The sequence below is a fragment of the Durio zibethinus genome, chromosome 25, assembly GCF_047325235.1.
Source record: "Durio zibethinus cultivar Kanyao isolate XHJ-2024 chromosome 25, ASM4732523v1, whole genome shotgun sequence".
Classification (NCBI taxonomy): domain Eukaryota; kingdom Viridiplantae; phylum Streptophyta; class Magnoliopsida; order Malvales; family Malvaceae; genus Durio; species Durio zibethinus.
The window spans coordinates 17961226-18030262 of NC_143186.1; the positions used below are offsets into that span (position 1 = coordinate 17961226).

Consider the following 69037-nt stretch of genomic DNA (forward strand, 5'->3'; position numbering starts at 1 on the left):
AAAAAATATTTTTCTAAAGAAATAATTCCGTCTAGATGTTGGAAAATTATTATTAATAAATTTTCATAAAAAATAAATATAAGAAAATTTTAAATTAATTTTTAAAAATCATTAAAATCGAACTTACTTCGAAAATCCGCCTAAATGTTGGGGATTTTTAGAGATGTTCGTATTTTCTTAAAAATGAAACCTTAAACACTAATTTTTAATTTTTAAAATCCTAGGTTTCTAAAACCCCTAAAATCCAAAATCCCTTAAATCCAAACCCTTAAAATTCGAAACCCCCAAAATCCAAACCCCCAAAATCCAAAATCTTTAAAATCCAAACCCTAAAATCAAAACCCCAAACCACAAAACCCAAACCCTAAAATCTCCAAACTCTAAAATCAAAACCCTAAAGCTTCCATATCCTAAAATTCAAGCCTTAAAACCCTATATACCTTAAAACCAAACCTTCAAAACCTCTACTCAAGCCCTTACTCAAAACCTCCAAAAAAATCTTAATGACACGTGTAAAAATTTCATTTGAAGCAATTTGTTCCCAAATGCCGCCTAGATGATGGGTTATTTAGGAAATTTTACTTCGTTAAATCTTTTCACACGATTTCTTAATTAGCCTTAATAATAAGATTAATGAATAAAAAGTATAATAATAGAATTGGGATCTTAAATATAAACAGTCACACCTAAGCTCTGCCTAGATGTTAGAGAGTCGAGGTGGTCTTATTATACTTAAGAATTCAACTCTTAAATTCCATTTCATTGTAAATGACATTTATTAGCATACATACATTAGCATGTTATCATCGATAATTGATTGCATTATTCTCTCTTTAATATGCTGTTCGATGATAAAATATTTTATAATAAAAAAAATAATACTTTTAAAAAAAATTGTGATATTATAAAATAAAATAAAAATAACATTCCGAAAGAAATAATTCTTGGTACTCTGTCTAGATGTTGGAGAGTCACTAACAATTATTTTCTATAAAGATTGTTATTTCATTTTAAGGATTATTGTGTTAAATCTTAGGCGAAAAGAGTTATTCTAAATTCTGCCTAGATGATGGAGAATTTTAAGATAATTCTTTAATTTAAAGATTTTCTCAATAGTTCTAAATGAATATTTTAGTAAAATTTTATTTTTTTCAAATAAAGGGAATTAGAGTTAAATTTCAAATTAAAATCGTTTTATCCAACACAAAAAATAGCGCATAAGTAAATGGTACCAATTTATGGGCGTTGTGGGGGTACTAATCATTCCCCAAGCGTAACCGACTCCCGAACCCAACCTGATTTTTCATAGACCGAAATTTATCTTTTTGATAAACTTTAAACATGTTTTTATAGTTTTATTAAAAGGATAAGCTTTTTGGTGGCCAATCACACCCTAACAAAGATTGGTGGTAATTTCATTTTATTTTTTTCAATTTTAAAAACTCAATTTACGTCTGGCGGTCCCAAAACCGTTACGACAGGTCTTCACATGGTGGTGTCTGGTATGGATCTTTTCTAATAATGTAAAAAACACGGTGTGCCAGTGTGAAGTTCCTTTTCATGGCCTCATTAGGAAAAAGTGGTTATCTGTTGCTAGATTTTGGGCATTATGTTTAGCAAGAAATGAGTCAGTTTTCGAAGGAAATGGATGCGATGGAGAGGAAGAATTCTTTCTAACAAAGCTGAGGCCATTGTTTTGGGTTAAAGCAAGCTAAGGATGTATGGCAATCAGAGAATATGAGCGACGATCAAACTCAGAGATAGGAATGACAATAAAACGAATATTAGTTATCTTTTATATATTTGTATTTAAATTTATTTAATATTTATAATATATGAATTATTTAAATATTCATTTATGTTTAATATAATTATCTAAATTCATTTAAATAAGTGCTATCTATTTAAATATTCAAATTTGTTAAAATATTTATTTATTTAAATTTTTTCAAAATATAAAATAAATAAAAATTTAATTTAAAATTTAAATTTACTTTTAATTAATAATAAATAAAGTTATTTTTTAAGGTTCAAATTTAAATCTTTTTACAAATATAAAATTTTATAAATTTTGCATTGTAAATCGATAATAAATTTGAATATATATTATATTATTCATTAAAATTTAAATGAATTTAAATATTTAATATCTAAAAAGCATTATTCATATATGCTTTGAATCGATTATAAATAATAAATTTTTATCTAAATTTATTAATTATTCTTTTTTAATTATTTGAATTTGATAAAAAAATCGAATAATAACACATATTTATTTATTTGTTATTCATTACTATCCCTACCCATATACGTTGGTTAGGGTTTTCTGAGTTCAAATCGAAGAGAGGGATCCATTAGTGATCTTGTCCTATTAGCAAAGTCCTTAAGTTTAATGTTGAGTTTTAATTTTTTGGTGCCTATGATCTTCTATCTCTTTTAATTTATGTATTTGTATTATATATAATACTAATAATTCATATATTTATATCATGTATAATATTAATAATTTGTATAGTTGTATCATATTTTATTATGAAAATTATATATTAAAATTAATGTCAATATAAAAATATAAAATATTTTTTTTATTTTGTTAAACCCATATATGATTATTTTTTTTTTAATTTTAAACCATGTGACATTCATACCTTTTATTTATATTATTTTTATATTATATCATTATATCGTATTTTAAATTATTACATCTACTCACAAATAAACTCTCTTGTTATATTGATAACATTGGGCCTACAAGTGAAACGGAGTTGAATGAAGCTCACTTATTTTATTGATAACATTGGAGTACTTCTTAGCTTCTTATGGGTTAACTCTTGGCACATACGACAATTGATAGTTGTGTCACTTGGTATAATATTGAAACATAATAGCTTCTTATGCGTATTTAAATGAGTTTATACATATAATATCTTCTTTAATCATGTAAATATAAAGTAAGAAAATTTAAGAGTAGATTAAAATTAAAAAAAAAAAAAACTATTGACATTTATTGTCTTTTTATATTTAAATTGAATTTTTTTGAATGACTTTAATAAAATCACTGTCAAACATTTAAGAAAATGTCACATCTACTTCCATTCTTGGACCCATAGAATGAGAAATATCAAGTATCAAAAGTTGACAATTTATGCAAGATAAACATACCTCAAAGGTCTTAATAATTTATCCAAGGGATTCTCATTCTAATAATTGAGTAAACGGGATATGGGTGATCTTGAGTAGATGTGTTAATGTCATGGTGACTTTTGTGGTTTTTCATGTCAATTTTTGGTTTTTGCTTGTTAATTTCTTTTTTATGATGAGGATCCTTGGCTTGCATGAATACTCCTGTGTTTACTAAAATTTCAATTTTAGTATCTGCTCTATGTATTTTTGGTTGTTGGGATTGGGAATCTCTTTTGAGAGACTAGTTTGTCCATGTTCTTCCTTAATAATCTAAAAAAATGCCTTGGCTTGGAAAAAAAAATTGAGTGAAGAGGATTTATTTCTTTAAAGGGGAAAAAAGATTTTACTATAAGAAAAAAAATCGGGTCAATGATTCACAATTATTTATCAGGAAAAAAATTTGTTATATATACTTATCTAATACGCTTATTTCACACACTCACATAATATATAAATTTTTCAAATTTTAATATTTTTCTCTAGATCGTCCATGAGCATTAATTTTAGACAAAATCTCGTAAAACTTAGAGAAATATGTACTTTAATATATAATAAAAGGATCCCTAAAAAAAGTTTAGTACAAATAGATTGATTCAACTCTGAAATTAAATAGTAAAGAAGAGATCTTGATTAATCTTAATCTCCATCGAAACAAATTTACTTAATTTTTTTATTGAGTTAATTATATTTCTTGTATTTGAATTTTGAAAAAATATATAAATTGAAAAAATGTATAAATTGATGTCGAAAGAAATAAAATATATAATTTACACTCTGAATTTTCAAATGGTATATCATTTTAATTCCAATTCAAATTTTATTAATTTAACTCACCTCTATGGTATCTAATCAATATAATTTTGTTATATGTATGTTTTATGTTAAATAAAAGTATTAAATATTTTATAAAAATTTTTATGTGGATTTCACGTGACAAAAAATATTGATTGTTTCTATACAATTTTTATAGTCTAGGTAAAAAATATAAAAATATTTTTAATTGATATTGATAGTATGTATGATAAATACATAATAATATTTATCAAATACCACATCTAAAGGCAAATATACCTAACAAGATTGGAGCTTGGATTAATGTGGAATATAATTTCAAAATTCAGAATGCAAATCATATATCATTTAAAAGTTAAGGTTGCAAAATTATATTTTTTCCTTTACATACCAATTTAAATATTTTTAAAATTCAAGTATAAAAATGTAATTAACCATTTTCAGGAGACTTAATTTCCTTCAACCAAGTCTCATTTGAACGAAAATGTAATCAACGCTTTTCCTTTATAGCCCGTTGCAAGATGTAATTTTTCTTTCTGAAAAAGATATGGCATAATTCCAGCCACAATAGACAAAAAAGTCGGTCACTCAATAAATAATAATCGTAATAACTACGATGATAGTGAAGATTGCAAATGAATATATTCAATTTGATGGTGGATTTATAATTTTTTTGATGATATTTATTTATAATATATAAAACATTTATAAACAAAATTTAAAATAATATATTGTTATATTATTACAATTATTCAAGACGAGTTATCATATTAAAAAAACATAATTGCATCAATTTTTAATACTATTAAATACATATTCCTCATATTCTTTTTTTTTAATGATTTAATGGTGTTCAAGTGAAGATGTTCCAAAAAAATTTAAAATGTTTTGAAAAAAAATGAACCTTCAAAATTTTTTTATTTTTTAATTTTTAAAAATATCCATGTACATAACTCCAGTAAAACACATGCATCAACATAAAAATTTTTTCATGAAAAATCTGGATGGATATAGACCTTCAATTATTGGACTGAGTATGAATTTTCTTCCTTGATCATGATTTCATCCAATATTTTCTTCAAAAACATCCAGTGCCACATAGAACGATTTAGGTTTTTTTTTTTTTTTGTTTCCTTTTTTTTTGGGAATTTGACCTAATGCAATGCATGCAACTGATATAATTTTCCACCTGAAAATTCAATTTAAAGGTTTTTATCTAAAATTCAATAAAATTCAACTAAAGTTGAAGGTTTAAGTGGATATAAATTAGTAAATTACCATGCTCCTAATCTATGGATGGCCATGATTTTGTTCAAGTATTATAGTAATTTTCAGTTAAAAGATTATTAACATTAACCATGCATCATGCATATATAGTCATTTTTTGTTCAAATAGTGGTTTTCAGTTAAATGAATATGATTGACATTAAAACCCTTAATTAATTACGTAGCTTTACCTATCTACTTATACTTAATCTACAATAAGATATTGCACAATGAGTTAAGACTCGAAAATTTATCTGAAAAAGCTCGTCCCTTAATTTACCGAATTTGATTTAACACAAAAGTAAAATGTTCAAAAAAAAATCTTTATTATCTAAAATTTTAATTTTTAATCTAAAATAATTTGATCTTAAGAATTTAAACTCAAATTTGATTTGAAATTAAAAAATATATTAAAATAGTTATATCTTACATAAAATTTAAAATAATTCAAATTTAAAATGATTTAAATTCTAATGAACCGGAAATAATAGGAATCCCATATAAACCACATCTTTCCGTTTGCCATCTCTGCCTACAATAAAAGCTTACCTAGCTATATATTTCTATTATCAAATGTTAAAATCAAAGAGAAAAATAGTGGACGGCCTGCCATGTCTTTGCGCATGGACTTTTGGTGCTGGGTCTTCACAGGGTGGGGTCTGGTACGGGTCTCTTCGAATAATGTGAAAGACATGCCGTGCCAGTGTGAAACGGTTCATGGTCTGAATATAAAAGCGTGGTTATCGTGTGATGCTACATTTCTGGCATTATCGTGCGGTAGAAATGAGTCGGTTTTCGAAGGAAAGGGATGGGATAGAGACGAAGTATTCTTTCTAAAGCTGAGGTCATTGTTTTGGGTTAAAGCAAGTCAAGGATGTATGGCTATCAGTGAAAATGAGTGGTGGTCAAATCCATAGATATAGGAATGATAATAAAAGAGATATTTGCTATCTTTGATATATTCGTTTTGAACTTATTTAATATTTATAATATTTAAATATTTATTTAAATTTAATATTATTGTTTAACTTCGAATTTATTTAAATAAATATTATCTATTTAAATATTTGAATATTTTAAAATATTCATTTATTTAAAATTTTTAATAAAATATAAAATAAATAAAATTTTAATTTAAAATTCAAGGTCCTTAAGTTTCGTGTTGAGGGGTCTGCACATGGGATGGGAAGCCAAGATCGGCGGGACCGCGGGTGTGGAGGGGTGCTCAAACTTAAAATCTTTACTCATATCTAACTCCACCCTTAGCACTTAGGTTGCTCTATTAATTTCCTTAAGATGTAACTCCAATTTTATTATTTAAAGTCATTTTTTTTGTCATAACGTCTAGATCCGAGGATTTATCACTAGATATTGATTTTAGGGAGTCATTACTAATCTTTTTTATCTAGGTGCGATTGGCCACCTAAAGAATCTGTCCTTTCAGAGAACACTTAAGTTTAAAGATCCCTAAAAGAATAGGTTCAGATCTACTAACCAGAACAAGGTTCGGGAGTTCGATTACGTGTGAGGAAGGTTATAGCACCCTCACAACGCCCATCAAAAGATGGTACCAGCTTAAATTTGTGTTATCCGATAAGCCTTAAAATTTTACCAAGTAATTAATTATTGAAAATTATTCTCAATTGACTCTAATACTTTTAGCAGAAATTTGAGAAAATTCTCTCACCTCAGGAGTATGCAAGAAAACTACTGTTTCACTTGCAGAGGCTCCATCGTCGAATTATTTAAAGAAAAATCAAAATCAAAATAAAAAAGAAGAAAAGAAGGATTTTTTCTTGTGCAGGAAAAATTGATACTTTCAACTTTTCTCCAAAAATATTCCTTTGAAACTTTAATTTAGAGGAAAATTGATACTTTCAACTTTTCCCCAAAAATATTTTTTTTTGAAAATTTTGATTTTCAAGGAAAATTGATACTTTCAATTTTTCCTCAAAAACCTTTTTTGAAATTTTATTTTTAAGGAAAATTGATACTTTCAACTTTTCCTCAAAAACTTTTTTTGAAATTTTATTTTTAAGAAAAATTGATACTTTTAACTTTTCCCCAAAAATATTTTTGTTGAAACTTTGCTTTTCAAGGAAAATTGATACTTTCAACTTTTCCTCAAAAACCTTTTTTGAAATTTTATTTTTAAGAAAAATTGATACTTTCAACTTTTTCCCAAAAATATTTTTTAAAACTTTGATTTTCAAGGAAAATTGATACTTTCAACTTTTCCCCAAAAATATTTTTTTGATTTTTATTTAAAGAAAATAAAATAATAAAACAAAATAAAAGTGAAAAAAAATAATAATAGTAATAAAATAAAATAAAGAAAAGTAAAACAAAAATAAAAAATAAAATAAAGGTAAAAAGAATACTAAATAAACCTAATCTAATAAATAAAAAAAACAAATAATAAATAAAATAAAATAATTCAAAAAAAAAAAACTGGGGCGGCTTGGTATACGGCTCGGCTCGACTCGAAAGGGGGCAGACATGCGCGGGTCGACGCTCGGGTCAAGTCGGATCTTGATAAAACGCGCAGATCCTCTAGGTCACTTAAGGCCAAAATGACGTCGTTTTAGGAGGGTATAAAAAGCTCTTCCCTCTGTTTTTCGGTAGAACGCTCCTCCCATCTCTCTCTCTTCTTCCTTTTTCTCCCGCTTCTCTCTAAACGGTTGAAGAACTCCGGTTGAATATTCACCGAATTCTGGGATTTTTTACCAGAATCTGAGTTTTTCATCGGAAGTTCATCGGAAGTTCACTGGAAGTTCACCAGTTTCTGGGATTCTTCGTCGAAAATTAGGCAGCTCGTTGAAAACTTCAAGGTAGTCAAAATTTTTGTCGAAAAACGTAACTTTCGTTGAAAAATTCAATCGAAATCTGGAATTTTTCAAAAATTCCCAGAAAAAAAATGCCAAAAATCTTCAAAAAATTTTTGCTAATTCCCAGAACCCTTCTAACCTTTTTCTTAGCTTTCTATACGCCTCTTTTCTCTCAAATCAGTAGCTTTGCTCACTGTTTTTTTTTCTGTCCTTTATTCTATTCCAGGAGGTCCCTTTTATAGGGATTGATCAGGAGTTTCTGATCAATCCCAATTTCTCTTTGGACGGGGATTCAATTTTTGAGTCCAATTTGGACTCTAATTGATTGAATCCCAATCCAAGTTAGATAAATCAAAAAAATAAAATAAAATAAAAAATCAAATGAAAATAAATCAGATAAATTAAAATTAAATAACAGATAATTACATAAATATTAATAGAAAAAAAAGAGAAAAAAATAATAAAATAATAATAAAGATATATACATATTAATAAATACATAAATCCCTAAAAAATAATAATAAAAGAAAAGAAAAAATATATATATACATATATAAAATAATAATAATAATAAAAATAAAATAAAAATGTAAAAATACAAAATAAAAATAAATTAAAAAAATAAAAATAAAAATAAAATGAAGAGAAAAAAAATATATATATATATATATAGACTTACCCATTTGGACTAGGCCCAATTGATCCGGGCCTGGATCAAATTGGGTGTCTACAGCTGCCCCTCTTTGCACATTTTCTGTGAAACAGAAATTGCGCAAAGACGTAGACACCCAATCAAATCTCAACTCGACCTTTTTACCTTTTTTGTTTTTCTGTTTTTTTTTTGTTTTTGATCAAAGCTCCTCTGAACAGAGGCTCAACGACTCTGAGAAACATAAATGGCTCTTCTAATCAGAGGCTCAACGACTTTGGAAAAATAAACTGCTCCTCTAAACAGAGGCACCACGACTTTGGAAAAGTAAATTGCTCCTCTAAACAGAGGCACCACGACTTTGAAAAGTAAATTGCTCCTCTAAACTGAGGCACCACAACTTTTGAAAAAGTAAATTGCTCCTCTAAACAGAGGCACCACGACTTTTGGAAAAGTAAATTGCTCCTCTAAACAGAGGCACAATGACTTTTGGAAAGTAAATTGCTCCTTGACAATCATGTCCAAAGGAGTTGAAAGTTGTGTTTGAAGGAATTTCAGGAGATTATGCCCAAAGGTCTTATAAATCAACCCTGATACTAAAAAACATCCTATTTCAAGGATTAGGAACTTACCTGACAAGCTTTTTTTTTTCAATTTTGTAAAATATCTTCATATCTGTCTTCTCCATGTGGGATGTTGGAACACCCTTGCTTCTTGAATTTATACACCATACTTTCCTGAAAGTAATGTATGCTATACAAATGCATATGAATTTCAATGCATGCTATGCAAATGTTGGCCAATTAATTCTTGTTCAATGTATAGTACTCAAGTTTCTCAAGCTTTTGATTCTTTAGAGATCCAATTACACTGCTCTTCTAAGATCGAACCAGTGTAGCTCTTAATTGTTTCTTCCACTCATAATCTTCCTGTAAAAAAAATCTCTTCTCAGATTTAATGTCCTAATCAGGAACTAAACATCTCGATTCTGCCTTTATCACTCTTGATTTATTCAATGTAATGTAAAAATCTTTTTATGTTGTTATTCATTCATTAATCATTATTTCAAACTCAAAAAGTAAGAATGCATTTGCACATTTCTTCCATGGTGGGGTACTAAAAAGAAAGAAATATGAATGGTTGGGAAACAGTCATCAGAAAAAGGCACAAAGAATGAAATAAAATATTTTTTATTAGTAAAATGTTGGCAAACTTTGGCCAGAAAAGAATTACAAGGATAGGTATGGGGACAAAGCCCAAAATGAACAAGCAGATAATCATGATAACACATCTCAAAGTTTTTTTTGAAAACTCAACCCTCTGATGTATTTAACAACTTGGAACTCTTTCGAACTTGCTAGCCTCCATATCAGCGGACTTTTAAATTCAATGTTGTATTCTCCTTATCTAAGCTGCCTTTTCAGGTTTTCAACTTAGACAAACCCCCTATGACTAAAACCGCCCTTTTAGGGTTTTCGCCTTGAGTCCTCCTTTTTCACTTTTTCTTTTTTCATTTTTTCATTTTTTCATTTTTTCATTTTTTCATTTTTTCATTTTTTCATCATTTTTTCATTTTCTCATTTTTTCATTTTTTCAAGCATAGTATTTCTTCACAGCATCAGAATTTATAGGATGGGATAAATCATTTCCATCCATCTCAGTCAGTATCAGTGTTCCACCCGAAAATGCTCGTCTCACCACATACGATTTTTCTCAATTTAGAGTCTATTTTATTCTACTATTATGCTGGATTGAGAGAATTCTTTTCAAGACTAACTCTCTTTCTCGAAAGCAACGGGGCTGAATTTTCTTATCATGAGCCCTCATCATTCTTCTTTGATATAGCTGACTATGGTACAACGCAGTCAATCTTTTTTTTTCTATGAAATTTAACTGCTCATAACGTTCTCGAATCCATTTAGCTTCTTCTAACTCAACTTCTTTTAAGATTCTCAAAGAGGGGATCTCTACTTCCACTGGTAGTACAGCTTCTATCCCATAAACCAAAGAAAATGGGGTTGCCCCAGTAGAGGTATGAACTGATGTTCGATATGCAAGCAATGCAAATGGTAACTTCTCATGCCAATCTTTGTAAGTCTCGGTCATTTTCTCCAAAATCCTCTTTATGTTCTTATTGGTTGCCTCAACTGGCCCATTCATTTTCGGACGGTATGGTGCCGAGTTATGATGCTTAATCTTGTATTGAGCATATATTTCTTGCATCATCTTATTATTTAAATTCTTGGCATTGTCTGAAATAATTCTTTCTGAAAGTCCATATCTACAGATGATCTCTTTTTTTATGAACTTACAAACCATGGAGCGTGTCACATTTGCATATAATACTGCCTCTACCCATTTTGTCAAGTAATCTATCATCACAAAAATGAATCTGTGCCTGTTAGAAGCCTTTGGGGTGATTGGACCAATAACATCCATGCCCCACATTGAAAATGGCTATGGTGGTGCCATAACATGTAAAGCAGACGACAGAACATGAATCTTATCAGCATATATCTGGTATTTATGGCATTTACGAGCATAATCAATGCAATCATTCTCCATCGTCAATCAGTAATATCCCGCTTTCATGATCTGTCTTGCCATCATATGTCCACTAGTATGTACCTCACATATTTCATCATGCACCTCTTTAATGATTTTTTTCGCTTCAGTCTCATTTATGCACCTCAATAATACTTGATCCTTGCTTCTTTTATAAAGGACATCCCCATCCAGGAAAAAACTCATGGCCAATCTTCGGATGACCCTTTTATCATTTTCTGTTGCTTGAATTGGATACTATTGATCTTTGACATACAGTAAGATGTTATAATACCAGGACTTTCCATCTTCTTCTCCCTCTACATTAGAATAATAAGCTGGTATGTCCTTAACATTTAGCTTGATGGGTTGAATATCGGTATTATCATTAATTCGAATCATCGCAGTCAGAGTAGCCAATGCATCAACAATCAAATTCTCTTCTCGAGGTAAATGATCAAACTGGATATCTTCAAATTATTTCATCAACTCTAGAATATACTTATGATACGAAATGAGTTTTGAATCTCTCGTCTCCCATTCTCCTTTCAACTGATATATGACTAGAGTTGAGTCTTCGAACATTTTTAGTACCTTCACTCCTCTATCTATAGCAGCTTGTAAGCCTATGACACATGCCTCATATTCAGCAATGTTATTTGTGCAATTAAAATTTAACCTCGTTGTTACAGGACAGTATTGTTCTTTTGGAGAGATCAGAATTAACCCAATTTCATACCCCAAAGCATTAGCAGCTTCATCAAAGTACATTCTCCAACATTTTCCTACATGCTCTCCTTCCTTCAGTTGAGAAATAGTCATTAAGTCTTCATCAGAGAATTCTAGCTTCATCAGCTCATAGTCTTCAGTAGCACGATCTGCAAGAAATTCTGCTATAACGTCTCCTTTTATTACTTTTTGGCTCACGTATATAATATCGTATTCTGAAAGCATTACTTGCCATCTAGCGATTCTCTCAGACAAAGAAGGCTTCTCGAAGTTATACTTAATGGGATCCAGTTTCGCTATGAGCCACGTAGTGTGATAGAGTATATATTGTCTGAGTCTTTTGGCAGTCCATGCTAATGCACAACACATTTTCTCCAATGAAGAATACTTGGATTCATATTCAGTGAACTTTTTACTCAGATAGTAAATAGCTCTCTCTTTTCGACTGGCCTCATCTTGCTGCCCCAGCACACATCGCATTAAATTTTCACATATAGTTAAGTATAAGATTAAAGGTTTCCCTGGAACAGGTGGCACCAATACTAGAGGGTTCGATAAATATTGCTTAATTTTATCAAACGCCTCTTGACATTCTTCATTCCATCTTTCAGGATTATTTTTACGGAGAAGCTTAAATATGGGATCACATTTATAAGTAAGTTGAGAGATGAACCGAGAAATGTAATTCAATCTCCCCAGAAAACCTCGAACTTCTTTTGGTGTGCTGAGAGGTGACAAATTCTGGATGACCCGTATCTTATCGGGATCGACTTCAATTCTTCTTTCACTGACCACAAAGCCTAGCAACTTTCCTGACTTTACCCCAAAGGTGCACTTGGCTGGGTTTAATTTGAGCTGAAACTTTCTCAACCTCTCAAATAACTTCTTGAGATTAGTGACATGATCTTCATCTTCAAAAGACTTTGCAATCATATCGTCTACATACACCTCGATCTTTTTGTGCATCATGTCATGGAAGAGTGTTACCATGGCCCTTTGATATGTTGCCCCAGCATTCTTTAACCCAAAAGGCATGATTTTATAGCAGAAGATTCCCCACATGGTCACAAAAGTAGTCTTTTCCATATCTTTCGCAGTCATTTTTATATGATTATACCCCGAGAAACCATCCATAAAGGAGAAAATCGAATGCTTAGCCGTGTTATCTATCAGTGTGTCAATATGAGGCAAAGGAAAGTTATCCTTTGGGCTAGCCTTATTCAAGTCTCGATAGTCCACACACATTCATACTTTTTCATCTTTCTTAGGAATTGGAACTATATCGGCTACCCATTCTGGATACTTAGCCACTTATAGAAAACCTGCATCAAATTATTTCTTCACCTCTTCTTTAATCTTTAGTAGAATTTCAGGCTTCATCCGTCTCAGTTTCTGCTGAACTAACTTACATTCTAGCTTAGGGGCAATCTATGCTCCACTATCTCTGTGCTTAGTCCTGGCATATCCTGATAAGACCAAGCAAATATATCTATAATTCTTGAAGTAGGTCTGCCAATCGTTGCCTATCTCCAGATGAAAGTGAAGTACCCATTCTAATCTCTTTCTTATTTTTTTCATCTCTCAGATTCACTAAGTCCACTACCTCCTGATGAGGCTCAATTGGCTTATTCTCTTGTTCAATCATCCTCATTAGGTCCGGAGGCATAACATATTCTTCAAATTTTTCTTTATTGTCAAGTTCATCAGTGTTAATCGAATTCTCAAAGCTAACCTCTTTATTGTTATCATGATTATCTTCATATTCATTTAAAGACCTGTAATTGGATGAAATGGGATATGTTGGTAAGATGTGCTTGGAGAAATGGAAATAATAAAGACACAAGAAGAAATGAATGAAAATACATCATTTTTAATTTTTATTAAAAATAATAAATGATGAATGGCCCAAACAAAAAGATCACCCTAATGCCTTGGGCAATGGCTATTGGGATGTTACAATTACATTGCATCGAAATCAAAAGTCAAAGGCATCTCGATGGCACTCTAATTATTGAGCTCAAAATCTGGTGGACAAAGGCGAACCCACTCCTCTTGATTAACCCCCACTTCATTTTCAACAGCATTAATGGCTAACTGGGCAAAATCGTCTTCCACATTTTTTCTTGCATCTGGGTACATGAATCCTCCAGGTCTGAAGGTTTCATACAAGTGTGGGATGAACATCAATCTTGCTGTCTTTCTTGATGGCCTTTTTTTGACTTCCCACTCTGCCATCTCATAGCCTAGGCCCACCCTGTCGCTATTGTCTATTATTGTTGGAGGTTCTTTAATTCCCTGTAAGTTTTTACCTAGCCCGAGTCCTGGATACCAGCCTTTGTTGATGACTTGGCTCACCACTATCTTGGAAAAAGGTTAATTTTGAAATCCTTCGCCTACAGAATTGACCAATTCAAAAGATCGATAGGAGCATTCCATTATTTCTTCGGCAGCCTTTACGTATGGAGTGTTCAATGGTTGAGTGACTAGCATGTCTTCCTCCCCAACTACCACTACCAATTGACCTTCTACATTGAACTTGATCTTCTGATGCAAAGTAAAAGGCACAACTCCTGCTATGTGAATCCATGGTCTTTCTAACAGACAGCTGTAGGATGGAGAGATATCCATCATTTGAAATTTTATATTGAATGTGCGTGGCCCAATTTGTAAAGACATTTCAATATCCCCCAAGACTTTTTTTCTGGTCCCATCAAAGGCTCTCACAATCATCTGACTATCCCTCATATGAGAATAATTAATGGGTAGCCTTGCCAAAGTTGACATAGGTATGACGTTGATAGCAGAGCCATTATCGATAAGGACCTTGGCTATAATATGGCTTTTGCATTTGACTGTGATATGTAGAGCCTTGGTATTTTTTTTCCCTCCAAAGGAATCTCATCATCGCTGAATGAAATGTGATTTGGCATGACTAAATTTTCAGCCAAGTGGTTCACATATTCAACAAACACGTTATGCGTCACGTATGCCTGATTCAACACTTTCAGTAGGGTATTTCGATGCAGCTTTGAGTTTAGCAGCAGTGATAATAATAAGATTCAAGCTGGCATTTTATTCAACTGTTCCACAACAGAATACTCACTATGTTTTACCAGCTTCAGGAATTCACAAACCTCTCTTTTTGAAACTGGCTTCGATCGATCTTTTTCAGGTTCTATCTCAGGATTATTTCACCTTTCTTTTTCTTTAGCTTTCTACTTTTTAGCCTTCTCTAGCATTTCTGAAGTGTAACATCTCCCACTTCGAGTAATGCCTCATACACCAGTAATATTGGAAGCATCGACTTTGGAGACCTCTTCTTTCTATCCCTAAACTACAGTGTCAGCCATATCTCTAAGGTACAACTTTATTATCTTTGTATGGAAAAGGAGTCGGGACTTTAAAAGTTACCGGCCTAGAGAGGAGTTTGTCTATGACTGACTTTAGTTTGTTCTCACACTGAATTGTCACTGGTTTTAAAAATAGCTTTACAGGCCTATCAGTCATGTGCACCTCAACATTCTTTAAGTCTTCTTTTTCTTCATAAACCTTCATCTGATGTGAATCTAAGAGTTTTTGCACCTCCTAGTGAAACTGCTCACAGGTCTCAATGGAATGACCCATTACCCCATTATGATACTTACAACTAGTACTAGCTATATATGCTTCATGATAGCTGTATGGATTTACTAGTTGTATCATGTCTATTTTTTGTAAAACATCGAATAGTTGGCTGAGAGGTGTCTTAATATCTGCCACATTTTTCTTCACATTGTCGTAACGTCTAGATCCGGGGATCTATCGCCAGACATTGACTTTAGGGAGTCGCCACCAATCTTTTTTTATCCAGGTGTGATTGGCCACCTAAGGAATCTGCCCTTTTAGGGAACACCTAAGCTTAAGGGTCCCTAAAAGAATAGGTTCGGGTCTGCTTAACCAGAACAGAGTTCGGGAGTTCGGTTACGTGTGAGGAAGGTTATAGCACCCTCACAACGCCCATCAAAAGATGGTACCAGCTTGAATTTGTGTTATCCAAAAGCCTTAAAATTTTACCAAGTAGTTAGTTGTTGAAAATTATTCTCAATTGACTCTAATACTTTTAGCAGAAAATTGAGAAAATTCCCTCACCTCAAGAGTATGCAAGAAAAACTACTGTTTCACTTGCAGAGGCTCCGTCGTCGGATTATTTAAAGAAAAATCAAGATCAACCAATTAATTAATTATCGAAAATTATTCTCAATTGACTCTAATACTTTTAGCAGAAAATTGAGAAAATTCCCTCACCTCAGGAGTATGCAAGAAAAACTACTGTTTCACTTGCAGAGGCTCCGTCGTCGGATTAATTAAAGAAAAATCAAGATCAACCAATTAATTAATTATCGAAAATTATTCTCAATTGACTCTAATACTTTTAGCAGAAAATTGAGAAAATTCCCTCACCTCAGGAGTATGCAAGAAAAACTACTGTTTTTACTTGTAGAGGCTCCGTCGTCGGATTAATTAAAGAATAAAGAAAAAAAAAATCAAGATCAAAATCAAAGTAAAATAAAAAAAAAAAAAAAAAAAAAAAAACCTGGAGCGGCTCGGATCGCGGCTCGGCTTGGTGCGGCTCGGCTCGGCTCGGCTCGGCTCGGAGGGGCTGAAACGCGCGGGTCAGAAAGCGGGTCGACGCTTCGGGTCGGGTCGGGTTCGGTAAAACGCGCGGATCCTCTTATTAACTTAAAGCCAAAACGACGTCGTTTTGGGAGGGTATAAAAGGCACCTTCCTCCGTTTTTCAGCAGACCGTTCCTCCCCTCTCTCTCTCTTCTTCCCTTCTTCTCTGCCTTCTCTCTAGAATTTGAAGAACGCCGATGCCGGATTCTGGAAAATTCGCCGGAATCTGGGAATTTCGCCGGAAATTGGCCGGAAGTTGGCCGGATGGTCGCCGGTTTATGGGATTCTCCGCCCGAAACTGGGTCTGTCGCCGGAAACTTCAAAGTTCGCCGGAATTGTCGCCGGAAAATTCAAAAGTCGCCGGAATTTTCGCCGGAATCTGGAAATTTCCCAGAAATTTCCAGAAAATTTTTTCGCCAAATTTTTCTAAAAAATTTTTCTCACTGCCAGAACACTCCTAAACTTTTCCTTAGCTCTCTAAACACCCCTATTCTCTCAATCAGTAGCTTTTGCTTCTGTTTTCTCTGTTTTCTGAACTGTTCCAGGAGGTGCTTTATATAGGGATTGATCATGAGTTTCTGATCAATCCCAATTCCTCCTTGGACGGGAATTCAATCTTTGAATCCCACTGGACTCTTCTGATTGAATTCCCACTTCCAATGGGATTCTTCAGCCTTCAATCTCAGCCCTCCAAAATCAAAATAAAAAAAAAAACTAGATAATTAGAAAAGAAAATCAAAAATTAAAAATTAAAAATAATATCAGATAATTCGGGAAAAAGAAGATAGAATTAACAGATGATTAAAAAAAAATAATGACAAATAAAACAAGATAAACCCAAAAATATATTACACAAAAAAAAAATAATAATAATATATAACTGTATAAATAAAATACATATAAATCTAACCTGAATAAAAATAAATAAATAAATAAAGATATACATAATAATAATAATAATAATAATAGAATACATAAAATACAAAAGAAGAAAAAAAAATATACAGGATTGAAATGGGCCTTACCCATTTGGGTCAGGCCCAATTGATCTGGGCCCGGACCCAATTGGGTGTCTACACACATGGCACTCATGTTCTTCACCTATAGCATTCACATTATGATTCGACAAAAGATTATCACTAACATTCGGCGCAGTCATCCCTCCAGTATCAAAGCAAATCATCCCATCCTTGATCAATCGTTGCACTTTGTGTTTCAGGGTAGTACAATTTTTGGTAGAGTGACCAGCAATCCCATAATGATAGTCACAGTGGGCGGTGGGATCATACCACTTGGGGTAAGGTGGCTTGAGGGGTTCCAATTTACTTGGAGTAATCAAATGACTATTGTAGAGCTCCTTATATAATTTCGTATAAGTCATTGGAATTGGGTCAAAGACGGATTTCTCACGAGTGGTTCGTTGCTCCCGCGAGCCACCAATGGGGTTAGTTGGGCGATTTTATGGTCTTAGGGTGGGTTGAATGTTAGGACTGTACATGGTATTTTAGGGTCTATGAGGGGTTTGATATGTTTGGGGGTATGATGGTTGTGTAAATGGTTGGTATGGGTGAAAGGAAGTGTTATTTACAGCGGGATGATATGGCAGATATTCTGGTGGTGGGTAAGGTGAATAACCTCTAAGTTGCTATCTATCAAAGCTCACAACCTGAGCTTCAGTTTTTTTTTCTTCAGGACTCTTTTACTAGATGCTTCATTTCCTTCTAGCTTGTCATTCTTGATGGCACTCTCAATGATTTCTTCCGAGATTACCATATCACATTGCATTCCCTATCATCTTTTCATAATATGAAGGTTTTAAAATGCTAACAAACAACACTGTAGTCTCTTTCTCAATCAGAAGAGGTTGTACCTGAGAAGCAACATCCCTCAACTTCTAGGCATACTCTTTAAAGGATTCATTTGCCTTTTTCTTCAGATTCTGTAAAGATAAATGATCAGGGGCCAAATCGATGATATGTCGATATTGACCGATAAAGTCATGTGCCATATCGCTCCAAGAGCGAATACGAGTTCTATCCAGCTGAACATACCATCTGTCCGTAGAGCCAGTAAGACTGTCTTGGAAAACATGCATCAAGAGTTTTTCGTCATGTGCATTAGCAGCCATCTTCCTGCAATACATGGTGATGTGAGTTTTGGGGTACTTTGTACCGTCATATTTTTCAAATTTTGGTACTTTAAACTTATGGGGGATAACCACATCAGGAACTAGGTAGAGCCCAGCAGCATCAACTGACCCATAAAAGCTAAATCCTTCCACAGCCCTTAGCCTTTGTTCTAGCATGCTAATCTTGGAACTTTCCTGAACTTTCACTCTCATCTTTTTCTTTTCCTTTTCTTTTAAATCATTTAGATCAGGAATTGGTTCTACTGTCTTTTCAGTGAAGACAGGATTTATATAGCTATTATACTATTTTAGGTTGAAAGCTGATGGCATTCCAGGATATGTTGGATATGCGAAATGTTGTGGCGGGACCTTTTGAGCAGAATGGGCTTGAGGTGGACCAAAACCTGGAGGGTACAGAGGGTCAGCCACTTCTTGTAATGGGGGAATTTGCTGGCTTGTATTTTTTTCAACTTTTTTTCCTTTATTCATGTTATTAAGAGCCTCTAGAATCTTGCTGAGCTCACTTTCAATCTTCTCCTGTGTTTTTTCTATCTTTTCAAATCTATGAGTATTTTTTTGCTCCATCTGCCTTGCTCTGGATCTTATGTTGAATCGATGGGCAGGGTTTTCGCTAGATGGAGCTATCCTGGAACCTTGAGTACCATATCTTAGAATTAGTAAATTTGCATGATCATCACATGGTTACTTTGTTAAGTGTAATGAATGAGAATGCAATGAATGAAAAATGCATGTATGCAGAGAACATTTTCCTTAAAACGGTATTCAACTAAAAAATTTCATTTATTCCAAAAAAACTTTGATCTACATTAAGTTTATCATCTTAGAATTATAGCCATAAAATTATTTGATCTGTTCATACTGGGCCTTGGCTTCTTCTATGAAGTTCAACAGACGTTGTCCATGTTCTCCTACTAGGGCCACCACTTGTCTTAATGCCTCTGCCTCTTCCACTATCTCTCTTGCCTTACATACCCCTTTATGGATTTAGGTTGTTAAGTGCTCAATGTATTTCTGCCTTCCTAAGTTCTCTCTTTTACCACACCAGACTTGGTATGATAATTCTCTATGTTCCCTAACTAATGCAGTGATGTGATTTTCTTGTTCATCCAACTTTTGACTTAGCCTGCTCAAATAACTGTTTAGCATGTTGATTTTTGCCTGTGCTTCGATACTTTTTTCTTCCAATTCGGCATACTCTTGTTTCAATCTTGTATTTTCCTCAATAAGCTCAACAATGGTTATCTCTTTGGCTCTTTCTCTCACACATAGCCTCTTATGCTCCTGGTGTAGATCTTCAGTAGCTGTATCACGTTCTTTAGCAATCTTATGAACCTTAACTTCATAACTTTCGGCTCTACCTTTCCACTGGGCTTTTTCTTCTTGAAGTTCTTGAATCTCTTTCTTTAACTTGATCTTCTCAAACTCAAATTCTTTTAATGCCAGCTCTAACTCTGATGGTGTCTCTTCAAGTTTTTCTTCTGTTGGTGGTTGAGAAATTTCATAAGTGAATACTATTTCTTGTCTTCTCTTTGTTCTCCAAACCAAGTAACCCGGGGTGACTTTTTCAGTGAATGGTCCAGGACTCACTCTTTGGAGATTTTTTCATGCTTTGATCATCTCATTCATCCTCTAAAATGCTTTAGGCTCACTGTAAGAGAAATCTAACTGATGAAGCCCATAAGTCATAGGAATGAAATGTTTTCCCCCCAAATGTCTTCTCACTAGGAGTGGTGCATAATTCGTCACTTCCCATAAACCCAGAAGTGGAACCACTGTATTATTCCCACACTGGTATAACATAAGCTCATGATTCATCTATGAGGCCAACCATCTCACCCTGGCACTTTCATTAATTCGAATGAAAAAAAATGAAACTATTGATTATAAAGTAAAAAAATTTAAGAGTAGATTAAAATGAAAAAAAAAAAAAAACTATTGACAGTTGTTGTCTTTTTATATTTAAATTGAATTTTTTTGAATGACTTTAATAAAATCACTGTCAAACATTTAAGAAAATGTCACATCTACTTCCATTCTTGGACCCATAGAATGAGAAATATCAAGAATCAAAAGTTGACAATTTATGCACGATAAACATGCCTCAAAGGTCTTAATAATTTATTCAAGGGATTCTCGTTCTAATAATTGAGTGAACAGGATATGGGTGATCTTGAGTAGATGTGTTAATGTCATGATGACTTTTGTGGTTTTTCATGTAAATTTTTGGTTTTTGCTTGTTAATTTCTTCTTTATGACCAGGATCTTTGGCTTGCATGAATACTCCTGTTTTTACTAAAATTTCAATTTTAGTATCTGCTCTATGTATTTTTGGTTGTTGGGATTGGGAATCTCTTTTGAGAGACTAGTTTGTCCATGTTCTTCCTTAATAATCTAAAAAAATTCATTGGCTTAGAAAAGAAATTTGAGTGAAGAGGATTTATTTCTTTAAAGGGGAAAAAAGATTTTACTATAAGAAAAAAAATCGAGTTAATGATTGACAATTATTTATCAAGAAAAAAAATTTGTTATATATACTTATCTAATACGCTCATTTCACACACTCACATAATATATAAATTTTTCAAATTTTAATATTTTTCTCTAGACCGTCCATGAACATTAATTTTAGACAAAATCTCGTAAAAATTAGAGAAATATGTACTTTAATATATAATAAAAGGATCCATAAAAAAAGTTTAGTACAAATAGATTGATTCAACTCTGAAATTAAATAGTAAAGAAGAGATCTTGATTAATCTTAATCTCCATCGAAACAAATTTACTTAATTTTTTTATTGAGTTAATTATATTTTTTGTATTTAAATTTTCAAAAAATGTATAAATTGAAAAAGGGTATAAATTAATGTCGAAAGAAATAAAATATATAATTTACACTCTGAATTTTCAAATAGTATATCATTTTAATTCAAATTTAAATTTTATTAATTTAACTCACTTATATGATATCTAATCAATATAATTTTATTATATGTATGTTTTTTGTTAAATAAAAATATTAAATATTTTATAAAAATTTTTATGTGGATGTCACATGACAAAAAAGTTAAGGTTGCAAAATTATATTTTTTCTTTTAGATACTAATTTAAATAGTTTTAAAATTCAAGTATAAAAATGTAATTAACCATTTTCAGGAGACTTAATTTCCTTCAACCAAGTCTCATTTGAACGAAAATGTAATCAATGTTTTTCCTTTATAGCCCGTTGCAAGATGTAATTTTTCTTTCTGAAAAGGATATGGCATAATTCCAGCCACAATAGACAAAAAAGTCGGTCACTCAAGAAATAATAATCATAACAACTACGATGATAGTGAAGATTGCAAATGAATATATTCAATTTGATGGTGGATTTATAAATTTTTTTGATGATATTTATTTATAATATATAAAACATTTATAAACAAAATTTAAAATAATATATTGTTATATTATTACAATTATTCAAGACGAGTTATCATATTAAAAAAACATAATTGCATCAATTTTTAATACTATTAAATACATATTCCTCATATTCTTTTTTTTTAATGATTTAATGGTGTTCAAGTGAAGATGTTCCAAAAAATTTTTAAATGTTTTAAAAAAAATGAACATTCAAAATTTTTTTATTTTTTAATTTTTAAAAATATCCATGTACATAACTCCAGTAAAACACATCATCAACATAAAATTTTTTCATGAAAAATCTGGATGGATATAGACCATCAATTATTGGACTGAGTATGAATTTTCTTCCTTGGTCATGATTTCATCCAATATTTTCTTCAAAAACATCCAGTGCCACATAGAACGATTTAGGTTTTTTTTTTTTTTGTTTCCTTTTTTTTTGGGAATTTGACCTAATGCAATGCATGCAACTGATATAATTTTCCACCTGAAAATTCAATTTAAAGGTTTTTATCTAAAATTCAATAAAATTCAACTAAAGTTGAAGGTTTAAGTGGATATAAATTAGTAAATTACCATGCTCCTAATCTATGGATGGCCATGATTTTGTTCAAGTATTAAAGTAATTTTCAGTTAAAAGATTATTAACATTAACCATGCATCATGCATATATAGTCATTTTTTGTTCAAATAGTGGTTTTCAGTTAAAAGAATATGATTGACATTAAAACCCTTAATTAATTACGTAGCTTTACCTATCTACGTATACTTAATCTACAATAAGATATTGCAAAATGAATTAAGACCCGAAAATTTATCTGAAAAAGCTCGAATCCTAATTTACCAAACTTGATTTAACACAAAAGTAAAATGTTCAAAAAAAAATCTTTATAATCTAAAATTTTAATTTTCAATCTAAAATAATTTGATCTTAAGAATTTGAACTTAAATTTGATTTGAAATTAAAAAATATATTAAAACAGTTACATCTTACACAAAATTCAAAATAATTGAAATTAATTCAAATCCAAAATGATTTAAATTCTAATCAACCCAAACCGAAAATAATAAGAATCCCATATAAACCACATCTTTCCGTTTGCCATCTCTACCTACAATAAAAGTTTACCTAGCTATATATTTCTGTTATCAAATGTTAAAATCAAAGAGAAAAATAGTGGACGGCCTGCCATGTCTTTTCGCATGGACTTTTGGTGCTGGGTCTTCACAGGGTGGGGTCTGGTATGGGTCTCTTCGAATAATATGAAATATATGTTGTGTGTCACGGACTAAGCTTTCTCTCAACAAGTGATAGACCGTGCGATATTTGAATGGACGCTTTCACTCAAGTCAGTCTTTAACAGTTCGATATATGAATAAATAATCATAAGCCACGGTTAGTCCTAAGCATTCACAATAAGGCACATTATATCGAGATCAATCTCAAGCACACACACAAAAAGGTACATTCACATTGAGAAAAAGAAAAACACATCGAGACAATATTCAGGACATTCAATCGGGGTGAATTTTATTATAATCGAGGATCATACATCGGGACTTCTCACCATCACCAAGGCTAAGGGGCAACCCTTAGTGGATAGCCTAGGCTCGCATAGCAACCGGTGAGACAGCCTAACAATACGCTGTAGGCTCACCCTCCCTCAAGAGCCTTAGAGATTTTAGAGCTATGCTACCACTAACCATTACAATGTTTAAAATAGGGATACTTTTCTTAGCACAAGAGATCTACCCAGCCATGGCCCTATACATGGGTGGCTCATGACAACCTAAGCCCCGGTCATGGCCCTATACAAGGTTGACTCATGACAACCTCCCCTACCTATTCTATCGACGTCCTCGTTGACTTGCTAGCTTGAAATTCTTCAATCTTCCTTTTGAATCTCTGGAGGTCGTGTTCTCTTTTCCAGCTGGTTTCTTCTAGTCTTAATCCCTCCCACTTCACTAAGTATTCTCGAACTAATCTTCGAGATATCTTGGTTTCCCTGTCGGCTAAGATCTCTTCGACTCGACACTCTGAGGGTGGCTTCATGGTGATGGCAGATCTGGTTGGTTCCCTTCAGCTAGCATCTGTAGGATCTGTATGGAAAGGTTTCAAGTTGCTCACATGAAATACTGGATGCACCTTCATCCACTTTGGTGGGTCGATTTTGTAAGAAGCATTCCCCACCTTGGAAAGGATCTTTACTAGACTCTCATATTTACGCACCAGTCTACGATCTCTCTTTCTCAAGAATCTGGTTTGTTCAGGGACTAGTCAAACGAGAATCAAATCACCAACTTGGAATTGTTGAGCCCTACGACCTTTGTCTGCCCATTTCTTCATTCACTTCGATATTTTCTCCAGGTAGGCTTATGCAATCTCCGTGTTTTGTTTCCACTCTTTGTCGAGGTTGAAGGCTCTCGGATTCTTCCCTCCATATTATTCCAAGAAAGTATAGGGTAGCCTTGGTAATTGCCTGGTGACCACCTCAAATGGGCTCTTATTGGTGGAAAAGCTTTTGTTAAAATTAAAGTAGAGTTGAGCAACGTCCAATAATGAAGGTCAGTTCTTCTGATTGGCTTGAACAAAGTGCCTTAAATATTCCTCTAGCAATCCATTTAACCGTTCCGTTTGACCATCGATTTGAGGGAGGTAACTTGAGGAGATGTTGAGTTGGGACCCCAATATCTTGATAAGTTCTCTCTAGAATGACCCCATGAATCTCAGATCTCTATCGCTGACAATGTTTTGAGGGAGGCCCCAGATTTGACCACATGTTTAAACAATAGTCGAGCTATGTCTTTAGCTGTACAATACTTGTGAGCGAGAATGAATGTGGCATACTTAGAGAACTGGTCAATCACCACCAAAATAGCTCCAAGATCACCAACCTTGGGTAGGCTCGAAATGAAATCGAGAACAATGCTTTCCTACGGTCTGACGGGTACCGATAGTGGTTCAAGCATGCCTGCAGGTTTCTTCTTTTCAACTTTATCTTGTTGGCAAATGAGGTAAGTCTTTGTATAGTCCATCACATCTTGTCGCATGTGAGGCCAATAGTATCTCTATTTCAATAACGTCAAAGTGCGTTGCTAACCCGGATGTCTAGCCCATGGTGTATCGTGACATTCTCTCACCAGCATCTGTCTCAGACTTTTCGCTCTTGGCACAAACAATCGAGGCCCCTTGGTCCACAAGACCCTATTTTCTTGCCAGAAGCACTTGGACTTCCCCTCTTCCACTAGTTTCAGGATGGCACTGGCCTGCGAGTCTTTCCCTAAATGATCTCTAATCAACTTGCGAATGTCCATCGTGGCTCTACTAGCCGCCATTGGGGTAATTGTTCTAAGGGCCACTAACTCTAATCGTCTACTCAATGCATCGACCACTTGATTGGTCTTTTCAGCGGTGTGTTCAAAATAAAAGTCGAACTCCGCTAAAAATTCTTGCCATCTAGCTTGTTTTGCTGTAAGCCTTGGTTGGGTAAGAAAGTGCTAACGGTCGTATTATTGGTCTTCACGATAAGGTGTGAACCCAACAAATAATGTCACCAAGTCCTCAAGTAGTGAACTACCGCCAAGAGCTCTTTTTCTTGGGTCGTATATTTTCGCTCAGCTTCGCTTAGCTTTCTACTTTCAAATGCTATCGGGTGATGTTGTTGTAAAAGCACTCCTCCAATAGCGAAATCAGATGCATCCATCTAAACTTCGAAAGGCTTTTCAATATCAGGGAGAGCTAAGATGGGATTTTTCATAATAGCATTCTTCAATCCCTCAAAGGCCTCTTGGCACTCACTCATCCAACACCATTTATACTCCTTCTTCAATAGCTCCATGAGGGTCGTGGTCTTATGAGAGTACCCTTCCATAAACCTTCTATAATAGTTGGCTAGTCCCAAAAATGAGTGAAGTTCACTAACATTCTTTGGTGTTGTCCACTTCTTGATGGCCTTAACCTTTTTCATGTCTATTCGAATGTGGTCATGTTCGACAATGTGACTGAGAAAATGGATTTGGGTCTGAGCAAATGCACACTTCTCTTTTTTCACGTACAGTTGGTGGTCTTGTAACCTTCAAAGCATCTAGCGTAGGTGTTATTGATGTTCTTTTAGAGTAAAGCTATATACCACTATGTCGTCTAAATATATGACTACAAATTTGTCTAGGTAGTCATGGAACACCTGATTCATCAATGTACAAAATGTGGCAGGAGCATTGGTCAGTCCAAACGACATAATAAAAAATTCAAATACACCATACTGTGTTACACAAGTGGTCTTCGACTCATCTCCCTCGATGATTCTGACCTAATGGTATTCAGATCTCAAGTCTAATTTGGAAAAATACTTAGCCCGGCTCAATTGATCAAATAAATCTACTATAAAAGGGATAGGATATTTGTTTCTCATGGTGACTTTGTTCAGGGCCTTGTAGTCAACACATAATCGTAAACTCTCATCATGCTTTTTTTGAAATAGCATTGGTGCTCCGAAAAAAGCCTTTGATGGTCTAATGAACCCAACTTGTAGAAGCTCATCTAGTTGTTTCCTTAGTTCGGCCAATTCTGGTGGGGCCATACGGTAGGGAGCTCTAGCAGGGGTTTCGCTCCTAGAAAGAGCTCAATTTCATAGTCCACTGCTTGTCGAGGGGGTAAAACTTTAGGTAACATCTTTGGCATCACCTCTTCGAATTCTTCCAACACTATTTTCACGCTATCGGGTATCGGTTCCACTCTTGACCCTTCTTTATAGATCGGCATGGCCATAAAAGAGGGTTCCCCTCTCTTTACCCCTTTCTTGAATTGTAAAGCTGAAATCATTTTCTTCCCACTTTTTGGTAAGATATTGGCCGGCACCACACATGGGTGTTCCCCTAAGAACAACAAGCAACTAGCGACGAGGATAGGGATCACCTGAGCCAACATCATGAAGTCCAATCCAAGGACGACATCAAAGTCATCCATGGGGGAAACTGTAAAGTCTACCCTCCCTTCCCATGGCCCCAATTTGGTGGTCACACTCTTGAAGCTTTCACTTTTCGCAAAGGCTGGTGAATTGACCGCCTTTATTCATCCACAGTCCTTGCTAACCTGGAGACCACACATTTTTGCTTCTTCTAGTGTGATGAAGGTATCGGTTGTACCCGTATCTACCATAGCCTTAGTAGCCTTCTCGTTGATCGTTAAGTTCACATACATCAAGCCTCTACCCTGCTCTTTCTTTATTGAGTTCAGTTAGGTGTGGAGGGCATTGAGGAACCTTATTAAACCCATCCTAGGTGGCTCATCTTCAGCTTTCTCAACGCTCTCTGACGTTTTTACGGACTCTTGAGACGAGGCCCTTAAGGCATTAAGGGCTTCTCTGTGTAGGCATTTGGCCACCCGATGCGGCCCTTTACAAAAAAAATAAGCTAGCTGTTGCCTAGGCTTGAAAATCACTGCGTTGCTTGTCTTGGGTTGGGTGCTATCTCGACCAAGGGACCTTCTGTCTGATCCCCCACTGAAGGGCCAGTCCAACCTAGTCATATTTCCCCTACTCCCAAAGTTGAAGCTACTGCCAGCTGATGGAGGATTTTTTTGTTTTGAGGAGCCATCATTATAATCGTGGAGATGTTCAGCTGCAGCCATGGCCGTGGCCACGTTTTGTAATTTTTATCTTTATAGTTCTGTCCTGGCCCAAGGCTTGAGGCCCTCAAGAAAATAAAACATCTTGTCCTTTTAGGACATGTCTCGAATATCCAACATCAAGGTAGAAAAGCTCCTTACAAACTCTCGCACTGTTTCTGTTTGCACCAATTCTCGAAGTCTCCTTCGAGTCATATACTCCACATTCTCAGGGAAAAACTGGTTTTTCAGTTCTCGTTTCAGGTCCGTTCAAGTCTTAATCGAACACTCGTCATTGACAAACTTGGAGCGCCACCATAGCTTGGCATCCCCTGTGAGGTACATCGACACCATTGCTACCTTGTCTTCCTCTAAATCTGTGTGTACAGCTCAAAAGTATTGCTCCATATCAAACAAGAAATTTTCAAGCTCCTTAGCGTCCCTTGCCCCCTCGTAGCATCGAGGCTTCGGTAACTTGGGCTTTTTTCCCCTTTTCGTTGAGCTCAAATCCGATCTGGCCACAATCATTTGTAAAATGCTCACTTGTGTTCTGAGCTCCTCAAACTCCTTTTGAAGAATATTCAAAGCATCTCTAGCCTCTTCACTCACGTTGTGGAGAGTATCGGACAACTCCCACTAGGTTGTCTCGATCTCCCTCGCTCGATCTTTAATCACCATGTGAGTTTTCATTACAGCCACCACGACCTCAAGTTCCTCAATTCTCTATTGGTAATTGGGTCCATCACTTGTGGCCATCTCTTTCATTTTCTAGCACTTCTCAACCGTGCTCTGATACCATGTGTCACAGACTAAGCTTTCTCTCAACAAGCAATAGATTGTGCGGCACTTGAATGGACGCTTCCACCCAAGTCAGCCTTCAACAGTTCGATATCTGAACAAATAATCATAAGCCATGGTTAGTCCCAAGCATTCACAATAAGGTACATTATATCAAGATCAATCTCAAGCACACACACAAGAAGGTACATTCACATTGAGAAAAGGAAAAAACACATCGAGGTAATATTTGGGACATTCAATCGGGGTGAATTTTATTATAATCGAGGATCATACATCAAGATTTCCCACCATCATCAGGGCCAAGGGGGCAGCCCTTGATGGATGGCCTAGGCTCGCATAGCAACCAGTGAGACAGCCCAACAATACGTTGTAGGCTCACCCTCTAAAGAGCCTTAAAAATTTTAGAGTTATGCTACCACTAACTATTACAATGTTTGAAATAAGGATACTTTTCTTAATACAAAAGATCTACTCAGTTATGACTCTATACATAGGTGACTCATGACAACTTAAACCCTAATTATGACCCTATACAAAGTTGGCTAATGATACTGTGTCAGTGCGAAACAGTTCATGGCCTGAATAAAAAAGCGTGGTTATCGGTGTGATGCTACATTTTTGGCATTATCGTGGGGTAGAAATGAGTCGGTTTTCGAAGGAAAGGGATGGGATAGAGAGGAAGTATTCTTTCTAAAGCTGAGGTCATTGTTTTGGGTTGAAGCAAGTCAAGGATGTATGGCTATCAGTGAAAATGAGTGGTGGTCTAATCCATAGATATAGGAATGATAATAACAGAGATATTTGCTATCTTTGATATATTCGTTTTGAACTTATTTAATATTTATAATATTTAAATTTATTTAAATATTTATTTAAATTTAATATTATTGTTTAACTTCGAATTTATTTAAATAAATATTTGAATATTTTAAAATATTCATTTATTTAAAATTTTTAATAAAATATAAAATAAATAAAATTTTAATTTAAAATTCAAGGTGCTTAAGTTTCGTGTTGAGGGGTCTGCACATGGGATGGGAAGCCAAGATCGGCGGAACCGCGGGTGTGGAGGGGTGCTCAAACTTAAAATCTTTACTCATATCTAACTCCACCCTTAGCACTTAGGTTGCTCTATTAATTTCCTTAAGTTGTAACTCCAATTTTATTATTCAAGTCATTTCTTTCATTAAACATCTTAAATTGAGATTAGATCAATCAACAAAGAAGCAATGCCAGTTTTTGCTGCTTCCCCAACATGCGTATACTCATCATCATTATCATCATCCTTATAAACGAGATCAATTACTCGTGCAAGATTGAGAATATAATCACTCATTGTATGCCTCTAGCTTTGACGCTCCAAACTGTTTTATGCAGCATTCAACTGCCATGGCAACATGCCTTTTCTTTTGCTCAAACTACATCAACAAGAAATTCCAAATAAACATTGCAACAAGGAAAATATTTGAGCTAATCTTGTATGAACAACATATTTTGCCACTACTTTTTTTTATAAGACGATCAATCCTCCTTTCTCTAGGAATAATTCCTGACCCATATCCATTTGATACAATAATTCAAAATTTTATTTTCAAAATACTTCTCACAATAATTAAATTTTGATTAACAAATTTGAACTAAGTAGCTAACATCATGTTGTAACCTACTGAACCAAATGGACTTTAGAATTTAAGGGAAAAGAGGATAAATACAGCATAAAAGAAGAAGATTTTAACTTTACAAAACAATAGCTAGGAAATGCCACCTATCAGTACCACAATTTAATATTCCAACCAAGTTGTTCAATTCATTTAAAGAGTATTTGGTATAGGGTGATTAAGTTACAGTAATTTGCACTTACATCACCTTTTTTGATAATAATTTAGAAATTTTATATAACAATAATCTTATTATTAAGGTGATCAGATCATTGGCTCAAGAGTGATTTGATTCCTAATCTAAATGATATGAAAGTTTTATCACTATGAGAAAGTAATTTTCAATATTATTTTTCTAACTAATTTATCCTCACGAAAAATATAATTAACATTACCCTAAAAAGCTAGTTACTAAAAATTTTAAATATTGGTTTTTTTAATCATTTATTCTAAAAGAGTTTTATGTTATAAATTTATATTGACTAAAAAAATATAATAGATTTATTTAATAATTTTTTAGAAATTATTTTTATCAAAATTGATTTATATTTTATAGTTTCTTTTTTATAAAATAACATTTAACTATTTTATAAATTATTGATTTAATAAGTATTAAATATTTGTTAAAGGTTATTTTGGATGTTTTGTACTATATGATTTATTTTTTATATAATATCAAATACAATAATTTAAAATTACTAATAATTTATAATATTGTACCAAATATAGTAATCTAAGATCATTAGTTGCCAAATTATCTTGGTAATTTTATCACCATGATAATTATATTGCTGTGATAATTTAAAAAAATGATACCTCACTGCCTTAATTTTATGCAAGGACAATATTATCTTAATGAAGAATTTCCAAAATCTTGGAAAATTTATTTTTCAAGAGAGAGATTTCTTTAGCATGAGCATATATTATTGATAACTTGGTTTTATGCGTGACTGACGCAGTAGCTAGTGTGTGAAAGATCGACAAAATGCTCATAAAGGAACAGAATCAACGAGCATAGAAGCTACAAAGTCTTTAAGCATCACTCCAGCATGAGTATAACCATCTTCAGTCTTGTATACAACATCAATTACACGAGCAAGATTGACAATTCGAGTCAGGAGTGACATGGGGACAGTGGTTGGATAGAGACATTCTTCATTTATATCTTTCCATGCATCAGTAATTTGTTGGCGAAATTCGTTGACAGCTTCTTGTTCAGTAGCACCATGCTGTTTCATGTAACATTCAATGCCTGAAGCTACATGTCCTCTCTTTTGCTCGAACTGCTTCCGCAAAATCATCAAAATCAATGGCTAATATAAGTATATACCATGCCGGAATTTTGGTTTTTAAGCCAATTGATCATTCAAGAAATTAAAAATTGTGAAGTTTGTACCTTGTAGGACACAATGTCATCCATGAGTCTGCAGACATGGAAGCGCCAGTAGCTATCTTGGGATCACTAAACAACCATGCGAAAGCTTCTTCTGTTGCAACATCTCCCATTCCGATAAACGATGTGGTTGCAAGCATTGAATAGGCAGAGGTGACTAATGCAACTGGCATGTATTCCTCCATTGTCGGTACATGGTGGTTATGGAACCATACAGCTTCAGCACAGTATGCTCTAACTTGATTTTTCATCTGAGCAACCAAAAACAAAATAATCAGTTGAAACGAGAGGAATAGTTATTATGTCCACTGAAATCTAAATTCAGCTAATTAGCTTACAGCTTCTTTTGCATAGTCAAGGCGGTATAATTTTCCTTGTTCTGTCATTTTCTCTTCAATTTCTTTGTAAACATCTAGCAATGCCTGATAACAAATTTGCATGTACTGAGGAAGGTGATCTTTTTCAGATATATCCCACCTAAAAAATATGTTGACCAAAACTTTAATTTAATTCATCTTATAGAAAAGAAACAATTACTATGAACTTTGAAGGATAGACATGAGTGAGGAATTGCAAAAAAAAAAAAAAAAAAAAGAAGAAATGAGACCTCTCAACTGCTTTAGTAAAGAGAACAAGTTCTTCAATAGTGCCATATACATCATAGATGTCATCAATAACTGAAGTCATGGCAATCACTTTGGTTAATATGCTTCTAGCCAACCGATATTCGGGCTCAAAGTACACTCCCAATATCCAAAAGTAGCACTCTATCACTCGATCTCTGATAAAAGGTAGTTTCCTCAAGAAATCTAAGTCTTTCCACCACCTGAATACCATAATTGAAGTGCATCACTTAATTAACGAAATCTAATATGGAGGAAAATCCCAATTGATAGCTGGGCAAACTATAATCCTCAGCTGTCATATATATATCTATAGCTAGCAATTGCTAGGCATCAAGTAAGGGGGACTTCAAAGCTTACTTTGCGATTTCACTAAGTTCTTTCTGGTGCACCCTCTGCAGCATATTGAAATCTAACTTTGCAAAGGTTAATACAGCTTCATTATGAGAAGGGTCTTCTTGATAGATAGGCATGTACTGCCTGGCCTCAAGCCTTGGCAATCCTTTGTGGATAGGTTGCTTTAAAGCATGACTTATTTGTGCTGCAAGAGAAGAGTTCAAGCAGCTGGTAGCCATGGTCTCAAGGTGAGTAGTAGTGAAAGCAAGAGCTTCATCCAGGATGTCTTCCCCATGCACCCTTAGATGTGTGGCCTCATACAAGCTTAACATTCCTTGAACATCATTGATAAGGGATTCCTTCAACTTTCCTTCACTGTCTTTGAATTTGTTAAAGGCTTCTGCTTTCACCATACATAAACATCAGATGGTTTTAGTCAGTAATGTTAAATAAACTAAAAATCTCTAATCACATGAAAATTGAATGAATCAAGCCATTTTTTGTATAAAGTTTTCAAAACTCTTATCTATTTTTATCCCGACACAAAGTTGAAAATAAGCCTAAATTAAATTGGTTCACAAATGTAGTCAAGTTCTGTCCATAAATATAGAAAAGCAGGTACTAAGATCAGTTTAATACCACATGACATTTTATAGCCATTTTGTCGAAGCAGCCGAAATTCGAGAGAAATGGTATAAAGGTTCCCATCATTGGCCTCAATATCACAATCATTGTAGGCCAAGTGCAGGACTTGTTCAATCTCTTTTTCAAAATGATAAGAAACTCCTAGGCGTTGGATTGCATCAATCAACTTAAGCTTTTCCAAAGGTTTATCAACCTCATCAGCCATTAGCATCTTCTGTAATTCATTCTTCAGCTTCTGATGCTCTTCCTCCTTATCATGATCTTCCTCCTAGATAAGAAAATAATCAAATTAATACACCTCCCTTGAGAAACATGTTGGAACTTATGAAGTACTTTTTTGGAATATAAGTAAACCTTTCAATTTAAAACATGACTAAATAATAAAAAAAAAAAATCCAAAGGTGACAGTTTAAAATTTTGAAAAAAATAATATATAGTTTAACAAAAACAAAAAAAAATATTTAGTATTTTTTATATCAATACAAATTTTGACATAATTTTATGTAAAACACAAATATACAAACTATCGGTGTTTTGCACGCACTAATATATGAATTATCAAAGTCTATTTATATGTAATTAAGCAGAATGCAAATATTAAACTAATTATTGCAATTACCCTATTAATGTTTGAGGCATATGAGAGAAAATGGTCACCCCAGATGCTGGGATGATAACCTGCCGACCGACGATTGATTTCAGGCAGTTCAGCATTTTGGATTGGGGATGAAAGAGTTACTGCTGAAACTTCAATAGACATTTTTGAAAACTGTTTTAAAGGATAATATGAAATAAAATTTTGAGTACAAAAGATATGAAGGTGCCGGTTTACTGCACTTCGGTGCTTCAGGAGGGATTTCTAGCATTGGTATTTATAGAGAGCTAATGTGGCATGGGCATCCTAAAGAACATGTGACATGGAAGGCCGCAAAATTCGAAAAGTCAAGGAAAAAACCATGAGGCCACTTGGAAGTGACAAGATTCTCTCCACTTTTCACATATTTTTTCTTGGCTTCTGTGGTACACATTAAGACAAATCAAAATGCAAAGAACCTAGCATCCACACATTTTAAAACCCCATATTCTTGGAAATTTTTTCAGAACAATTCTAATTAATAATTGAACTTTCAAATTTCAATCATCAAACCACCGGATGTGGAAATCATGTGGCCATTAAAAAAAAAAAGGGAAAAATTCTAGTACCGCTAATACTAAAATTTGCAATCAAATTACTTAACCCACCAAAAAATTTAACGAAGGTCTGAAAAGGAATAAAATGGATATGTATAAAGCCAACAAAAAAGAATAAAACATCAAGTTAAATATTATTACAATCAATTCATGATTTTTGGCAGCAAATCCTCTGCCTAATCCCGCCCGTTTGTTATACCTTGTTGTCCCTTTTTACGAGAATTTCAAGTGGATCCTACAGTTCACTAAGTTTTAAATATAATAATTGACCTCACAGGCATCAAAAAACGCACACAAAAGGGAATGAGAATCCTCTTGAATTCACTTACGTTTTTCATGCCTTGCCGACTTCGTTTTTTTTTTTTTTTTTTTACGAGAATTCATGTGAATCCTACAGTTCACTAAGATTGAAATATAATAAGTACGAAATTTTAGTTAAAATAATTTTATATTAATATAAACCATAACTTTTTTGCTTTTTAAATTTACAATCAATAATAAATATAATACCTAAGGTATAAAGTCAAGTACGACAACTTTTCTAAGTGTAATCACAATTAGCTCCCATACCAAGTTGGCCATACGTTTAATGTTTTTATTTTTTATTTTTTTATGAAATTAGATATACATGCAAAAATTACAATAAAATGAAATGTTTCTTAATACGTAAAATACTACTATTACGTATATTCTAAGGCCTCTATTTTGTCCTTGGAAACAGACTTTTATTGGCACATAATAATTAGTTAAATGTTTGAAACAATTGATATGTGACCAGAAAAAGGAAAGAATGAATCGATAGGTTAGAGCTGTGTTGCAAAGTGGGTTGGGTCGGTAGAAGATAATCTTGGGTGTGCAATTGTTGAAACTTAAGTCCAATGGCCGATTATACTCTTCGAAGCTGAGAAATGAGGAATTTTGTTTACATTTTTTTTTACTTTATATATCTCTTTATTAAATATATTTTAAATTCAAACTTAAATTTTTTATTTTTGTCATAACGTTTAGATCCGGGGATCTATCGCTAGACATTGACTTTAGGGAGTCACCACCAATCTTTTTTGTCTAGGTGCGATTGGCCACCTAAAGAATCTGTCTTTTCAGGGAATACCTAAGTTTAAGGGTCCCTAAAAGAATAGGTTCAGGTCTACAAACCAGAACAGGGTTCGGGAGTTCGGTTACATATGAGGAAAGTTATAGCACCCTCACAACGCCCATCAAAATATGGTACCAGCTTAAATTTGTGTTATCCAAAAGCCTTAAAATTTTATCAAATAATTAATTATTGAAAATTATTCTCAATTGACTCTAATACTTTTAGCAGAAAATTGAGAAAATTCCTTCACCTCAAGAGTATGCAAGAAAAACTACAGTTTCACTTGCAGAGGCTCCATCGTCGGATTATTTAAAGAAAAAAAAACAAAATCAAAATTAAGATAGAAAGGAATGAAAGAATGATTTTTTTTTTTTAGGAAAAATTGATACTTTCAACTTTTCCCCAAAAATATTTTTTGGAAATTTCGATTTTCAAGGAAAATTGATACTTTCAACTTTTCCTCAAAAACCCTTTTTTTGAAAATTTATTTCTAAGGAAAATTGATACTTTCAACTTTTCCCCAAAAATACTTTTTTTTTTTGGAAATTTATTTTTCTTTTAAGGAAAATTGATACTTTCAACTTTTCCTTAAAAATATTTTTTGGAAATTTATTCTTAAGGAAAATTGATACTTTCAACTTTTCCCTAAAAATATTTTTTTTTTTGGAATTTATTTCTGAGGAAAATTGATACTTTCAACTTTTCCCTAAAAATATTTTTTTTTCGGGAATTTATTTTTCTTTTAAGGAAAATTGATACTTTCAACTTTTCCCTAAAAATACTTTTTGGAAATTTATTCTTAAGGAAAATTGATACTTTCAACTTTTTCCTAAAAATATTTTTTTTGAAATTTATTTCTGAGGAAAATTGATACTTTCAACTTTTCCCCAAAAATATTTTTTGGAAATTTATTTCTAAGAAAAATTGATACTTTCAACTTTTCCCTAAAAATATTTTTTTTTTGGAAATTTATTTTTCTTTTAAGGAAAATTGATACTTTCAACTTTTCCCTAAAAATATTTTTTTGGAATTTTTTATTTTTATTTAAAGAAAATAAAATAATAAAAAATAAATAAAAAGAATATTACATAAACCTAATCTAATAAATAAAAAATAAAATAAACAAATAAACAAAGAAATAAAAAAAATTCAAACAAAAAAAAAAAAAAAACCTGGAGAGGCTCGGATCGCGGCTCGGCTCGGCTCGGCTCGGCACAAGGAAGAGAAAACGACTCGGGGGAGCGGCTTGGCGGCTTGGATCGGCTCGGCTCAGCTCGGAGGGGGGCTGGCACGCGCGGGTCAGAAAGCGGGTCGACACCCGGGTTAGGTCGGGTTCGGCAAAACTCGCGGATCCTCTGGGTTACTTAAGGCCAAAACGACGTCGTTTTGGGAGGGTATAAAAGGCAATCCCCTTCGTTTTTTCGGCAGAACGCTCCTCCCTCTCTCTCTCTTCTTCCCTTTTTCTCCCCCTTCTCTCTAAAAACCGAAGAACACCGATGTCGGATTTTGGAAAAAGTCACCGAAATCTGGAAATTTCACAGGAAGTTGGTCGGAAGATCGCCGGTTTCTGGGATTCTTTGTCGGAAACTGGGTAGGTCGCCGGAAACTTCAATGTTCGCCGGAATTGTCGCCGGAAAATTCAAATTTCTCTAAAAATTTTTTCTCACTCCCAGAACACTCCTAAACTTTTCCTAGCTTCCTATACGCCTCCTTTTCTCTCAAATCAGTAGCTTTGCTTACTGTTTTCTGTGTGTCTTGCATTCTGTTCCAGAGTCCCTTTTATAGGGATTGATCAGGAGTTCCTGATCAATCCCAATTCCTCCTTGGACGGGAATTCAATCTTTGAATCCCACTGGACTCTTCTGATTGAATTCCCATTTCCAATGGGATTCTTCAGCCTTCAATCTCAGCCCTCCAAAATCAAAATCAAATAAAATAAAAAACTAGATAATTAGAGAAGATAAATCAGCAGATATTATAGGATAAATAATAATAAAAAAATATATCAGATATATAATTAGATAAGTAAAAATACAAAAATGAATAAAATAAAAAAGATAAAAATATATATATATACATAAATAATAAAATACACATAAATACTAACAAAAAATAAATAAATAAATATATACATATATTAATACATAATAATAATAAATAATACAATACATAAAATACAAAAGAAGAAGAAAAGAAGAAAAAAAATACAAGATAAAATTGAATTGGGCTTACCCATTTGGGCCAGGCCCAATTGATCTGGGCCGGACCCAATTGGGTGTCTACAGCTGCCCCTCTTTGCACATTTTCTGTGAAACAGAAATTGCGCAAAGACGTAGACACCCAATCAAGACTCAACTCAACATTTTTTGGTTTTTTTGTTTTTTTTGTTTTTTTTTTTGTTTTTTTGGTTTTTTGGTTTTTTTGTTTTTTGTTTTTTTGTTTTTTTTGTTTTTTTTTTTTTTTACCAAAGCTCCTCTAAACAGAGGCACCACGACTTTTTGAAAGTAAATTGCTCCTCTAAATAGAGGTACCACGACTTTGGAAAGTAAATTGCTCCTCTAAACAGAGGCAACGAACTTGGAAAAGTAAATTGCTCCTCTAAACAGATGTACCACGACTTTGGAAAAGTAAATTGCTCCTCTAAACAGAGGCACCACAACTTTGGAAAAGTAAATTGCTCCTCTAAACAGAGGCAACGAACTTTGAAAAGTAAATTGCTCCAAATTGCTCCTCTAAACAGAGGCAACGAACTTTGAAAAGTAAATTGCTCCTCTAAACAGAGGCACCACGACTTTGGAAAGTAAATTGCTCCTCTAAACAGAGGTACCACGACTTTGAAAAAGTAAATTGCTCCTCTAAACAGAGGCAACGAACTTTGAAAAGTAAATACTCCTAGACAATCATGTCCGAAGGAGTTGAAAGTTGTGTTTGAAGAGATTTCAGGAGATTATGCCCAAAGGTCTTATAAATCAACCCTGATACCAAGAGACATCCTATCTCAAGGATTAGGAACTTACCTGACAAGTTTCTTCTCAAACTTGCAAAGTCTTTTCATACCTGTCTTTTCCATGTGGGATGTTGGAACACCCCTGCTTCTTGAATTTGTACACTATACTTTCCTGAAAGTAGTGTATGCTATGCAAATGCATATGAATTTCAATGCATGCTATGCAAATGTTGGCCAATTAATTCCTGTTCAATGTATGGTACTCAAGTTTCTCAAGCTCTTTTTTTTTTTTTTTTTTGCATCAAGCCCTTTGATTCCTCAAAGATCCAATGACACTGTTCTTCTAAGATCGAACCAGTGTGACTCTTAATTATTTCTTCCATTCATATTCTTCCTGTAACAAAAATCTCTTCAATGTCCTAATCAGGAGCTAAACATCTCGATTCTGCCTTTATCACTCTTGATTTATTCAATGTAATGTAAAAATCTTTTTATGTTGTTATTCATTCATCAATCATTATTTTCAACTCAGAAAGAGAGAATGCATTTACACATTCCCTCCATGATGGGGTATTAAGAAGAAAAAGATATGAATAGTAGGGAAACAGTCATCAGAAAAAGGAGCAAAGAATAAAATGTTTCTTTATTAGCAAATGTCGGTAAACTTTGGCCAAGAAAGAATTACAAGGATAGGTATGGGGACAAAGCCCAAAATGAACAATAAGATAATCATGATAACATATCTCAAAGTTTTTTTCTGAAAACTCAACCCTCTGATGTATTTAACAACTTGAAACTCTTCTGAATTTGCTAACCTTCATCTCAGCAGACTTTCAAATTCGATGTTGTATTCTCCTTATCTAAGCCGCCTTTTCAGGTTTTCAACTTAGACAAACCCCCTATGACTCAAACCGCCCTTTTGGGGTTTTCGCCTTGAGTCCTCCTTGTTCACTTTTTCTTTTTTTTCTTTTTTTCTTTTTTCATTTTTTTATTTTTTCATTTTTCATTTTTCCATTTTTTTATTTTTTTCAAGCATAGTATTTCTTCACAGCATCAGAATTTACAGGATGGGGTAAATCATTTCCATCCATCTCAGTCAGTATCAACGCTCCACCCGAAAAGGCCCGTTTCACCACATATGGCCCTTCCCAATTCGGAGTCCATTTTCCTCTACTATCGTGCTGGATTGGGAGAATTCTTTTCAAAACTAACTCTCCTTCTCGAAAGCAACGAGGCCGAGTTTTCTTATCATGAGCCCTCATCATTCTTCTTTGGTATAGCTGACCATGGCACAGTGCAGTCAATCTCTTTTCTTCTATGAAATTTAACTGCTCATAACGTTCTCGAATCCATTCAGCCTCTTCTAACTCAACTTCTTTTAAGACTCTCAAAGAGGGGATCTCTACTTCCACTGGTAGTACAGCCTCCATCCCATAAACCAACGAAAATGGGGTTGCCCTAGTAGAGGTGCGAACTGACGTTCGATATGCATGCAATGCGAATGGCAACTTCTCATGCCAATCTTTGTAAGTCTCGATCATTTTTTCCAAAATCCTCTTTATGTTCTTATTGGCCGCCTCAACTGCCCCATTCATTTTTGGACGGTATGGTGCCGAGTTATGATGCTTGATCTTATATTGAGCACATATTTCTTGCATCATCTTGCTATTTAGATTCTTGGTATTGTCTGAAATGATTTTTTCCGGAAGTCCATATCTACATATGATCTCTTTTTTTATGAACTTGCAAACCACAGAGTGTGTCACATTTGCATATGAAGCTGCTTCTACCCATTTTGTGAAGTAATCTATCATCATAAAAATGAATCTGTGCCTGTTAGAAGCCTTTGGGGTGATTGGACCAATGACATCCATGCCCCACATTGAAAATGGCCATGGTGGTGCCATAACATGTAAAACAGACGGTGGAGCATGAATCTTATCAGCATATACCTGGCATTTATGGCATTTACGAGCATAGTCAATGCAATCATTCTCCATCGTCAACCAGTAATATCCCGCTCTCATAATCTATCTTGTCATCATATGTCCACTAGTATGTGCCCCACATATTCCATCATGTACCTCTTCAATGATTTTTTTTGCTTCAGTCTCATTTACATACCTCAATAGTACTTGATCCTTGCTTCTTTTGTAAAGGATATCCCCGTCCAGGAAAAAGCTCATAGCCAATCTTCGGATGACCCTTTTATCATTTTCTGTTGCTTGAACTGGATACTGCTGATCCTTGACATACTGTAAAATGTCATAATACCAGGGTTTTCTATCTTCTTCCCCCTCTACATTAGAACAATACGCTGGTATATCCTTAACATCTAATTTTATGGGCTGAATGTCGGTGTCATCATTAATTCGAATCATTACAGCCAGAGTAGCCAATGCATCAGCAATCACATTTTCTTCCCGAGGTAAGTGATTGAACTGGACATCTTCAAATTGTTTCGTCAACTCTAGAATATACTTATGATATGGAACGAGTTTTGAGTTTCTCGTCTCCCATTCTCCTTTCAACTGGTATATAACTAGAGCTGAGTCTCCAAACACTTTCAGTGCTTTCACTCTTCTTTCTATAGCAGCTTGTAGGCCCATAACACATGCCTCATACTCAACGATGTTATTTGTGCAATTAAAATTTAACCTCGCTGTTACAGGGTAGTACTGTTCTTCTGGAGAAATCAAAATTGCCCCAATTCCATGCCCCAAGGCATTGGCAGCTCCATCAAAGTACATTCTCCAATATTTTTCTCCATACTCCCTTTCTTCCAGTTGAGAAATAGCCATCAAGTCTTCATCAGGAAATTCTAGCTTCATCGGCTCATACTCTTCAGTAGCACGATCTGCAAGAAATTCTGCTATAGCACCCCCTTTTATTGCTTTTTGGCTCACGTATATAATGTCGTATTTCGAGAGCATTACTTGCCATCTAGCGATTCTCCCAAACAAAGAAGGCTTCTCAAAGATGTACTTAATGGGATCCCATTTCGCTATGAGCCATGTAGTGTGATAGAGCATGTACTGTCTAAGTCTTTTGGTAGTCCACGCTAATGCACAACACATTTTCTCCAATGAAGAATACTTGGATTCGTATTCAGTGAACTTTTTACTCAGATAATAAATAGCTCTCTCTTTCCGGCTAGCCTCATCTTGCTGCCCCATCACACATCCCACTGAATTTTCATATACAGTTAGGTACAAGATTAAAGGTTTCCCTGAAACAGGTGGCACCAATACTGGAGGGTTTGATAAATATTGCTTAATTTTATCAAACGCCTCTTGACATTCTTCATTCCATTTTCTAGGGTTATCTTTACGGAGAAGCTTAAAGATGGGATCACATTTGTAAGTAAGCTGAGAGATGAACCGAGAAATGTAGTTCAATCTCCCCAAAAAACTTCGAACTTCTTTTGGTGTGCTGGGAGGTGACAAATTTTGGATGGCCCGTATCTTATCGGGATCAACTTCAATTCCTCTTTCACTGACTATGAAGCCTAGCAACTTCCCTGACTTTACCCCAAAGGTGCACTTGGTTGGGTTTAATTTTAGCTGAAATTTTCTCAACCTCTCAAATAACTTTCTGAGGCTAGTGACATGATCTTCATCCCCACAAGACTTTGCAATCATATCATCTACATACACTTCGATCTCTTTGTGCATCATGTCATGGAAGAGTGTTACCATGGCCCTTTGATATGTTACCCCAGCATTCTTTAACCCAAAAGGCATGACTTTGTAGCAGAAAGTTCCCCACATAGTCACAAAAGTAGTCTTTTCCATATCATCTGCAGCCATCTTTATCTGATTATACCCCGAGAAACCATCCATAAAGGAGAAAATTGAATGCTTAGCCGTGTTATCTACTAGTGTGTCGATATGAGGCAAAGGAAAGTTATCCTTTGGGCTAGCCTTATTCAAATCTCGATAGTCCACACACATTCGTACTTTTCCATCTTTCTTAGGAACTGGGACTATATTGGCTACCCATTCTGGATACTTAGCCACTGGTAGAAAACCTGTATCAAATTGTTTCTTCACCTCCTCTTTAATCTTTAGTAGCATTTCGGGCTTCATCCGTCTCAGTTTCTGTTGAACTGGCTTACATTCTGGCCTTAGAGGCAATCTGTGCTCCACTATCTCTGTGCTCAACCCTGGCATATCCTGATAAGACCAAGCGAATATATCTACAAATTCTTGGAGTAGGTCTGTCAGTTGTTGCCTATCTTCAGATGAAAGTGAAGTGCCCATTCTGACCTCTTTCTTATTTTTTACATCTCCCAGATTCACTAAGTCTACTAACTCTTGATGGGGCTCAATCGGCTTATTTTCTTGTTCAATCATCCTCATTAGGTCCGGAGGCATAACATATTCTTCAGAATTCTCTTCATTATCAAATTCATCAATATTAATTGAATTCTCAAAGCTAACCTCTTGATTGTTATCATGATTATCCTCATGTTCATTTAAAGACCTGCAATTGAATGAAATGGGATATGTTGGCAAGATGTGCTTGGGAAGATGGAAATAATGAAAACACAAGAAGAAATGAATGAAAATGCATACTTCCTAATTTTATTAAAAATAATAAATCATGAATGGCCCGAACAAAAAGATCACCCCAATGCCTTGGGCAATAGCTATTGGGATGCTACAATTACATTGCATCTAAATCAAAAGTCGAAGGCATCTCGATAGCACTCCAATTGTTCAGCTCATAATCTGGTGGACAGAGACGAACCCACTCTTCTTGATTTACCCTCACCTCATCTTTAACAGCATTAATGGCTAACTGGGCAAAATCATCCTCCATACTTTTTCTAGCATCTGGGTTCATGATTCCTCCAGGTCTGAAGGTTTCATACAAGTGTGGGATGAACATCAGTCTTGGTGTCTTTCTTGATGGCCTCCTTTTGACTTCCCACTCTGCCATCTCATAGCCTAAGCCTGCCCTATCGCTATTGTCTGTTATTGTTGGAGGTTCTTTAATTCCCTGTAAATTTTTGCCTAGCCCTAGTCCTGGACACCAGCCTTTATTGATGACTTGGCTCACCACTATCTTTGAAAAAGGCTGACTTTAGAATCCTTCACCTACAGTATTGACCAATTCAAAAGATCGATAGGAGCATTCCAATGCTTCTTCGGTAGCCTCTACATATGGAGTGTTCAATGGTTGAGTCACCAGCATGTCTTCCTCCCCAACTACTACTACTAATTGACCTTCTACATTGAACTTGATCTTTTGATGTAAAGTAGAGGGCATAGCTCCTGCCATGTGAATCCATGGTCTTCCTAATAAACAACTGTAGGACGGAGAGATGTCCATCACTTGAAATTTTACATTGAAGGTGCATGGCCCAATTTGTAAGGGCATCTCAATATCTCCCAGGACTTCTTTTCTGGTCCCATCAAAGGCTCTCACAATCATCTGACTATCTCGCATATGAGAATAGTCGATGGGTAGCCTTGCCAAAGTTGACATAGGCATGACATTGATGGCAGAACCATTATCGATAAGGACTTTAGCTATGATATGGCTCTGGCACTTTACTGTGATATGCAGGGCCTTAGCATTTCTCTTTCCCTCCAAAGAAATCTCATCATCACTGAATGAAATGTGATTTGGCATGACTAAGTTTCTAGCCAAGTGATTCACATATTCGACAGACACGTTATGTGCCACGTATGCCTGATTCAACACTTTCAGCAAGGCATTTCGGTGTGGCTCTGAGTTCAGCAATAGTGATAACAATGAGATTCGAGCTGGCATTTTATTCAACTGTTCCACAACTGAATATTCGCTATGTTTTACCAGCTTCAGGAATTCACAAACCTTTCTTTCTGATACTGGCTTCGGCTGATCTTCTTCAGGCTCTATCTCTGGATTATTTCGTCTTTCTTCTTCTTTAGCTTTCTCCCTCCTAGCCTTCTCTAGCATTTCTGGGGTGTAACATCTCCCACTTCGAGTAATGCCTCCTACACCAGTAATATTGAAAGCATCAGCTTTGAAGACCTCTTTTTTTTGCCCCTGCACTACAGTGTCACATCCATATCTCCAGGGCACAGCTTTATCATCTTTGTATGGAAAAAGAGTCGGGACTTTAAAAGTTACCGGCCTAGGGAGGAGCTTGTCTATGACTGATTTTGGTTTGTTTCCACATCGAATTGTCACTGGTTTGGGAAACAGCTTTTCAGGCCTATCAGTCATGCACACCTCAGCATTCTTCAAGCCTTCTTTTTCTTCGTAGACCTCCAACTGATGTGAATTCAGGAGTTTTTGCACCTCTTGGTGAAACTGTTTACAGGTCTCAATAGAGTGGCCTCTTGCCCCACTATGATACTTACAACTAGTACCAGCTATATATGCTCCATGATAGCTGTGTGGACTTACCAGTTGTATCATGTCTGCTTTTCGTAAGACATTAAACAATTGATCGAGAGGTGTCTTAATATCTACCACTTCTTTCTTCACATGGCGCTCATGCTCTTCAACTATAACATTCACATTATGATTTGGCAAAGGATTGCCACTAACATTTGGTGCAGTCATCCCTCCAGTGTCAAAGCAGATCATCCCATCCTTGATCAACCGTTGCACTTTATATTTCAGAGTAGTGCAATTTTCGATGGAGTGACCAGCAATCCCATAATGGTAGTCACAGTGGGCAGTGGGATCATACCACTTGGGGTAAGGTGGCTTGAGGGGTTCCAATTTACTTGGAGCAATCAAATGATTGTTGTAGAGCTCCTTGTATAATTCCGTATAGGTCATGGGAATAGGGTCAAAAATAGGTCTTTCGCGAGTGGTTCGTTGCTCCCGCGAGCCACCAGCAGGGTTAGTTGGGCGAATTTGTGGTTTTGGGATAGGTTGAATGTTAGAACTGTACATGGTGTTTTGGGGTCTATGAAAGGTTTGATAGGTTTGGGGGTATGGTGGTTGGTATGGGTGAAAAGAAGTGTTATTTACAGTGGGGTGATAGGGTAGATATTCTGGTGGGGGGTAGGGTGAATAACCCCTAAGTTGCTGTCTATCAAAGCTCACAGCCTGAGCTTCAATTTTTTTTTTCTTCAGGATTCTTTTGCCAGATGCTTCATTCCCTTCTAGCTTGCCATTCTTGATGGCACTCTCAATGATTTCTCCCGAAATTACCATATCGGCAAAATTCTTTGTTGCATTCCCTATCATCTTTTCATAATAGGGAGGTTTTAAAGTGCTAACAAATAGCATTGTAGTTTTTTTCTCGGTCAGAGGAGGCTGTACCTGAGAAGCAATATCTCTCCACCTCTGGGCATACTCTTTAAAAGATTCGTTTGTCTTTTTCTCCAGATTCTGCAAAGACAAACGATCTGGGGCCAAATCGATGATATGTCGGTAGTGACTGATAAAATCATGTGCCATATTGCTCCACGAGTGAATGCGAGTCCTGTCCAGCTGAACATACCATCTGGCCGCAGAGTCAGTAAGACTGTCTTGGAAAACATGCATCAAGAGTTTCTCATCCTGTGCATGAGCTGCCATCTTCCTACAATACATGGTGATGTGGGTTTTGGGGCACTTTGTACCATCATATTTTTTAAATTTTGGTACCTTAAACTTATGGGGGATAACCACATCAGGAACTAGGCAGAGCCCCGCGGCATCAACTGACCTATAGAAGCTAAATCCTTCCACAGCCCTTAGCCTTTGCTCTAGCATGCTAATCTTGGAACTTTTCTCAGCCTATACTCTCATTTTTTCCTTCTCCTTCTCTTTTAAATCATCTAGATCAAGAATTGGTTCTACTACCTTTTCAGTGAAGACAGGATTTATATAGCTGTTATACTGCTCGGGGTTGAAAGTCGATGGCATTCCAGGATATGTTGGATATGCGAAGTGTTGTGGTGGGACCTCTTGAGCAGACTGAGCTTGAGGTGGGCCAAAACTTGGAGGGTACAGGGGGTCAGCTATTTCTTGTAATGGGGGAATTTGCTGGCTTGTACTTCCTTCAACTCCTTTTCCTTTGTTCATGTTATTAAGAGCCTCTAGAATCTTGCTTAGCTCACCCTCAATCTTCTCCTGGGCTTTCTCTATCTTTTCAAATCTTTGGGAATTTTTCTGCTCCATTTGCCTTACTCTGAATCTTGTGTTGAATCGATGGGCAGGATTTTCGCTAGACGGAGCTATCCTGGAACCTTGAGTACCATATCTTAGAATCAGTAAATTGGCATGATCATCACATGGTTATTTTGTAAGTATAATGAATGAGAATGCAATGAATGAGAATGTAATGAATGAGAAATGCATGTATGCAAAGAACATTTGCCTCAAAACGGTATTCAACTAAAAAATTTCATTTATTCCAAAAAAAAAAAAAAAACTTTGGTCTACATTGAGTTTATCGTCCTAGCATTATAGCCATAAAATTGTTTGATCTGTTCATACTGGGCCTTGGCTTCTTCTATGAAGTTCAAGAGACGTTGTCCATGTTCTCCCACTGGGGGCACCACTTGTCTTAATGCCTCTGCCTCTTCCACCATCTCTCTTGCCTTACGCACCCCTTTATGAATTTGAGTTGTTAAGTGCTCAATGTATTTCTGCCTCCCTAGGTTCTCTCTTTTACCACACCAGACTTGGTATGATAATTCTCTATGTTCTCTAACCAATGCAGCAATGTGGTCTCCTTGTTCATCCAACCTTTGACTTAGCCCGCTCAAATAACTGTTTAGCATGTTAATTTCTGCCTGTGCTTCAGTACTTTCTTCTTTCAATTCGGCATACTCTTGCTTCAGTCTTGTGTTTTCCTCAGTCAGCTCGACAATGGTTATCCCTTTGGCCCTTTCTCTCACACATAGCCTCTTATGCTCTTGGTGTAACCTTGCTAGATCTTCAGTAGCTGCATCACGTTCTCTAGCAATCTTATGAACTTTAACTTCATAATTTTCAGCTCTACCTTTCCACTGGGCTTTTTCTTCTTGAAGTTCTTGAATCTCTTTCTTTAACTTGATCTTTTCAAATTCAAATTCTTTTGTTGCCAGCTCTAACTCTAATGGTATCTCTTCAAGCTTTTCTTATGTCGGTGGTTGAAGGACTTCATAAGTGAATACCATTTCTTATCTTCTCTTTGTTCTCCAAACCAAGTAACCTGGAGTGACTTTTTCAGTGAATGGTCCAGGACTCACTCTTTGGGGATTTTTCCATGCTTTGATCATCCCATTCATCCTCTGAAATGCTTTAGACTCACTATAAGAGAAATCTAACTGATGAAGCCCATAAGTCATAGGAATAAACTGTTCTCCCCCCAATTGTCTCCTCACTAAGAGCGGTGCATAATTCGTCACTCCCCATAAACCTAGAAGTGGAACCACTGTATTATCTCCACATTGGTATAACATAGGCTCTCGATTCATCCATGGGGCTAACCATCTCACTCTGGCACCTTTCAACTTTTGCAAGAAAGTTATCCATTCTTGTTTAGACTTCTGCTTTGACCACCCACTTTCACAGAACTCTTTGATCGGAAAGCGATTACGGACATAAATCTTCGAGAAAGCCCCATTTCCTTGTTCAAAATGGCTTTTCATCCATATGTACAATAGCTGTATGCATCCTATGAAGCGTCCTCCATTCCGACGACAATAACTCAAAGATCTGATAGTCTCTGCTAATATTACCGTTGAAGGATTACAGCCATTGATCACACTCTCAAAGAAATCAACCACTGCTATCTCAATATGTCTCAAAACCTTTGGAAAGATTACCAGTCCGTATATAGCCAAGGTAAATATGTCTAACCCTCGTTCTTCATTGATGTGTTGCATCAGAAACTCATGAAAGAACTTCCAAGGTAGGCAAACCTGTTCTTGTTTCTTCTTTGTATGAGAATCCACAACTTCCTTGTCTATCCCCATGAGTTGAGCCAGACTTTTACGAAATCCTGACTTATGTTTTTTGACATATATCTTGTCAGGAGTCTTTAGATGCAAACCCAATAAGACCGAATATTCTTCTATGGTGGGAGTCATATCAGCTTCGTTAAAGATAAAACACATATATGCAGGATCCCAAAATTATGTTGCAGCTCTAATTAGTTGATCATCAACAGCCACTGCTAGAAGGTGTGCTATATGCCCATGCTTCTGACAAAACTGCCCTTGTCTTGACAGACTCATCTTTTTCCAGATGTCAACCAAATCTTCTAAATTGTTCTGTTTGAGGAGGACAGATGTTTCTTGAGACAGAGTAGACTCATACCCAATTGGCAAGCAATCTCTCATCTTCAATTGAGTCTTTTCTGATGGGGCCCTTACTTCATTAGGTGTCCCACAGGGTGCTAATACTGATGAAGAGCAAACTAGGCGTTCATTGGTGTCCATGAAAAAAATTTGTTGAAGACCGTTTTTCAAGCAAATGTTCTTTTATGCAACCTTATGATATGCGTATGAACCAATGCAAAAGAAATAAGAAAAAGGTTAGTATACCCAGAAAAAGAACAAATAACTAAGTAATTTTACACATCACACATCACACAAAGTAAAAGGGATGAATCCTATGCTTTTGGTCAATTCTAAAAAGGAAGAGTGATAGCTCTATCTATAGGTTAGGCATTCTTAAGGTTCACTATATGTGGTTTTAGGGTCAAAGTCTAAAGGTCCTCAAATTGTTCCTTACATCCTTGTCCATCACAGACTAGTAAGGCACCCTAATCCTCACCCATTACAGGCTACAAGCGGAAAATGTTCAATTTGAGTAGGAGTATTTCGCTAGCCGCTGCGGAGGCATTAGACCTCACGAAAGCAATAGGTACTTTACTCCCTCATAGAGGGACGGAGCTCGGGTGTAGAGCTCATGTTATGCACATGCATATGAATGACATAATTAACAAAGTAAATAAACATGAATAAACAATAATACATATATATACAAAAAGGTTCAATTTTATTAGGCTTTTGGATAACACAAATTATTTGCTGGTCTGACTCTCAAGATCCCCAGTGGAGTCGCCAAGCTGTCATAACGTCTAGATCCGGGGATCTATCGCTAGACATTGACTTTAGGGAGTCGCCACCAATCTTTTTTGTCTAGGTGCGATTGGCCACCTAAAGAATCTGTCCTTTCAGGGAATACCTAAGTTTAAGGGTCCCTAAAAGAATAGGTTCAGGTCTACAAACCAGAACAGGGTTCGGGAGTTCGGTTACATGTGAGGAAGGTTATAGCACCCTCACAACGCCCATCAAAAGATGGTACCAGCTTAAATTTGTGTTATCCAAAAGCCTTAAAATTTTATCAAGTAATTAATTATTGGAAATTATTCTCAATTGACTCTAATACTTTTAGCAAAAAATTGAGAAAATTCCCTCACCTCAAGAGTATGCAAGAAAAACTACTGTTTCACTTGCAGAGGCTCCATCGTCGGATTATTTAAAGAAAAAAAAAACAAAATCAAAATTAAGATAGAAAGGAAGGAAAGAATGATTTTTTTTTTTTTAGGAAAAATTGATACTTTCAACTTTTCTCCAAAAATATTTTTTGGAAATTTCGATTTTCAAAGAAAATTGATACTTTCAACTTTTCCTCAAAAACCTTTTTTTTGAAAATTTATTTCTAAGGAAAATTGATACTTTCAACTTTTCCCCAAAAATATTTTTTTTGAAATTTTGATTTTCAAGGAAAATTGATACTTTCAACTTTTCCTTAAAAATATTTTTTGGAAATTTATTCTTAAGGAAAATTGATACTTTCAACTTTTCCCTAAAAATATTTTTTTTTTTGGAATTTATTTCTGAGGAAAATTGATACTTTCAACTTTTCCCCAAAAATATTTTTTGGAAATTTATTTCTAAGGAAAATTGATACTTTCAACTTTTCCCTAAAAATATTTTTTTTTTGGAAATTTATTTTTCTTTTAAGGAAAATTGATACTTTCAACTTTTCCCTAAAAATATTTTTTGGAAATTTATTCTTATCAAACTTTTCCCTAAAAATATTTTTTTTGAAATTTATTTCTGAGGAAAATTGATACTTTCAACTTTTCCCTAAAAATATTTTTTTTGAAATTTATTTCTGAGGAAAATTGATACTTTCAACTTTTCTCCAAAAATATTTTTTCGAAATTTATTTCTAAGGAAAATTGATACTTTCAACTTTTCCTTAAAAATATTTTTTTGGAATTTTTTATTTTTATTTAAAGAAAATAAAATAATAAAAAATAAATAAAAAGAATATTACATAAACCTAATCTAATAAATAAAAAATAAAATAAACAAATAAACAAAGAAATAAAAAAAATTCAAACAAAAAAAAAAAAAACCTGGAGAGGCTCGGATCGCGGCTCGGCTTGGCTCGGCTCAAGGAAGAGAAAACGGCTCGGGGGAGCGGCTTGGCGGCTTGGATCGGCTCGGCTCGGAGGGGGGCTGGCACGCGCGGGTCGGAAAGCGGGTCGACGCCCGGGTCGGGTCGGGTTCGGCAAAACGCGCGGATCCTCTGGGTTACTTAAGGCCAAAATGACGTCGTTTTGGGAGGGTATAAAAGGCAATCCCCTTCATTTTTTCGGCAGAACGCTCCTCCCTCTCTCTCTCTTCTTCCCTTTTTCTCCCCCTTCTCTCTAAAAACCGAAGAACACCGGTGTCGAATTCTGGAAAAAGTCACCGAAATCTGGAAATTTCGCCGGAAGTTGGCCGAAAGATCGCCGGTTTCTGGGATTCTTTGTCGGAAACTGGGTAGGTCGCCGGAAACTTCAATGTTCGCCGGAATTGTCGCCGAAAAATTCAAATTTCACCGGAATTTTCGCCGGATTCTGGAAATTTCCCAGAAATTTCCAGAAAAAAATTTTCGCCAAAAATCTCTAAAAATTTTTTCTCATTCCCAGAACACTCCTAAACTTTTCCTAGCTTCCTATACGCCTCCTTTTCTCTCAAATCAGTAGCTTTGCTTACTGTTTTCTGTGTGTCTTGCATTCTGTTCCAGAGTCCCTTTTATAGGGATTGATCAGGAGTTCCTGATCAATCCCAATTCCTCCTTGGACGAGAATTCAATCTTTGAATCCCACTGGACTCTTCTGATTGAATTCCCATTTCCAATGGGATTCTTCAGCCTTCAATCTCAGCCCTCCAAAATCAAAATCAAATAAAATAAAAAACTAGATAATTAGAGAAGATAAATTAGCAGATATTATAGGATAAATAATAATAAAAAAATATATCAGATATATAATTAGATAAGTAAAAATACAAAAATGAATAAAATAAAAAAGATAAAAAATATATATATATACATAAATAATAAAATACACATAAATACTAACAAAAAATAAATAAATAAATATATACATATATTAATACATAATAATAATAAATAATACAATACATAAAATACAAAAGAAGAAGAAAAGAAGAAAAAAAAATACAAGATAAAATTGAATTGGGCTTACTCATTTGGGCCAGGCCCAATTGATCTGGGCCGAACCCAATTGGATGTCTACAATTTTAACTAAATATACTCCACATCTCATTTTTCTATTTTTACATCCTACCCTTTCACTTTTCCATTCTCTTTTCTTCTTTCTTCATTTTTAATAAAAAAAAAACCCTAAATCTATCACACTAAACTCAACTCACTTGTGTTTTTCAATTTTTCATTGATTAAGGGTAAGATTTCTAGCTTTTTTTTTCGATTAATTTAGTTAAATTTTTTTTAAAATTCATGTGACTATATGTTAGGATTTTCAGTAAAATTTAGAATGAATTTGAGCTCATAAATGAAATTTCAAAAAGCCCTAAATCTTCTTGAAAATCTATTTTGAAAAGCTTTTAAGCTTCTCGGAAAGGAATTTTTGAGAAATTTTATATTTTCTCAAAAATTCATTTTCAAGAAATCTTACGTCTTCTCAAAAATTCATTTCCAAAAAACTTTATATTCTCTTGAAAATTCATTTTCAAAATACCTAAATATTCATTTTCTCATTTTTTATATAAAGAGGATTGATCTCTTATACAAGAAGGATCAATCTTGTCCAAACTCAAGAGTTTACATATTTTTAGCGAGAAAGAAATTGGACATTTTATCTAATGTCATTTTTTATTTACGAAAGTTTATTAAATATATTCTGTAAGCTTAATTGAGTTGTTTTTCTTTTTTTTTTTGTTACAAATATATCTCGTACACAAAAAGGAGGTATTTTTACTTGAGAAAAACTTACATAAGTTCCATTAGTGAAATTTATGATATTCCTAATTAAAATTGAGTAAATAAAAACTAAAATCGAAAATCAAAACTAATAGATTGAAATATCTAATCACATAGATCAAGTGTGTATAAATTTTTAATAAATTTTTAATAAATTTTGATATATTTATTAAATAGATATTTTTAGTAAAAATATTGATAAAATTTTTATCTTTGAATTAGTATCGATCAAATTTGAATTATAAACAATATTTTTAATAAATTTTTTTTACATATATTGTTGATATTCACATTGAACTTTATCAATTTATTAGTTTAGATTTTTTATTAAAATTTTTTTTTAAATTATTTTTTTAAACATAAACATTAATATAAACAATTAATGTAAACATTAACATTAATATAAACAATTAACAATTATTACAAAAAATAATCAAATAAATTTCTTTTAGGCTACTAAAAATTTGGGAAAAAAGAATTAGTAGTAGAAGCTTAAAATTCCACAAGGTGGTCTTTGTATGTCCATTTTATAATTAATTATTAATATATAAATTGTTATTAATATGCTTTACTGAAATACATGCATGTTATTTTTAATTCGTTTGTAAAATTTAAAAATTTATTATCCATGTATGAGAAAATTTTTCAAAAAAAAAAGCACTTTGATTACAATTCAGCTACGTATAACTACATGTCATAATTTTTTTAAAAAAAAATCCTAGGAAGCATGGAATTTCAAATCATCACCTCAAATATTCCGTTGGTTTCAAGAATTCTTCGTTGATATATGTCCATCTTGTTAGGATTTAAACACCTTTGCAGAAGTAACAATACATTTTATAGCCATTTTATAGCCATTTAAATTAAGAGTTAAGATCAGTTTAATACCACATGACATTTTATAGCCATTTTGTCGAAGCAGCCGAAATTTGAGAGAAATGGTATAAAGGTTCCCATCATTGGCTCCAATATCACAATCATTGTAGATCAAGTGCAGGACTTGTTCAATCTCTTTTTCAAAATGATAAGAAACTCCTAGGCGTTGGATTGCATCAATCAACTTAAGCTTTTCCAAAGGTTTATCAACCTCATCAGCCATTAGCATCTTCTGTAATTCATTCTTCAGCTTCTGATGCTCTTCCTCCTTATCATGATCTTCCTCCTAGATAAGAAAATAATCAAATTAATACCCCCCCCCCCTTGAGAAACATGTTGGAACTTATGAAGTACTTTTTTGAAATGTATGTAGACCTTTCAATTTAAAATACAATACAATAACATAAAAAAAAAAAAAAAGAGATACAAAGATGACGGTTTAAAATTTTGAGAAAAATAGTATATAATTTAACAAAAACAAAAAAAAATTATTTCATATTTTTCATATCAATACGAATTTTGACATAATTTTTATATAAAACACAAATATGTAAATTATCGGTGTTTTGCATGTACTAATATATGAATTATCAAAGTCTATTTATATGTAATTAAGCAGAATCCAAATATTAAACTAATTATTACAATTACCTTATTAATGTTTGAGGCATATGAGAGAAAATGGTCACCCCAGATGCTGGGATCAAAACCTGCCGACCGACGATTGATTTCAGGGAGTTCAGCATTTTGGATTGGAGCAGAAAGAGTTGATGCTGAAACTTCATTAATAGACATTTTTGGAAACTGTTTTAAAGGATACCGAAATAAAATTTTGAGTACAATAGATATGAAGGTGCTGGTTTACTGCACTTTGGTGCTTCAAGAGGATTTCTTGCATTGGTATTTATAGAGAGCTAAGGTGGCATCGGAAGCCGAGTATTACGAAAATTCATCTATTAAATTTTAGTATTTTTGAATAAAAATAAATAATTTAATTTACAAACAAAATCCCTTATAAAAATGGTTTTGAAGGCAATATATGGCTGAGGTTTGTTTTTTTTTTTTTTTTTTTTGGAGTTCAATCGTTAACATTAATTCTTAATGCGTGGCTTCGTAAATTAATTTGATTTTTTTTCTGGTTTTGGAAAAGGCTATGAGTGGTGAAGTCCATCCCAAGTATTTTAATTTGGTGGGTAATTGGAGCTGAGTTTTTTTGGCATGAAATTTGTATTTTAGTGTTTACACATATTCAATTATTAAAACTTTGATAATGTTGATGTTCAATTTAAATATTCATATTATTTATTTATTTATTTCTTTTTATTTTTTATTATAAAGTACTTTTAGCTCATTAATTTGCATTGGAAAGAAATTAGTGTTTTTCTAAAAGATTTATTAATGAGAATTTAGTTTTTCTAAAACAAATTAATTTAATTACTGTTTTTATTACATTAGTTCACGTTTAGGCATTTTTAAAATTTTTTATTTAAATTTATAAAAAATTAAATTTTAATCATTTAAATAAAGAATCGCTATAATTTTTTTTTATTGATTTTTTATATTGTTCTTATTCTGGTCTCTGTTTGGGTTTATAGGAAAATAAAGAGGCACCGAGATAAAGGCTTCTGTTTTCTCTCATCCACAAAAGAGTAAGTTTTGGCTGGCCATGATTTGACACGATGAGTCATCATCCATATTTCTTAATTAGGTGTATTTGATATTTAATTAAATTTATCTTCTTAAAATAAATTTTAATCCTGATTGATTAGACTCTTTAAAAAAATAAATTTTTACATACAAAGTAAAATTAATTTGGGTAAGCAATTACGTACGAGAAACTTATTAAAATCTCATAATACTCATCCTAAAAATATTTTAATTGATTTTATATTTATTTTAAAATTTTTATGATTAAAATGAATATATAAATTCAAGTGCTATAGCCTTTCTAATTGAATTCACAACCATCCATGCTGTGTTGGCAATGGAAAATTTTTGTTTAATGTTTTTATTTTATTTTTATGAAATTACATAAACATGTTAAAATTACAATCAAATGAAGTATTACTCAATATATATGATATTACTATTACATTTGAAAAGAAATCAATAAACAAATTGAATATTGAATATATCAGCATAAAGTTAAACGAAAATTACATAGTGATTTGAGCTTAACATTTAAAGATTCAAATGCCTTTTATTTTGACAAAATTATAAGTATAAATTATAATCATAATCAAATATTATGTTAATAAATAATTAAATTAACCAATTAGAATATAATAACATAAATTCAACATAAAATTAAATCAAATTTACATATAATAAAACTTAAATATAAAATCTAAAGGTTTTAGCACCTCTTTCTTACCATTAAATTAAGTTCTTATTAGCCTTAATGCCTCTTATTTGTCATTGAAAACGAACTTCATTGGCACATAATTAGTTTAATGTTGGAAGCAATTGATATGTGATCAAAACAAGAAAAGAACGAATTGATAGGTTCGGGCAAAAGACATGTTTTGTAGCCTTGGACTAAACTCTAAGTTTTAATAGCTTCCTTTTTATTTTTTATTATACCAATGACTAATTTTAACATAAGACATTAACATGAAATTATAAAAAATGAGGAGTGCAATTGCAACAAAAACAAAATAAAGAAATGATAGGTTGGCGGCAAAAGACAAGTTTTCGTTGCAAAATGGGTTGGGTTAGTGAAAGACACAGCCTTGGGTGCATGGTCAGCCCAGTTGGCAATGAATATGGTTGATAAAACCCTAAAGTCCAATGGCCAATGCTGAAATGTGCTGACAGCTTGTTTCTTTGTTCTTCAATATGCCAACGTCCAATGCCCAATGTTACTTAACATACAACATTAACATGAAACTATAAAAAGAAGAGATGCAATTACAAGAAAAAAAAAATTGAATAAGATTCTCTCTATCCTGTATTATAGATGGGATATGTGTCGCCCTGCTACGTACATTGAATCATAAAACAGAATAGAATATATCCCTCAATGTTCTTATACATCCTGCATCAAAAGGTACATCAAATGCAATGAAGTAAAAACGAACGAAAGGAACTATGAGCAAAAGCTGAGGCTGTTATTCAACATCATTCAACATATAGTGTCATCATCCATCAGTCTGTAACCTATAAAAAAATTAACTGATTATTACTATACTACCTTTGTATGTATCTCAGTTGTCACAGTGCCAAGCAGAAGCCGATATAAGGTTCCTGTCCTTCCAGCCCAACAACATAGCACCGTCCTTCTCCACCAGTGTATAATGTTTAGAGTAACACCTCAGCAGGCTTCGTATCACAGAATTGACATAAGAGCTTAAAGGGTATTGTCGGAATCCTGCCATTGTTAGCCTGGACTTCCACTTACCAAAGAGCTCATGGCGCTCCACCCTCTCCTTTCCCTCACAAGCAATGACATTCACAATATCCCGGGCCAGGCAGTGTTGCTCCACATTAATTCGTTCCTTTCTATCCCTTGGCATTGTCTCGTCTATGGACTCAAACATTGCCAAGTAGTACTCCAGAGTCTCTATGAACCTGGGGAGGAAAGGGGCCGTGTTTGTGTTTGATTCTTGCTCTACCAATGTGGCAACCTTGGGAGAAAGTGACTTAACCATTCGCAGAAGCCCATCCCTAGGATTGTTCACATCAACACTCTCGTCAGGGGTGTGATGGAGCTGCAGCGGGAAGTTGACAGCCAGAGCCTCCCCAGGCCTGACATCAAGCATGTCCCTTGTGATATCTGGTGCAAATACGGGCACTCCATGAAACTCAACTGGAATATTGAACTTCTCAGATAGTGCTGCCAAACGTCTTTCAACACCTTCCAATCCACCACCACGAGCATATTTAGAAACAGGATCATCAATTCCAGTAATCCGTACGTAAGGAGCTCCACCCGGTCTGGCTGCAAGCGCTTGCAAGAGGGTCAGCCATTGTGTTCCCTGAGCAATCTGGAAATCAATAATGTGGATGCGATCTTCATTTCTGCATGCTTCAGCAATGGCCCCATTTGCTGCCATGTAGCCAAACTTCAAGTACGGGCAGATTTCATACAGGATATGCATGTAGGAAAGCAAGTCCTTGCCTTCAGGCTCTATGCAACGAAGGGCACGATATATGTTAGACCCTGATGCCTCCTTCCTTGCTACCAACCCTTCCACCATGTAAGCACCAAGACGCTGGATTGGTTCTCCACAGATAGACACAGAATCCCTCGTCTTCAGAATCAACTTATCAAATTCATCCATATTGTTCTCAGAGAGAGCTTTAGCACACGCAATCAACAACTGCTTCAGATTGCCTCGTGGAATACCCTGCAAAGACAAATCCTCTATTGTTTTATGACGTTTCTCAATATAAGCAACTTCAGTTGACTGCCTATGCCTAGAGACAAAGGATGTCTGAGGCTGAAGCACCAGAGATGCTTGGCACTCCTGACTCCATGCCCTAGATCGCTGGTCAGTTGTCTGTGGTCTACTACTTTCTCCACAGGAAACACTTGAGGTGGTTACTTCTTCATCCTCATCAGGTGCCATGAGTGTGGTCTCTAATTCCTGCAAAGTGTATATTACTTTGTGGCTAGAATTTGCATCTTGTATATAAGAAGTTCCACCAGAACAGAGTGGTAAGCTTTCACGCCTGCAGTCCAGAGAGGGACTCAATCGATGGAAATAAATGTTAGATTCAAGTGAAGAGTTACAAGAAGGGCTGAGTCCTGAGAGATTCTCAGTGGAGCTATGCTGCTCCTGGCTGTCACTCAGTGTGGTGTTGGTATCACAATCAAATTGGGTTGAAAAGGGTGAGTTCGGTGAGTTTCCTATGTCAGATTTCAAAGAACTAAACAACTTGTTAGGAAATGAAGGAACAGTTGAACAAGAGGTTGAGTAGGATAGGCCCGCACCAGTCACACCGTACAATCCGAAAAGCGGGTGTGAGTCCATGCTATGAGTTTGGCATCAGCTTTCCAACGTGATGAAGAGATCACAGAAAATTTATCAGCAGCTTAGAACGGGATTGTCAACCCCTTTGTCACAAGGACTACAAGAAACTTCAACACTATAGAAATTATACCTTCAGGAAAACAAAATTGACCTGCAAAAACAATGCAAAGAAAAGTTAAGTTATATATGTTCACATATTGTAGTTGACAAACAAAGCTGGTAAGAAAGAGAGAGAGAGAGAAATCCAAATTGAAGAGCTAAAGCTATGCGTATAGTCTAGCTTTGATAAACATTAAGAATCAGTCTATAATTTGTTGGCAGACAATCTACTGCAAATGGTAAACAGTAATATAGAAGGTTTATAGTTATATGCATATTCTAAAAAGTTAAATAATTAACAAGTTAAAAAATCCCTCAGAAGTCCTACAATAGAATTAGTTTATGATTTCTTGGTCAGCAATCCAAAAGCAGCTTGATCAACGATGTTGAAAATTTGTCCAATTATATAAAATGCATGACAAAGACATATTAATTGTATAATTCCTATATCCTGCACCACACAATTAATTTTTGGTTTCAATGATCACTCATTAACAAACCCGAGAAAGAAAAAATGCAAAGGCAAAACCATATCCTCAAATCATAATTCTATAGAAGTTTTGCATGAGCCGCAGACATAAGTTTCCTAAACAAAAGCAACCTAAATCCAAATCTATAACTGAAAATTTTGATCCAGTGTATTTTGACTTAATGCTCATGATAACTTTTCTCTTTTTGTGAACTAAATCAAATTTTCACTCTTAGAATCCTGAGATTTCCAAAAGTTAATCAACATCTGCTACCTGCTTGAGAAAGCTGCAATATGTAACAATTACAATCGATGCAAAGCTTAACAAATTGAACGCTTGGCTCAACAATACCATTCAATATTTCCTAATTGAAGAGAACAAAATATTCAACCCACTTAAACATTCCAGGATCAAAGAAAACAATTTTTGCTCCTGATGACTGCCTGTTATTTTATGAAAAACCAGAACCAGCCTCAAAAATGAAACAGCCCAAACCCAGAAAGAGAAAATTTTTTATAATCTTTCCAAGTGAAAACTAACCAAGTTTCCCACAAAACAAACACCTTCTGATTAATTAAAAACAAAAATAAAACAACTTTTGCTAACAAACTAAAATCTGAGCACTTAAAGTACCAATCTTTCTTCAATCAATATATAAAGCACAGAAAACTCAGTACTTTTTTCCATTTCCCAGAAAACTATTACCAACCAAAATGAAAACCCTGAAACAAAATATAAAAATCCAATTCAAATAAAAGCCAATTAACATTTAACAACCAAAGAACTCAAAAGAAACACCAAGAAAAAAGTCAATTACACAGTAAATTTTGGAAGTTTACCTGGAAATTCTTGTTTCTCAGGAATAAAAATCAAAACCCAAAGCTCCAAATTAAAGAAAAAAAAATAGAAACTTCTTCTTTCACTTTAAGACTTGGACTTTCTTTTATATTTTTCAAAGTTCGAAATTGAAAAACAAAGAAGGGAAGATAGCCTTACATTTATAGGAGGGAAAGGGGCAGGATCGTAACGGAATTTTTTTTTACGGAAATTTAAACGGAAACTGTTTTTTAAAACGTTGGCGAAGTCGTGTTTGCACTGCTAGAATTAACGACGTTAATAGAAAACTAACGGCCGCCGACCTTGCACCCACGTTCGACAACATTCTACGATATTTCCTTTTTTTTTATTTTGTTTTTTCGTGAAGTGCGTGACAGATGACAAACGCTGTCCCCACGCTCCTCTCTAGCTGTGTGAAACAAACTCCGTCATCACTTGCGCTCTCTTCCTCATTTGCAAATTTTTTTTCTTTTATTTCCTTTATTTTTTAAAAAATATAAACACCAATTAAAAATTATTTAATTAAATTATTATTTAATGTCTTAAGTCATTTGTTAAAATTAATTAAATTATTATTTATAATAATATTTTATATTAATATAATAATAATTAATTTTATAAATTTCAATGCATTAAACATTGTAACTTATCCAATATAATAATTTTAAAGAGTGTTAGTTGAAAAAAATTTTATTTAATTATTATTTTAAAAAATTAGTTCCTATTAAAATTTTAATATGAAAAACACTAAAATCGAAGTATGGTTTTTTAGTTCTAGTGATTGGGTTCGATTACTGATAACTTTAAATAAAAAAAATTTTACTTTTTTAACTAGTAAAAAGTATTATTTTTAAATATATATATCAATTTTCACCCAAAAGAAATTATTTATAATTAATTTAAATAAATAGTAAGTAAACTTGCACGAAAGGAAAAGGAGCGTGAACTTGACGAAAGTGAAGCGTGTTTGACTGCTGACGAACACGTAACATACATGGGACGCTTGGTGGGAGGAATCAGACTGGTTCGGAGCCCGCCGTGTAAAACTGAAAACAGCAGCAGCGAAACTGCGATCACCGAAGAACGACAACTGGCAGTTACTAAGTGAAGAATTAGACACGTTGCTATACGTCGCATCTGGTCGTTGACTCTTTTGACCAGACGTGGCAATCTTGGATTTAATCCACAAAAGGGATGGGACCTACAAAAAGAAAGTACTTTGTTCTTAATAAAGTTTCTAATTAATTATGATTGTTGAGATGAAAATTGGGAGATTAACTGCGTGGAGTTTGGGAAATTTTTTGTTGGTCTTTAATTTTTGTAGACATTTAATTTAGTTCAGATTCGGATCAATTGAGCTTGGCCCAAATGGTAAGTTCAATTTGGTTCCTATTTTGTATTATTTTTATTTTTTTTATATTTTATATATTTTATAATTTATTTATTATTACTATGTATTAATATATGTATATCTTTATTTATTTATTTATTTTTTTTCTTTCTGCTAATATTTATATGTATTTTATTTATATAGTTATATATTTATTATTATTATTATTATTTTATATTTTATTTATTTATCTAATTATATATCTATTATTATTTTTTTTTTTATTTATCCTATAATATTTTTTTTATTTATCTGTTCTAATTATCTATTATTTTTTATATTTATTTGATTTTTATTTTGGAAGGTTGAGATTGAAGCTGAAGAATCCTACTGGGAATGAGATTCAATCAGAAGAGTCCAGATTAGATTCAAAGATTGAATCTCCGTCCAAAGAGGAATTGGAATTGATCAGAAACTCCTGATCAATCCCTATAAAAGGGACTCCTGGAACAGAAGTAGGACACACAGAAAACAGTAAGCAAAAGCTACTGATTGAGAGAATAAGGGTGTATAGAGAGCTAAGAAAAGGTGTAGAAGGGTTCTGGAAATTAGCAGAATTTTTTTTGAAGATTTTGGCGATTTTTTTTTCTGGGAATTTCTGAAAAATTCCAGATTTCGATGAATTTTCCGACGAAGTTTGAATTTTTCGGGAAAATTTTCGGCCAACCTTGAAGTTTCCGACGATCTGCCCAATTTTCGACGAAGAATCCCAAAAACCGGTGATCTTCCGATCAACTTCCGACGAAATTTTTCAGATTTCAATGACATTTTCCAGAATCTGACGAAAATCCACCGGAGTTCTTCAGCCTTTTAGAGAGAGAGGAGAGAAAAAGAGAAGAAGAGAGAGAGAAGGGAGGAGTGTTCTGCCGAAAAACAGAGGAAAGTACCTTTTATACCCTCTCAAAACGACGTCGTTTTGGCCTTAAGTAACCCAGAAGATCCGCGCGTTTTACCGAGACCCGACCCGAGCGTCGACCCGCTTCCTAACCCGCGCGTGCCTGCCCCCCTCCAAGCCTAGCCGAGCCGAGCTCCAAGCCGCCCCCCTGAGCCGTTTCTCTTCTTTGAGCCGAGCCGAGCCGCTCCAAGTTTTTTTTTTTTTGAATTTTTTTTATTTTCATTTATTTGTTTATTTGTTTTTTTATTTTTTATTTATTAGATTAGGTTTATTTAATATTCTTTTTATCTTTATTTTATTTTTATTTTTGTTTTACTTTTCTTTATTTTTTATTTTTATTTATTTTTTTTATTATTCTATTTTCTTTAAATAAAAATCAAAATTTCCAGAAAAAAATATTTTTAGGGAAAAGTTGAAAGTATCAATTTTCTTTAAAAATAAATTTCAAAAAGGGTTTTTGAGGAAAAGTTGAAAGTGTCAATTTTCCTTGAAAATCAAAATTTCCAAAAAAAATATTTTTGGGAAAAAGTTGAAAGTATCAATTTTTCCTACACAAGAACAAACATCATTTCCTTTCCTTTTATTTTGATTTTGATTTTGATTTTTTTTCTTTAAATAATCTGACGACGGAGCCTCTGCAAGTGAAACAGTAGTTTTTCTTGCATACTCTTGAAGTGAGGGAATTTTCTCAATTTTTTGCTAAAAGTATTAGAGTCAATTGAGAATAATTTCCAACAATTAACTACTTGGTAAAATTTTAAGGCTTTTTTGATAACATAAATTTAAGCTGGTACCATCTTTTGATGGGCGTTGTGAGGGTGCTATAACCTTCTTCACACGTAACCGAACTCCCGAACCCTGTTCTGGTTTGTAGACCTGAACCTATTCTTTTAGGGACCCTTAAACTTAGATGTTCCTTGAAAGGACAAATTTTTTAGGTGGCCAATCGTACCTAGATAAAAAAAGATTGGTGACGACTCCCTAAAGTCAATGTCTAGTGATAGATCCTCGAATCTAGACGTTAGGACAGCTTGGCGACTCCGTTGGAGACTTTGAGAGTCAGGCCAGCAAATAATTTGTGTTATCCAAAAGCCTAATAAAATTGAACCATTTTGTATATATGTGTTATTATTCATTCATGTTTATTTACCTTATTAATTATGTCATTCATATGCATGTGCATAACATGAGCTCTACACCCGAGCTCCGTCCCTCTAGGAGGGAGTAAAGTACCTTTTACTTCCGTGAGGTCTAATGCCTCCGCAGTGGCTAGCGAAATACTCCCACTCAAATTGAATATTTTCCGCTTGTAACCTATAATGGGTGAGGATTAGGGTACCTTACTAATCTGTGATGGACAAAGATGTAAGGAGCAATTTGAGAACCTTTAGATTTTAACTTTGAACCACATATAGTGAACCTTAAGAGTACCTAAGCCTAGGATAGAGCCCTTTCTACCCAATGATAAATATACCCTGAAATTAAGACATAAAAAGAGTGTTTATCTAATCATTTTGATTGCTTAACTTTGTGTATTATTTTTATCATATGTAACATTATACATCAGCATCACTTTCATTTCATCTATGGAACTAACTATGTTGTTTGTCTGATTGTATACATCTGCATTATTTTCATGATCATGTTTTAACACAATCATTTGCATTCATTTCATACTAGATTTCATTCAAAAAAATATACATTTCATTTGTGTATCAAAGCATCATACATAAGGTACAGCATAACATTTCTAATCATAAGTATGGTACTCAAAGTCTCAGGATAGCTCCATCTAGCGAAAACCCTGTTCATCCATACAACACAAGATCTAAAGCAAGGCAAATGGAGGAGAAAAGTTCTCATAGATTTGAAAAGCTAAAAAAAGCATAAGAGAAGATTGAAAGTGAGCTAAGCAAGATTCTGGAGGCTTTTAATAATATAAATAAAGGAAAAAGAGTTACAAAAAATACAAGCCAACAAGTTCCCCCATTACAAGAAGTGGCTGACCCTTTATACCCTCCACATTTTAGCCCACCTCAAGCCCAATCTGCTCAAGAGGTCCTGCCATAACATTTTGCATATCCAACATATCCTGGAATGCCATCAGCTTTCAATCCAGGGCAGTATAATAGCTATATAAATCTTGTCTTCACTGAAAAGGTAGCAGAACCAATTCCTGACCTAGATGACTTAAAAGAGAAGGAAAAAGAAAAGATAAAAGTGAAAGTTCAGGAAAGCTCCAAAATTAGCATGCTAGAACAGAGGCTACAGGCTGTGGAAGGATTTAGCTTTTATGGGTCAGTTGATGCTGCTGGGCTCTGCCTAGTTCCTGATGTGATTATCCCCCATAAGTTCAAAGTACCAAAATTTAAAAAATATGATGGTACAAAGTGCCCCAAGACTCACATCACAATGTATTATCGAAAAATGGCAGCTCATGCTCATGATGAAAAACTCTTGATGCATGTCTTTCAAGATAACCTTACAGGCTCAGCGACCAAGTGGTATGTTCAGCTAGACAGAATCCGCATTCGCTCTTGAAGCGATATGGCATATGACTTCATCGATCAGTATCGACATATTATCGATTTGGCCCCTGATCGCTTATCTTTACAGAATCTGAAGAAAAAGGCAAACGAGTCTTTTAAAGAGTATGCCCAGAGGTGGAGAGATGTTGCTTCTCAAGTACAACCTCCTTTGACTGAGAAAGAAACTACAATGTTATTTGTCAGCACTTTGAAGTCTTCCTATTATGAAAAGATGATAGGGAATGCAACAAAGAATTTTACCGACATGGTAATCTCTGGAGAAATTATTGAAAGTGCCATAAAAAATGGTAAGTTAAAAGGAGGAGAAACCAAGAAGACATCAGAAAAGAAAGAAGTTGAAGCTCAAGCTGTGAGCTTTGATAGACAACAATTCAGGGGTTATCAACCCTATCCATCCCAAGGTTACTCTCTATACTATCCTGCTGTGAATAATGCCTCATCCTACCCATATCAGCTAGCTCCACAACCACTTTATTCATCTACACACCAATCAATTTTTAGTCCCCAAGATCTTACATACAGCCTTAACATTCAAGCTCCTGCAAGAACCTAAATTTGCCCTATTAACCCAGCAAGTGGTTCACGAGAACAACGAACTACTTGAGAAAAACCTGTATTTGATCCAATCCCTATGACTTATACAGAGTTATATCGAGAACTCTATAATAGCCATTTGATTGCCCCCAGTCATGTGGAGCCGCTTAAACCACCCTACACAAAGTGGTATGATCCTACAGCCCACTGCGACTATCACTATGAAATTACTAGCCATTTTACTAAAAATTGCACTACTTTAAAGTATAAGGTGCAACGGTTGATCAATGATGAAATGATAAGTTTTGATCAAGGAAAAGCAATAACACCTAATGTTAGCGCTCTGAGTGAAAGTCAAGAACAGAAAGGGGCTGAAGAGTCACAATGAATTGAGGGGCAAGATGTCAATAAAGATTCTTCACCTGATCGTATAGGGAGACAATTTTAAAAAATAGAGATAAGGCTGATTGAAGGTTTCTTCTGTCATTTTAGGATTTCTTTTCAAATAATGTTAGATTTCTTTTTGCAATATGACTTCACTTGTTATCATTTTAATAAAGGCAAGTCAATGCATTTCATTACATTTTTCTCTTTCACTTGACCATTACTCCATGCTCCGTTACCTTTCATAACTTTACATTCCCATTCTTAAATTTCAGATGATGAATATTTAGACAATGATAACAATAATTCTGGGATTTAATTTTGAGAACTCATCCATATTAATATGAGAAGATGATTTGAACAAAAATAAGCTATTATCGAAGGTGAAATAGATATGTCTTGAAGATGTGTAATCTTTTATACAGATTCATGAGCTTTGATGATGTTCAAAAAAGGTATTCACAATTGAGATGAAAAATGGCCATCTTTCTTTTACCATTTGAAAAACCATTTATTGCTACCCTTTTGAGCCTGTTATGATTTCTTTTTCTGAACCCTAACCAAAGATCACCATCTACACTGGGGGGTAATTTTTGAAAAAAAATTTCACAAAAGGTCTCAAAAATGAAAAAAATAAATAAATAAATGTCACACATGACTTGGGGTAAAGTAATGAGAATCCTTTGTGTGAGAAAAGAAAAAAGTAATGAAATGATGTGGGGGAAAAATGCCAAGCTGCATCAAATGATCCTTCAGTCTTGAACTTTTTTAATATATGTTTTGAGCCTATTATATCCATTTTTTTATGACCTTTCACCTTGGCCTACATTACAATCTTGAAAAGTCCATTTTGATCAAGTGTGAATACTCAACTTGAATGATCATATGTTGAACGAAGGTATACTCATGATGAAGCAATGGAATCATGCTACATTGCTCTAAAGTTTGATGTATGAAAGATATCAACAATGGATGAAAAACGAGCAAAAAGAAAAAAGATGATGAAAAAAAGAATAAAAAAAGAATAAAAAAATGAAAAAAAGAGATTTTGGTAGAAAAAAAAAGATCCAGGTCAAATGGCTCACATGAATGGAAGATCAAAGACATCCGAAGATCCCTCAAAGACTGGGGCAAAGTTCGTTAAGCTTAAGATGACTTCAGCAGTAAATGAAATGAGTTTTTGAAAAAGAATCCTAAATTAATGTTGAGAATTGTCTAATATTCATCATTTGGACATACCATTCATCCCACTGACATGTATCCAATTTATTTCCTCTCTCATTTATTTTGTACCAAAATAGATCTTCATTCACCTTGTGTTCTCTTATTGTTATACCCCTAGAATGAATTGAGAAAATGTTTGATTGCATTGTATTTGTCAAGATTTAAAATGATACTGAGTGAATGAATATGTTCTTAAAAGAGTCTTGCATTCATTTGAAAAGAAATCTAAGATGATGGTGGTAACAAAATGGTAGAAACCTAAAAGAGATGGTTGTGAAGGATATATGATGTGATCAAATGAAGAATATAATGGGGTAAATCTTGAAAAGTGATATAACCAAGTGATGAGTACAAGGATGAATTGGTCGATATGACTTGCAAGTTATGATTGAATGATGAGAACAATTAGTGGACAAAGTTTATTTTGGAATGGTAAATGCTGAGACACCTATGAATAATGACCCAGTGATGGTGGATGAAACTTGTTTTGAAATTTGTTAGTGCTGAGAAATTCATTGAGTGATGGTCAAGTGATGATTGATTGATGAAGCTTATTCCAAAGTATTGAGAAACTAAACAAAGAAGAATATGAGTGAAAAAGACAATTGAGAGCTACACTGGTTCAATCTTAGAAGAACAGTGTAATTGGATCCCTGAAGAATCAAAGGGCTTGATGCCTAAGAAAAGAGCTTGAGAAATTTGAGTACCATACATTGAACAGGAATTAATTGGCCAACATTTGCATAGCATGCATTGAAATTCATATGCATTTGCATAGCATACACTACTTTCAGGAAAGTATAGTGTATAAATTCAAGAAGCAGGGGTATTCCAACATCCCACATAGAAAAGACAGATATGAAGATATTTTGCATAATTGAAAAAGAAAAAGCTTGTCAGGTAAGTTCCTAATCCTTGAAATAGGATGTCTCTTGGTATCAGGGTTGATTTGTAAGACCTTTGGGCATAATCTCCTGAAATTCCTTCAAACACAACTTTCAACTCCTTTAGACATGATTGTCAAGGAGCAATTTACTTTCCAAAAGTCGTGGTACCTCTGTTTAGAGGAGCAATTTACTTTTTCAAAGTCATGGTGCCTCTGTTTAGAGGAGTAATTTACTTTTTCAAAGTCATGATGCCTCTGTTTAGAAGAGCAATTTATTTTTCAAAGTCGTGGTGCCTCTGTTTAGAGGAGCAATTTACTTTCAAAAGTCGTGGTGCCTCTGTTAGAGGAGCAATTTACTTTTCAAAGTCGTGGTGTCTCTGTTTAGAGGAGCAATTTATGTTTCTCAAAGTTGTTGAGCCTCTGTTTAGAGGAGCTTTGGTTAAAAAAAAATAAAAAACAAAAACAAAAGCAAACAAAAAAAATCAAAAAATATAAAAAAAATGAAAATGTTGAGTTGAATCTTGATTGGGTGTCTACGTCTTTGCGCAATTTCTGTTTCACAGAAAATGTGCAAAGAAGGGCAGCTGTAGACACCCAATTTAGTCCAGGCCCGGATCAATTGGGCCTGACCCAAATGGTAAGCCCAATTCGGTTCCTATTTTGTATTATTTTTATTTCTTTCGTATTTTATGTATTTTATTATTTATTTATTATTACTATGTATTAATATATGTATATCTTTATTTATTTATTTATTTTTCTTTCTATTAATATTTATATGTATTTTATTTATATAGTTATATATTTATTATTATATTATAATTTATTTATTATTATTATTATTATTTTATATTTTATTTATTTATCTAATTATATATCTGTTATTATTTTTTTATTTATTTATCCTATAATATTTTTTTTATTTATCTGTTCTAATTATCTATTATTTTTTTATATTTATTTGATTTTTATTTTGGAAGGTTGAGATTAAAGCTGAAGAATCCTACTAGGAATGGGGATTCAATCAGAAGAGTCCATATTGGATTCAAAGATTGAATCTCTGTCCAAAGAGGAATTGGGATTGATCAGAAACTCCTGATCAATCCCTATAAAAGGGACTCTCGGAACAGAAGCAGGACACACAGAAAACAGTAAGCAAAAGCTACTGATTGAGAGAATAGGGGTGTATAGAGAGCTAAAAAAAGGAGTAGAAGGGTTCTGGAAATTAGCAGAATTTTTTTTTAAGAT

The 69037-nt window shown here is 34.1% G+C and overlaps 3 protein-coding genes across 4 annotated transcripts; all 3 read right to left on the reverse strand.

The window, feature by feature from the left end:
• Window positions 1-31118: 31118 nt before the first annotated feature.
• LOC111275738 ((-)-germacrene D synthase-like) lies at window positions 31119-34112 on the reverse strand. The gene is given in 8 exon segments (XM_089754739.1): window positions 31119-31549; window positions 31663-31700; window positions 31703-31910; window positions 31998-32136; window positions 32267-32485; window positions 32643-33018; window positions 33258-33531; window positions 33883-34112. Coding segments are annotated over 8 exon segments (1689 nt in total). The 5' UTR covers window positions 34024-34112; the 3' UTR covers window positions 31119-31255.
• A 19017-nt stretch (window positions 34113-53129) lies between these two features.
• LOC149511721 ((-)-germacrene D synthase-like) lies at window positions 53130-56329 on the reverse strand. Its single transcript, XM_089754740.1, has 2 exons — window positions 54197-56329; window positions 53130-53831 (listed from the first exon to the last, which is right to left on the reverse strand). The coding sequence occupies exons 1-2, from the start codon at window positions 54338-54340 to the stop codon at window positions 53469-53471; spliced, it is 507 nt and encodes a 168-aa protein (XP_089610866.1). The 5' UTR covers window positions 54341-56329; the 3' UTR covers window positions 53130-53468.
• A 143-nt stretch (window positions 56330-56472) lies between these two features.
• Window positions 56473-60057, reverse strand: LOC111275736 (scarecrow-like protein 21). 2 transcript variants are annotated; one of them, XM_022861244.2, is made up of 2 exons: window positions 59930-60057; window positions 56473-58672 (listed from the first exon to the last, which is right to left on the reverse strand). In XM_022861244.2, the coding sequence occupies exon 2, from the start codon at window positions 58519-58521 to the stop codon at window positions 56752-56754; it is 1770 nt and encodes a 589-aa protein (XP_022716979.2). In that variant the 5' UTR covers window positions 58522-58672; window positions 59930-60057; the 3' UTR covers window positions 56473-56751. The 2 variants fall into 2 exon arrangements, with proteins under 2 accessions (XP_022716979.2, XP_089610863.1); XM_089754737.1 differs by lacking the exon at window positions 59930-60057 and adding an exon at window positions 59724-59891.
• Between the last annotated feature and the right edge of the window lie 8980 nt (window positions 60058-69037).

Bases quoted from the DNA above. Each gene is read 5' to 3' on its own strand.
- LOC149511721 (XM_089754740.1), bottom strand. From the start codon at position 54,340: ATGTCTATTAATGAAGTTTCAGCATCAACTCTTTCTGCTCCAATCCAA. The intron at 53,832-54,196 runs GTAATTGTAATA...TTTCTTATCTAG, and splicing joins ATGCCTCAAACATTAATAAG to GAGGAAGATCATGATAAGGA.
- LOC111275736 (XM_022861244.2), bottom strand. From the start codon at position 58,521: ATGGACTCACACCCGCTTTTCGGATTGTACGGTGTGACTGGTGCGGGC.